At 39.2% G+C, this 72089-nt stretch overlaps 1 protein-coding gene across 2 annotated transcripts; it reads left to right on the top strand.

The window, feature by feature from the left end:
- The first annotated feature begins 16036 nt into the window (after positions 1-16036).
- On the top strand, positions 16037-51058 carry ZPLD1 (zona pellucida like domain containing 1). Of its 2 annotated transcripts, none has more exons than XM_065061486.1 (11): positions 16037-16199; positions 26151-26264; positions 31485-31705; positions 35889-36070; positions 36751-36823; positions 39691-39788; positions 40407-40487; positions 42263-42434; positions 43826-43934; positions 47205-47234; positions 49176-51058. In XM_065061486.1, the coding sequence occupies exons 2-11, from the start codon at positions 26159-26161 to the stop codon at positions 49349-49351; spliced, it is 1248 nt and encodes a 415-aa protein (XP_064917558.1). In that variant the 5' UTR covers positions 16037-16199; positions 26151-26158; the 3' UTR covers positions 49352-51058. The 2 variants fall into 2 exon arrangements, with proteins under 2 accessions (XP_064917558.1, XP_064917563.1); XM_065061491.1 differs by lacking the exon at positions 16037-16199 and adding an exon at positions 16627-16756.
- Positions 51059-72089: the final 21031 nt, after the last annotated feature.

The following is a 72089-nucleotide window of genomic DNA, read 5'->3' as shown; positions in this document are numbered from 1 at the left end:
TCCAGTGGACCCTATATCAGTGCATTCTTGACTAATCAGGTCTTGAAACTTGCCTAATTGCTTATCTAGCCCAGGGGTGTCAAACTCATTTTCACCAGAGGCCACATCAGCCTTGCAGTTGCCTTCAAAGGGTCAAATGTCATTTCAGGACTGTATAAATGCAGGAGTGGTTATATTTATGTGGCCGCTGGTGAAAATGAGTTTAACACCCCTGATCCAAGGTCTCAGCTCTCCAAGGGAAATAAAGTTAGTATTTATGACAGCTTGTGACAGAAAACAGCTCGCTGATATCTTTCTTGCAGAGCAAAATGAAGCAATGCCATGATGGCCTAAGATTTTTAAAAATATAATAACCATGGTTTTCTGCTGAGTGGGTCTGATATATGGCATGCATCTGCCATTGCTTTTGACAGACACACAACACACATGAGACAAGTCTTGCAAGACTGGCTAAACACAAAAAGCTGAGATTTCAATTACTGACTGCTGCTTTGTAAATCCGAGATGTGCTGGTGGTATGCTAAATCTTGCTACAATCTTAGTGCTATATGATGAATTTGGGTACCAGCCGGGCCAATCAGAAAGGTAACTGAAACAGTTCTACATGTGGAAACCCATGAAGCATATGAAATGCTTTCATTTGCAACAGGAGGGAGAGAAGGTTGCAGTGCAAGAGCTTGGCTGTAGAGTTAGTAGAACCAGTGGCTTGGGTCATCATGTTGCAGGACTGTTTCAAAGTTGCAGGAAGAAGGCTGGAATGGTTTGGGATTGCTCAGCTGTATGAAAGTGTGGATAAAACATGATCTTGCAAAATGTTCCAGCTGGTGAAAAGCCTTTTAGTTCTCTTTTCTTCTTTTTCTGTGGCAACTATAAAATCAGGGAGGAATTGTAGGAATTTTATTCACATTACCCATGTTAACATGACACTTCAGGCTTCAATGAAGTCTCCTGTATGAATCTCCTGAATGGAGAAGAGAAGGAATGGTTACATGAAGTGTGTTGCAGAAAAAACAGGAAAATAAAGTAGTGGAAGTCAACTGGTATAAGTTTTGTGTACTAGGGAAGCATACAAACCATGCAACTTCTGAAAACAACTTGATTCCTAGCTCAATGTTTGTTAGAGTTTGTTGACCCTTTCCTTTTTTTGTGTTGTCTTGTGAAAGAAAGAAGGTGCTTGTTCTGATGGGAGCACAAATTAAAATGTCAGAAGTATCTAGTGCTGCTGCCTCACATTAGAGCAGGTTAGCCTTGGCTGCACCTGAAGTGAGACTTTGCTTCTCTGCCCTGAATTCTGCAGGGTCTTACCCTCCCCCACATATTCACTCAGTGCAGAAGTTTATGCTTCTGACTGAGAGCTGGTACAAATTTGACACTAAAAAGCAGAGGGCTGGAGAAGTGCAGTGTTCAGAAGAAAGGGGTGTGAGCAGATGACTTAAAATTGAATTTTTGGGGCATACGGAGCAAAGCTGGCCCTGGTTTGCTTAGGAGAGCAGGGGAACTTGTGGTAGTTGGTGCATGAAAAACAAAGGAGGGGGCTCTGCCTTGGTTTACATATTTAGATCAAATTGGTCATAGGCAAGAACAGCACTGAAAGTGCAGTTGAGTGGCTACAGTAGAGGGTGTTTAGCAAAAAAAAGGGTAAATAATGTACATCATGTATAACACAATGGATTTAGAAGGATTCTGAATTTCTGTAGCTGAGAAAGGTGACCACATGGGTTTTACTTTCTCACCTAAGTTAAAAATAGGTATTTGTTGGCAGGACGTGTATGCTGAATTCCATTTATCAGCTAGAGTTTTTTGAGATGCTTTCAAGGTGTTTGGAAAGTCTGATCTTCCAAATGAGAGTCTTAGGGTGCAAAACCTAAGAACATAATGAGATTCAACAAAGGCAAGTAAAGAATCCTGCACCTGGGTAGGAATAACCCCAGGCACCAGTACAGGTTAGGGGTCGACCTGCTGGAAAGCAGCACTGCAGAGAAGGACCTGGGAGTCCTGGCTGACAACAGGTTGACTGTGAGCCAGCAATATGCCCTTGTGGCCAAGAAGGCCAATGGTATCCTGGGGTGCGTTAGGAAGAGTGTGACCAGCAGGTCAAGGGAGGTTTTCCTCCCCCTCTGCTCTGCCTTGGTGAGGCTGCATCTGGAGTATTGGGTCCAGTTCTGACCCCCCCCAGTTTAAGAAGGACAAGGAATTACTGGAGGGAGTCCAGTGGTGGGCTATGAAGATTGATTAGGGGTCTGGAGCATCTTTCGTATGAGAACAGACTGAGAGAGCTGGGTCTGTTCAGTCTGGAGAAGAGAAGGCTGAGAAGTGATCTTATCAATGCTTATAAATATCTCAAGGGTTGGTGTGAAAAGTCTTTTCAGGGGTGCACACTAACAGAAAAAGGGACAACAGGCACAGACTGAAGCATGGGAGGTTCCATCTAAACATGAGGAGAAATTACTTTGGGGGTGCCAGGGCACTGGAACAGGCTGCCCACAAAGGCTGTGGAGTCTCCTTCTCTGGAGACATTCAAAACCCACCTGGACACATTCCTGTGTGATCTGCTCTGGTAAACCTGCTTCAGCAGGTAGGTTGGAGTAGATAATTTCCAGAGGTCCCTTCCAACCCCAACCATTCTGTGAAAACACATGAACTATGGAAAGTGAGAAGTGTGAATTTTGAGGAAAGTAATCATGATTTTGAGAAAAGTCATACTGATATTGTTTAACTGCCTATACCCCATTTCCTTTCTGCTACCCACTTTGTTAGTGTACTGGATTATGTTGTCAGCTTCTCAGTACTGGTGCTGCTTGTAGATACCACTTCTTTTATCCCTCTTATGCCTGTTCACAAACACCAGTACTTCTGTCCTAATCTATGCAAGACTGGCATATAGGCATATACAACTTGCTGTGTTATTCCTACTTAGTGCTTAAAGGCATTAGGCTGGACCTGAGCTGAGAGAATTTTTCTCCCAGACAAATAACTAGGGGTATAGGTGATGAAATACTGTGTAAATATAAGGTACTATAATCTAGTAGAATCACTGAGTCTGCTTCATCAACTATTTACTAGAAGATCATGAATACGCACATGCATAGAAATAGACTGAAGTCTCACCTGAGTCTCTGCCTAAATTTTCCCTGGTGTGAATGTTTAGGTGCAAAATGTAAGTGACCTGAAGTGCTATGCTGTTTGGTATGCCTTTTTCTTTAGGGCATGCAAAAATTGTGTGGCCTAATTATTACTCCTATAGGTGTATTTTAACTCTAATAGTTCTTAATAAATTTACCATGTTAGCTTAAGTCAATAAATGAACTCATGTTAAACTCTTGAAAGCTAAGTCTGTCTGCATCATTAATTGCATGGTGTTTCATATTCTTCGAACAAACATCTTTACTGTAAAAGAATCTGCCTGTAAGGTCAGCTGTCTTTGCAAAGTTATGGTTTATAAATCATATCTAGGTATTTATGCTGGTAGTCAGTTTTGTCCTTCTCTTGTGTGTAATTCATATTTTTTTTTTCCTGAATAACACCATTATGGAACCTTGTCTAAGTCCAATATGAGCGGCTGAGGTATTTAATAGCTGAGAGTCCTTGACTGGTAATAATTATTGTAGTTTTTTGAAATGCAGTGATGAGACGCTTTAATTTATGGTGTGTATAGAAACAATGTGAGTATAGGTAGAAAAGAGTGAATACTTGGAGTAACTACATTTATATATATGCCCAGGTGTATTGATCAGAATTAATGTGATCATCTCCAGGCAGCATATAAGTACTGCAGATCCCTTCTGCAAAACCTCTAGGCTTTTCTTAGCTGTGCAAGCAGATGAAACTGTTCTTATGCTCAGTGATTAGTTCCAGAGATGGGGGCTGCATCATGTTCTGTAGGCTTGCTGAGTGCATTCATGCTCTGCTGGTATTCCTCCAGGTTGCTAAAAGCATGGTTTCACCAGGCACTGCCAGGCTGGGGCTACAGTCTTGCCTTTTTCTTTATTGACTTGCTGCTGCCTTTTGCGCCGATTTCTGTCTGTGCTCTTTGCCAATGTCCTTCACGGCTTTAGCTGTTGTAGCTCCTTCCTCTTTCAGTACTTAAAATGTTGTCTTCCCTCTGTAACCAGTGATGTGTCCTGGTTAAATCTTCAAAAAGTATCTTTGTCCTTGTGCTGGTTTCACTGAAATTGAATTAATTTTCTTCATGCAGTTAGAAAATCTTCTGTTTTGTAGCTAGCACAGTTATTATTTTGATTGAGTTTGAGAATAATAAGATAGCAGCCTCAGGTAGAATTAATGTTTTTCTTCATGTAACTTTCCAGTGTTTTTGAGTTGGAATGAAGAGAATGAAAGAACTTACTATTATCTTAGCTGTTGTCTGGGAGACCAAGGTTTTTCTGGGCTCCCCATCTGCAGGTGTGAGGCAGCAGGGAAGTGGGGCATAGATGGGACAGACCTTGCCTGACATCTAGGCTGTTCAATGGGAATATTCCATACCATTAGCATCATGGTTCATATTTAATGGGAGTTGGGTTTTCCGGCTCGGGAGACCCATTCTGGTTCTTGTCCTTTCTAGTTGAGCTCTGTTTGGGAGTTCCCTTAGTTTGGTCTTTTGCTATTGGCCTCTTGGGCTTTCTGCCTTTTCACCTTTCTGCTCTCTCCTGGGAATCAGGTGGTCAAGACAGTCTGTTCCTGAGACTGGCTGCTCTGCATGGATAGAGTTAGTGAGTAATTGCATTGAGTATCAATTATTTTATGTTTTATATATGTAATTATTACTATTGTTATTATTATTATTATAATTATTTTGTTATTTTATTAAACTGTTTATATCTCAATTCATGAGTTTCTCCCTTCTCTCTCAATTCTCTCCCCTACTTGGTGGGGTGGGAATGGGAAATAAGTGAGCAGCTATCAGTGGTTTTGAGTGCTAGATTGGCTTAAACTGTGACAATCCATTTGCTTCCTCTCGTGCCAGGAAATAAATCCTAGCAGACGTCCCTAAATCCACTTCTCTGTTCCTCTCCCTGTTAACTCTCCTTTGCCTGAAGGCCTGCACGAAATTTGTCTGGACTGCTCATGGTCTAAGACATTTCTCGTCCACTTCCAGAAGAGATGCATCAGGATGACAGGGAAGAGTGTGGGAAGGCTGAGAGAACGGGGCTGGGAAGAGATGAAACGGGCTTATTTCTCCTGCTGCCCCAAGAGGAACCACAGCCAAAGACCACAAAAACTCAGGGTGCTTAGTAGGGTCTCATTGTTTTACTGGCTGTTCTGTCTGTATCCCCCTGTTCTCATGTACTGCAAATATAATTACCAAGTCTTCAGGACAGATGCTATCATCTTGGTGTTTATGCAGTCTCTGGCAAAAATGTAGCATTATTACAATAGAAACTGTACAATAATCAATGGATTTTATATAGAGAGCTTTAGCTAGATAAAGCTCTTCAACTAGAGCTTTAGCTGAAATAAAATAGAAATACAAAACTGAAAGAGAATTTGAGAGATTGGCATTTATTTAAGAAAAAATGAATTTAAGTTGTTTGGTTTTTTTTGTTTTGTTTTGTTTTATTTTTCAGAACTTGTGCATAACATTGCATATTCTTTCCATACATTATTTTTATCTGCACTTACAGTGTTTAGTATTAAACTAGACAGTAAACTCTCCAAAGCACAATTGTTTTCCCAAATGTATTTATATTGCAAGTAACATGCCTTCATCTAGAGAGAGGAGCTTTTTGCATATAATAATAAAAAGCAATAGTAGTTACTCTCGGAGGTAAAGCTGAAAATTATTTGGACTATGTGGAAAAAGTGTTTTATTGCATGAAGTGTAAAAAGTTTATGATTTTCCTTCCTGTGCGCCACCTTAAACTATGAGTATAGTCGTAATCTGTGGACATACTGCTTTAAAGCAGACACAAGATCCCATCCTGGTGCATTTGTTCAGAGATTACTATAGTCACTAGTGATTAGAGTTGTGCTTTCTTTTAACAAGAGTTTCCATCTACTTTATTTGGATTACCTTTTTTTTACTATTGGTAGTATTGCTGCCATGAGCTTACACCTATTTTGACATCAAAATAGGGATTCTTTATTTCTTATGTGACTGTCTCCAAGGTTGTACACAGTTCCTGTTGAGGAAAGAATAACATATTTTTATGTATAAACGGATTTATTACGCAAGGCTAAGTTTTATTTTAAAGGTCTTTTATGTATGTGTCTGACACTTTTCTGAAACGTATGGTCTGCCGTTTCTGTAGACTGCAACCTGATACGAGCTTTCTAGCTATCCCCAGTATTTTTTTTAAGTTCATGGTTAGGTTTGCAGTTCTACTTTGTTACAAGGATGCTCTTGAAGCTGTCATTTGTATTTTATTAAGGAATAACATTGCTAAGGGTTCTTGCCAATTCTCTGTTTTGTGACCATTGTTATTCATACGTTCTTTCCTTTGTTCTAATTTTAAATCCATCTGTATTACAGTTTAGGTGGAGTGTTCAATGCATTCCTTTTTTATGTTACTTAAATTTTTTTTATATTTCTCAGTGTCTTGATTTCAGAGCGATCTGATAGACCCAGCTGACTGAGAAACAGATTCCTCCATTTCACAGGAGGGAAAAAAATATTCTAATTTTAGGAAAGTGATTTATTTTTTCACCAGCATCCTGATTTGAAATGGAAATGAAATCCAAAGTTTTCTGTAGAACCGAGATTCTGAAAAATCTTTCGGATTCATCAAGCTGAAAGGAAAAAAAAAAAAATCAAACCCGGATGCCCTTTTAATGATTTATTTAACATTTTATTTGAGGTATTCTCAATGACCAATGTAATAATGTTTTGGTCACTTTTAATCTGACTTTGTTTCACTGTGCAAATGTATGGAGAGAAAATAAATAGGTACCTTGAGACATGATAAAATACAGGAGACTCTTCAGCCACAGTGTGAGAACATGTAGGGAAAGAAATAAAACTTCTGTTGAACATGGCTTTACCAACACTTTTTTGATTTAAATTTAATTTTTGAATAAGTCTTAAAATGTCTTGAAAAATACAACAAAAATGGCAATATGTCATTCAGCCAAAAAGGTTTTAAAACAATGTCAATATTCTTTTCACGCGATGAAATAGCCTGTCATTTAGGGTATTTCAGCCTATCAAGTCTATTTAAAAGAATGTGTGTAACCTCACTACTTCTGACATGTTACTTTAGTATATAGCTTTCTTTGTGCACTTTATGACAACATATCAAGTTTGATTTGGATACATTTTGTAAGGAATATAATACTACTCTTCACTGCAGTGTCCAGGCATCTCACAAGTCCAAGAATTTACCTAAAAAACTTTGTTTTGGGGAATATTGTTATCCTTGTGCTCCTGGTAATGAACGTTGAGAGTCTGTGCCTAGCCCTGCATCGTGTCAGCCACCTCTGCTCTGCACTCAAAAGCGTAACAGCACTTGTGCAAGTCATGTAGCCACACCAGAGCTGTGTTTTGTCTGTGTTAACATGCCATATATCTACCCAGTTCTTAGGTAGGGTTTTCAAAATGCTTGAGGTCCCCTGCTGCTGCAGCCTGGCTCCCCACAGGTAGGGCTGCATGTCTGAAGTGTGCCTAAGTTAAATAATGTCTCATCTTGCAGAATAAGCCTTCAAACTATGCTTGGTGGTGTAGCGTGCCTGGTGCGGGTGCTGGCGTCAAGCATAACGGGGACAGCTGTCTCTCACAACAATATTTCTTTATTTAAAAAAAAATATATCTCCTTTTTATACCACAGATTGACTCTCTCAGCTGTAACCCCGTAATGTGTCCTCAATACAGCTATTTTTTTTTTTTTCGTGCTGCTGTACATTAACGTGGGGTGTGAATTGCTGTGATCTGTTACTGCTACATTTAGTACTTCATTCTTTTAAATCAAATGACTTCTGAGTGGTTATCTTGATGAAAGCACTGGAATTAATAAATAATGCAGTAGACTTAATAGTGAGGAAAGAAATAGAGCAAGTGGAGCTGTAATTCTTGAGAAGACACCGTTTTATCACTCTTTGATTTTATGGATTATTTAAAGGGAAGATGGGTGTTTTTGAGCTGGAGGAAGGAATTTTAGTCTGCTCTCCCATGTACTGAATAAATGCCCTGATAGTTGCTGATTGTGGAGGGTAATGAGGACAGTGACTGTGGGGTTGGTAAAGCCACAGAGGGGGCAGCATGACCCATTTTGTGATCAACCGTTATGATTAGACCTTTGCTGTCTCTGTGAAGTTGCTCAAGAGAGAAAGAAAAATATTTATTCAACAGAAGATGCACACACTTTCCTTCTCAGCTTTGGTAATGACTGTGAATTATCTGTCTTGAGTGGATCCAAATTCATGACCTTTTTTCCTAGTGCAGCCACTAAACTGGTAGCTCCTCCTTGCATAGGTGGAGCCTGTTCTGGATGATGCCTCTGTTTGCTGGGGGCCTGGGGAAGAAAGGTGTTCTTGTGTTGGATGCTCATAAATGGTCTGTAGACCAGTGAAAATCGATGCATCCTTGGCAAATTATGATTTGGGAGCTCATTATCTCTTTATGAAACTCATTTTCCAGCCTACTGATTAAGCTTATAAAAGCACAGTTTTAATACTCCTCTTGCTCTGTTTTCAGTTCCCTGTCTGACAGTAAAGAAAACTCCAACCAACTCTCTGGACAATTTATACTCTTCTTTCATCTTGATGGCATATTGATCCTTCTGCAAAATAATGAATATGCATCTTAAATCCAGTTCAGAGAGGTCATGTAGTGAGCTTCTTTTTTTTCTTCCTAGGGGCAGTTTGCTGGTTTTATATTCTGATAGCAGGTACAACCTAGGAGTAACAGGTTAAAGTTCCTCTGTGGAAAAATCTTTCTGATCTCTGTCACTCATTTTCTCTCCTTGATTAGTGTTTCTTGACACCTAATGGTCTTATTGTTTTGAAGCTTTTTTAGTTTCATATTAAATTATAGAAAATTGTCCTAGTAATCAAAACAGCAGTTGTATTTACCTAGGAAAAAACTAATGGAAAGTGGTCTTAGAAGTCTGTTTGTGGCCTGAATTAATATGCAAAACTCTGTGTTTATTGCACAAGCTTTGCACTCGCTTCCTTTTTTTTTTTTTTTTGCAATAAAAGTAGCTTAAAAACTCCTCATCTCCCAAAAGAAGCCTTTAGCGCAATGTAAATCAAGCTCTAAAACCGAAAAATCCTCCTACAGCAAAGGAGGTGGGGGAGCCCTGTTGGCTTGGGGAACTTCAGTGGTGTACTAAAGTACATTAAGCGCGCATCTTACCTTATGTGGAGGTCGCTTTCATCCCTGGAGAAGCTGCGGGGTGTGAGCGCACAGGCGGTCTGCAGCAGCACTTGCTCAGGCAGCCCCTTTGCTTCCGTTCCCTTTGGGCTTTTGCTGGATGTGAGCAGCAGCTGGGACAATCTGCATGTGATTTTTCACCATTGTGAGCAGGGCCTGAGTCTCTGAAAAGGAGATAAAGGCTTCAGGATTTATCCCTGGAATAATGGCAAATTCAGATATATTTCTTTGCAATGCAAGCTAAACTACCTGTATTTTTCAAACAAATAATTATTGCCTCACCCTACTCTCTTGAGGCTAACAGGCTCCCAATCATATGAATGAGGTAATCTTTCAGCAACTTAACACTAAACTTGAGAACAGATGAAATAAGGAAACCACTTAGAGGAAAATAAACTCTCTGTGACGGACCTTTCTCAGAAATACAAGATTTGTTGTTCAGCACCAGCAAGTGTGTAGGGAACCAGCTGAATGGGAGAATCTGTCCACTCCTCTAAGTACTTAATGGGACACTTATTTCCTTTTGCCAAAGAAAGGCTGGTGACATCTGCATTTAGTTGAAGAAGCTAATGGCAGACAGAGACAAGGAAAGGCTCTGCTGTAAAGCAAAAGAATGAGATTAATTTTGCTTTCAGGTTGAAACATCCTCTCTCATCTGAAAATCTGCAGGCCTCAGTAGAAGAAAAATGCTTGAAGTACTGAAAGTTTTTAATATAATCTAGTTGTTAAAGGGAAAGAATGGGGACTGTAGGTTTGATGAGGAAGTGCAAATGGGTTGAAAAAGGAATGTATCTCATTAAAGACAGGAGTGTGTAATGACTATGACTGAAGATGGTAAGTGGGTAACAAGATGATTTTTACTTTTTTTTTTTTTAGATTTGGAAGAAAAGAAAAATTCTCTGTGTAATCCAAGAGGAAGTTAAATCCAAGATTTATTTTCACGGCAAGTTGTCAGGTCTGTTATGGTCAACACCAAAACTCTGTGATACTAGATGTAGATTGTGCAGGTAGAGGCTTAAACATCCAAAAACAAAAAGCAGAGAAATTATGAAACAGAGCAATTTTAAAGCAAGAAATGCACTGTTTTTAATGCTGTTCTAAAGCACTGTTGTTGCCACCGAGCAGGCATGTTTCCATAAAGCCAGAGAAGCTGAAGGAGTCTTGTCTGTGTTTTTTAATCCAATGCACAATGTAGGAAATGACTATTTTGCAAATATAATAGGCTCAGGCAGGATGTCTCAGCAAAGCCATTTTTTTAATAATGATATTGCAACAGTGGGTGTTCTACCGTGAGACAAGCACGCATAATAGGGCAAAAAGCCCCTGCTTATATTCCCCCAAAATCCCGGCCATGATTTTCCTTCCCTATTCCCCATTGGTTGGGTACTTCAGGGTTTACAGATTACCTGGCGCCTGCCTCAGTTTACATATTTTATTTCTCTAATTCTAAGAATACCCTTTCCCTTATCAATCTATTTAAAATATGGATTCCTGGTACTTTGGCTACTCTTCCCCCTAAATTAACTTGTAAATACAGGTATTAGTATGCATGCAGGTATCAGTATATATTCTGGGAAGAGACTGGGTTTTACATTAAGAATTCATAGTCCGATGTCTCTTGGTCCTTCCCCCTTGCTGGAGTCAGGCTCCAGGTCCTCAGTTTTGTAAAAACAACAGTTCTTCATTAAATGTTCCTTACAACAATTTGTTACCACAGCCATTTCTCATTCAAGTTTACCTTTGCTAATACTGAAACACATTGGTCCTTTGATGTATGTTGTTGTGTGCTAGTATGACTAACGGAGTTTTATAGATCATAGTTCTATGGTCTGTAGCCAGATTAAACTGATGCCAGGGTTATTTACAACATGTTCAGGTCACGTTTTTGCCTTTGGTAAAACTCCACATAAACTGGATTCAGGCTGTGTGTGATGTTTCAGTGCAAGCATAATTTCATGATAATTTTTCTAACTTGTGCTCCCTGTTCTGCTAACAGTTTGCATTAGAGAGATTTAAATTATAATTGCTTTGGCAAGATAGAAAGTGAACTAGTTGGTATTGGGGTTGAGTACTGTTCAGTTATTTAAAACTGGTGCATACTCTCTCTAGATGCCAATAATGTAAATAACCATGACAATTTTTAAGTCATGTGTTTGTGTGAGTATATTTGATTATAACTAGGGAGGAATTTCTCATGCAGTATTGATTTTTTTTTTTTTTTTCCTTGTGGCTACAACACACATTGACTAGGTATAGTAAGAATGATATGAATTGTAAATCTGCATTACTCGTTTTGAATTGTGATCTTTCAGAAAAGAAACCTAGGTGGTCGTGTGAATTACTTATACCAAGGAGCTTAATGTGGGCCTAATTTGGAAAAAAGGCTAGAAAAGCAAAAGATGTTTTTTTTTTTGTTTATTTTTTGTTTGTTTGTTTGGTTGTTTGTTTAGGTTTGTTGTTGTTGTTGGTTTTTATTGTGGAGAAATCCAGGTATGAGAAACACAAAGCAACTGGAGAAGGGGTGGGGAGTGTTTGGAGACTTCCAGAATTTTGTTGTGAGAAGAACTGAAAGTACTAGTGTAGGCCTGGTTGGAAAAGAGGCAGGAAGGAGGTGACACAATAGTTGTATATGGGTGATGATAGCGTCTAGAGAGGAAATCCATGAGATCCCTGGCAAATATAAGGCTATATATACCAGTATAGGTCCCAAATATAAGCTGACTTCTGTAAGATTATTTTGTGTGAAAGGTTTGCTTGTTTGTGTTTTGTCACTTGAGACTTTTTGCTTTTAGAATGCTTTTAGGCATTCTTGTTTTCCCTGAATTTTTTTGAAACACTTGGTGTTGAGGTGTATTCTAGATGAGACTTATGGCTACATAAGCTACTTATCTAATAATGAATAAGACTTCCTCTGTTCCTAAACAATAAAAATGCACTTTGGTTGAATTGTTCCCATAGAAGACCATTTAGGCCACAAAATTAATTTCACAGACCCTCCAGCAATCACTATGCATCTTCAGAACCCATTTCCAAAAAGGCAGAGTCCCTGTTATAAGAGCAAAGTGTTTCACTTTTGAATTGAGAATAGGAATTTCATACAACTTATAAAACTGAAGAATATTTTGTTTTGAAATAATCTTATTTCTCCTCTGTGCTTAAAAAAGTGAGAAATCTATTACAGCTGAGCTTTGTGGAATTTCACATTAATGGTGAAGTTCAGATATTGGCTTAAATTTGGTAAAAGCAAGTCTAGGATATCTCCAGAGCTCTATACAAGAGGAAAATAGTGACAAAAACTTAAGGATTTTTTTTTTCTGGTTAATAATACATGATCATATTGTGGGTTGTGTGTGTTCTTGTTTTTGTGTTTTGGTGTTGCTTTTTTTTTTTAAGACAAATGCAAACCTGTCAAACTGAAGTGATACCATGGGCAAATCAGCAATAGAATTTGCCTTGTGTATGGACTAACTAATAATCTTTGGATTTTCCTTTTATTTGGAATTTGTTCTCTAGAGTTCTATTGAGTTTTCCAGTCCTCTTGCAGATACTCTGTCTGCTTGCAGGTGTTTAAATATCAGCAGCAAATGTGGGTGAGTGGGGGCTTTCCAAACCCTGGAGGAGAGAGGAGGAGAAATGGTTTTGCTTATGCATTGTGTCTTTCTGGAGGATAAAAGAAATCTCCTTAGATGCTAATTGCTAAAACTTGTAAACAGACTGTGTCCAAAACTCCTGTAAAATTGGTGTTTAGAAGAATCAGCTTGTTTGGAATGGAGACAGATTTTGAATCTGGAAATGAGCAAGGTGTCTTTTAGTCAAAATGAGCTACATTTGGAACGATCTTTAGGTAATATGTTCATAGCGCTATGGTCTTATATTTGTTCTGGCCAGAATAACTGTTTGAAATTACACTGAAAGCTTGCAAAACTACTAAGTATTATACATAGTGAAATTTATTTATTTATGAGCAAACTGTGTAAGTTTAGAGAACCAGATAGTTGGGGGGATATTCCTTCAAGGTTTAATGGTGAAATACTCAGGTTTGTCTTATTTTTCCATGTTAATGAATTCAGGGTTTTCTTTTTATTCTGAATGTAAATAGTAGATAAATAACACATTATGTAGCAGTGGAATTACCAATTTTTTTATTATAGACAACTTGAAAAAAAACCCTTGGTTTTTATAGTGCATGTGGCATAACCTCCAGGTCACTTATATGTACAGAGTGGTAGGAGTGAAGTGCCCGTTACTAAGTACAGAGACACGTTGATTGATTTCTTTCTATAAATAAGAGCAGTTAACTACTGATAAGACATGCTGAGGCTGCTTTACCCTTTGCCTATGGAGTTTTAATAGATTGAGGAGGCACAGCCACCCCTCCTCTGCACATAGCAGCTGAGATGGTTTCTTGGCTGAGTCTCGGGTTATAAGGACCTGGCCTACAGCCTGGTGCCTTGTCCCTTTTATTTATTGAAAAGCATAGTCTGCCGTAAGAGGAAGGTGGGATGACAGCTGGGATACTGTATATGTGTTGTATATATATTGTGTGCATATCCGTACAGAGGGAAGAAACCCAAATGTTGCAGAAGCTGTACTTGCTGTCACAGTGTCTTAAGATGATTTGATGCTTTTAATAATCTCACCTGAGGACTAAAAGGCAAGGGATGACTTTCGATATTTTATGTGTCTTAAGAAAAAAAATAAAATAAATCAAGATTCCCATTTTGGAAACCTACTCAAGGGTAGACTGTGCTTTAAACACTCCTGTTTGTGAAACCGATATTATACTCAGATAGATAGTTCATTGTGGATTTGTGTGATGAGGTGTCAAACCTGTCTAAACACTTAAGATGAAGTAAAAGACTGGAAAGTGTCATTGCTGCATATCTCTTGGTTTATCTTTTTATTAGCTGAAGTCCAGACTGTATTACATTTCTATTATAATGTTGTGTGTGTGCTGGAGCTACCTCCATTCAGGACTGTGAGAAAGCTGAAATGAGCCCTCAGTACAGAAAAGACATGGATTTGTTGGAGAGGTTCCAGAGGAGGCCACAAAAAAGCTCTGCTGTGAGGACAGGCTGAGAGAGTTGGTGTTGTTCAGCCTGTAGAAGGCTCCAGGGAAAACTTATTGGAACCTTTCAGTACTTAAAAATGGCCTATGAGAAGGGTGGGGACAGACTTTTTAGCAGGGCCTGTTGTCATAGGACAAGGCATAATGGTTTTACACTAAAAGATGGGAGATGCAGACTAGTTATAAGGGAGAAATTTTTTATGATGAGGGTGGTGAAACTGGAACAATTGCCCAGAGAGGTGGTAGATGTCCCATCCCTGGAGACATTCCAGGCCAGGCTGGATGGGGCTCTGACCAACCTGATCTAGTTGAAGATGTCCCTGCTCATTGCAGGGGGGTTGGACTAGAACTTTGAAGGTCCCTTCCAACCCAAACTACTCTATGGTTCTGTGATCTTCCTCTACTCTACTGGAGCTGTGCACAGTGTCACTGGGTGACAAGGCTGCTGATCTCCCACATGTGGAGGTGACTTGCAGGGGGTAGTTCAGGAAAGGGCAGGTGAACATCCCACTTTTTAAAGTAATAATAATAATGGAGAAACTGAGAGCAGGCAGGGGACAAGCAGACTTATGAGCCCTCTGAAGTTCCTCTAGGAGCTCCTTCTCCAAGGTCTGTGCCTCTGCAAGGTGCTTCAGTGATGAAAGGGAAATCTGCTTTCTTCTGTCGGTGCTCTGACATGATAGAACCATGAAGAGGAGAAGGGGTCAATGCATCATATTGCCACTGGTTCTGCCATGACTGCTCTTTGGGGCCTGCCTGGGTTACCATGAACGTGCACAGTGTGCTCTGGGGCACTTTGATGTTTAAGAGGAGCTGGCTGAAGTGAAGGCATGGTAGAGGCAAGCCTTTTCTAAAAACTGTCCTAAGCCCCAACAAATCCAGGAACCTCAAAGCTTTCTCTGTGGTGCCAAAACCTATAAACTCCTGTTTTTCCCTGGCCAAAGGTGTAACAAAAGCTTCCAGGCATAAATGGTTGCAATAGAAACTGAAGGGAGGGGATAAAAGGAGGCAAGAAGGAAGAAAAAAACTATTGCAACAAAAGGGAGTTAAACACCTTCCCCCCACCCCCCTCCAAATCCCAGAGATTGGGGAGTAGATATTATGAGACAGCTTTGGTTTCTAGCAGCTTGATCTTTGCCTTTGTATACACTTGGCTTTGTGTGCATTGATGTCCTGTTGGTAATTATCATTCTGTTGACACCTGTATTCATGATGACACCCCTATATCACATTTTCATCGCAGCGCGAAATGTTGCTCTCTTTGCTTTTGTTTTGTTTAGTACTATGAATTTAGCTCAGAATTGAAAAAAATAGACACTTCTCACAACACACAATGAGACATTGATAACCTTGCAGCTTCGTTACTGATCCTATCTCAGTGCTTCCATCTCTCTCCTTCCTCCCACCCTCTTTTTAAGCAGACAAGGTTTTCCCTCAACAAGCTGATGACAGAATAATTTCTAGAGGTTGATTGTTTGCCCCACATGGTCCTTTGGAGATCTTCATACAAGTGGTGAGAAGCAGATCAAAAGGCTGCAAGAAAAAAAGAGGCAGAGGATTGAAAAAAACCACCATAAAGATCTCGCTCAGGTTTCAGGTTGATGATGAACAGACTTGTAAAGTATTCTGAGACCTGTCACATTTTCCCATCTAAATCCAAACCTATTTTTAAAAGAATTTTCATAATGAGTGTCTCTTTTACCCCATCCACAAGCTCACGGTATTTTCTGAAAAAGTTCTGCAGGGCAGAGGAGATGAACACTTGATCACATGCAGGAGCACAGGATAGATGGAGTACAGCTGACTCAACACCTACAGGGGATTTGGGTAAGTGCCCACCATGTCAGCCAACTAGAACTTACTAAAGTAGTGGTAAATGTCAGATAATTCGTTACTTTTTAATGAAAATTCTCATTTTTATCACCTGTCAGGCAAATTTAACCTCACTGGAAAATCTCAGTGGTAGTTTGTTGGGGAAGAAGTATGCAGGGAATGGCTAATGAAAACAGGAAGGCAGATCAGCATCCAACTGTAAAAAGAGGTGATTTTTTTTTTTTTCACAACTTAGCTTTTACCTAAAGGTACCCAGGCCAGACTCATGCTATTAATGTGAGGGGAGGAAGGTTACAAACCTGTTGCAGTGCTGAGACTATCAATCCATGTCAAACCCACTCATGTTGCTTTCAGGAGGGAAACAATCCATTGCTTGAAGGAGACAATATTTTCCAACTTGCGGTGTCAGTCAACCTGTTCCCACAATCGTTGCATTGATGGAGGAAAATTTTGATAAGCGAGACTTCTTATCTGACTCCACTGCCATCGAATGACATGGGTTCGCTGATTGGAAATTACATTGTCTCTGGTCACAAAGGTGACTGGACATGGTAATTGCACCACCTTTGTGTTTTTTTTTTTTTAAGTAAAAATAATAACAATATATTCTTGAATGAAGATAGTGGGGATTTGAAATCAAGTCTTTGGTTAAACTGATGAACTGATACAGTCCAAATTGATATAGTTACTGTAATTGCTTTGTGTACTGTGAGAGGAAACTTTATCATGGTCTAAGTGCAGAAGATAGGAGTGTTGGCCCTACTTGCATGCTCTTGATCAAAGAATATTTTTATGAATGCATCATATTTTGTTTTCTTTCAGCTAGGTCTTGAGCAGTACCCCTCAGGCTTGTTTTAGAGATTGGCTTGAAAATTACTTCAAACCTTGTTTTAAATCCAAAATGGCTATAAGAGGGACTTGAGACATAGTGAAAGGAATATCCGTAAATAATATTTTTTATTTCACAATAGAAATAATTATTATTTTTTAAATAGAAATATGGGAACAGTATAAGTGATCTCTTATTTCACAGCATTATGAAATCTGTGGTATTACACCCTTTTTTAGATGAAGATACTAGCAGCATTATTTACTACGAATTTGTTTAACTTCTAAGGAATAGATAAGGCTGTACTGTACTGCAGCAGTATTCTACAACTTTATTGCTTAATTTCTGTTCCTAAAAGTGAGGAAATAGAAATAATCATGATGGCATACACTGTTGCTGCTTTTTGTCAGGGAAGTCTTGTTTTACTGGTAGTTTTTCAAGCTGCAAACAGATGGCTGCAGTATAATCTACTTGCTAGTGACATCAAGCATTATTTACTGAAGGTATATATTTATATTGCTCTCTTCAAAAGTGTAAAAAGAGTAATTAAGTAGAATGATACCGATTTAGATCTTTATCTGCCCATGTGACTGCAGGGCCCTGGGGGAAGGCAATAGGATTGAGAGTTTCTAATCACTACATCAGTGTGTTTGAATCCAGACCATGATTAGAGTCAACTGAAGGCCATTAATGTGCGACCGCTCTTCAGGGGCCTATATCAAATGATTTGATAGTGTCTGTAAATTTTCTAGTTGATGGAACCCCTGTAATGATCAGTAGTCTGAGAAGGAAATCTGGAGACTGAATGTGCGTGTATCGAGAATGCATTTTAGCCTAGGAACAACCTCTTTGTTCCAGGACTTAGGGACACTCTTTGTACATTCCCTGTACAAGGGACTCGACATCGTTGCTGCTTTTGTTTTTCAGTTCAAGATGAACCTGGACTTGCTTTAGTCTCTCAGAGGTTTTCAAATTGCAATGTCTCCTCTGAAAGTGAAATAGGAACACGATGCGAAACACATACAAGAGAGCAAAACTGGCCATTTTTTTCTCAGTATTTGATTAATTAGGCAATGTTTTAAAAATGCCGTAGTAGTGTTCATTACAGATGCTTCTACGTGTAATAGCCAGTCTGTAGTTGAGTCAAATTATATGGGTTTTAATGATTAAAAGGGGGTCTTATTTGTCCAGAACCTCCAAATTTGACTAAAATCTTTCCAGATCACTGCAATAGGATCCAAATCTTATACTGAATTTCCTTTATTATTCTTTTCTTTTCTTTTCTTTTCTTTCTTTTCTTTTCTTTTCTTTTCTTTTCTTTTCTTTTCTTTTCTTTTCTTTTCTTTTCTTTTCTTTTCTTTTCTTTTCTTTTCTTTTCTTTTCTTTTCTTTTCTTTTCTTTTCTTTTCTTTTCTTTTCTTTTCTTTTCTTTTCTTTTCTTTTCTTTTCTTTTCTTTTCTTTTCTTTTCTTTTCTTTTTTCCTCAGGTCTATTGCTGATATAAAAGTTTTTCTAATGTAGCAGACAATAAGAAGAGTATGAAACTGAGAGGACAATTTGTCCAAAATTCTTTAATTCAGATCCAAAGCTTTCACCATAAATCACTTCCTTCAGACCTGTTTTCCTCTCAAATCTGTTCTTACTGATAACATTCTGTGCTTTGTATCTGCGTGAATGTCCTATGGGAAACAGTGGTTAATTCATGCATTTTGGAAGAACAGAATAGAAACATGTCTTTCCTGTGAGGCTCAGGAGATGTGATTTGTGTGCATTTTTATATCTGGAACTTTAACTTGTGTTTTCACGTTTTATTGAGATATCTGTGAACCATGGAGTTGGAAACATAATTTCAAACACAAACTTAAAGTTTTTAAAATATATATCTATTAGATACATATTTAAGTACTTTCATTGCATGATATGATGGACATGATTTGGAAAACACTAGCATTTCTGGAAGAGTTTTAGCAGTATTTTCTGAGAAATGCAGGAAGAAAGATCTAAATATCCTATAGAAGTCAACTTTGTAAAACAGCAAAGCAAGTATTCTCATAATATTTGAAGTAGAAGCCAACCGTTCCATCACTAAGCATAACTACAGTAAAAATAATAGAAAGAGGTGGGGGGAAGATAGCGCATTTGAAGAATATCAGTATTTCACTAGTGGATGGAGGAAAAGTTGGAATAACTCTGATATTTAGCACAGAATAGCAGGTAAACAGGTTGCTCTGCGACTTCAACAGTCTTAAGTGAACGCGTTTAAATAGATCTAGTAAGTCAAGATCTCTGGCTTGTTCAGTTTTTTATGCTTTAATAGCTATTTGCTTAATAGTCTGTCTCATTGGAAGAAGGTATTATGATACTTTGTATAAAGCTATTTGAAATATTTCATATAGTCATGTTCTTAATTGGATCACTGCTTTGCTTTTTACCTTGTAAGTATGCAGTTAACTTAGTTTCTTTCCAGAGCAGATTAAAAAAATCCCAGAGCATCCAACCAACATTGTTGTAACAATGAAGCAAGCACATGAAGTACAATGTTTAAAGTATTATTATGAATGTTTTGAAGTGCTAAAATGTAGGGTTTGTTTGTTTGTTTGTTTGTTTGTTTGTTTGTTTTTGTGTTTTTTTTTTTTCCCCCCCCCAGCTTATTGGCACTATGGTATACCAATTACATTTCCTGAGTCTTGAGGCAGGCAGAAAAACAGGCTCAGCTGGAGCTTTGCCTATCCAAGGCTTGGAGATGAAGCTCCAGCTGGACCTATGTTAGTGGATATATCTTTAAGAACACCTTTTGCTGATTTTATAGGTTGAAGAATACTACATGACTCTAAGGCTTCTATTATTTACCCAGCATACACATTTAATTCTCACTACCAGTAATAAGATTCACAAGAAAAGTACTGAGCTGTGTCTTTGGGAACTAGATCTAGGTTTTCAGCCTCTTGATGTTCAGCAGGATTTAGAACGGTTATTTAGTTTCCATTCATAATCAAGCTATGCATTGCTTCCATATAAATATTTTATATATTTAAATATTTTATGCCATAAATATTATGGCAATTTCAGTTGCCCATGTAGAGTGTTTGTCAAAATTTGAAGTCTTTCAGATTACAGCCTAGTGATTTTTGTGTGGCTTCCTTTTATGGAAAATTGTCTCTTTCTCAGTACCTTTGGCTTTTTTATCCCATGAAAGGGATTGTGGTAAAAAGACTGGAAATAAACCATATTTTTTTTAACTTTAGAATAAAAGCAAAAGCTTTGTATTATTATTATTATTATTATTATTATTATTATTATTATTATTATTATTATCAGAAAATTTGTTCCCCGGTCTCATTTTCCTTGGACGCTGTAGGCACCTCCTTGATTCGAAAAACATCTTGACATTTGAGATTTTGGCTGTGAGTTACTCTTCATCAAGTAAAGCTCCTATTTGGTTCTAGTGGAAATTTGATGCAAGAAAGGCTCCAAGCTTTGACCCAACATTTAATTACACAGTTGATGCAGTATGGAGCTAATCTCTAGGACTCTTGGTTTTAGATCTCAGGAATTGAGTGGAAATATATGACTAGCAAATAGACATGGGTCATTCTGAGACCAAATAATTGATGCTAAGGGCAACTCTATGCCTAACTATATATATATGTGTTTAATGTGTGATCTTTCTTGCATAGTCCACAAATGCTCTTTGAGTTTTGAATAGCTACAAGATAGATTAATTCACCTATTTAAACCAAAACTGTTTTCTAATTTTTGTAGGAGGAAAAAAAAAAATCAGCTGTTCTTGTACATTCTAGGGTGCACTGATTTCTGTTCTTAGTTTTATTATTTCCTCATATGTGTTAAATTATTACATTTGTTGTATTTCTGTGATGTGTGCCCTCAAATACTGTAATTTTGAGAACATTCAGTCTGTTCACAGGTTTAAGTCTGTCATCAGCTTTAGTCCTCTGTTTAGGAAACTATTGACCTTTAAGGTATATATAAATGTGCCTCTGTGTATATGTTTGTCATGTGTATATGGGTGCGTGCATGTCTGCATATATATATTTTTTCAGCTCTGCAGGTTCTGCTTGTTGTCAGAAATGGGACAGCACTATGGAGTCTGAAATAAGGGAAATCTGTAAGAAAATTTGTGTTTCAAAGTCTCAGCAACAAAGATCCACAAGCAGAGGGAAATTTTATACTTGAAATGTGTCTTAAAGTTCTTCACATCTCATGTGCCCTTTATTTCTGTGACAATCCCTTTGAAAAAAGGGAATTAACACCATTTGTAGGCTTGTCTTCAAACAGATACTGTAAAGATCCAAGTCCTATTTAATCTGCATCAGAAGAGCGAAGGAGATAAAGAAGTGGAAGGCAATTGTGTAAATGTGATCTGGATAATTTGTTACAACAGGATGTACAAGCTAAAAGAGAAAGTTCCACTGAAGAACTTGAGGTAGAGAGGTATTCTATTTTTATCCACTGGGTTACTTTTAACTAACAGCAAATTAATCTAGCACTTGTCTCGAAGCAAAGCAGTTCTGGAAGACCTGACAGCCATACAGTTAACACACGTCACAACTATTCACAACTTGAATGCAGATGCTGAAGCAAGCATGGCAGTAAGACAAATGTAAACCAAAAAGGCAAGGAACTATCTTTATCATGAGATGACTGAGAAGTATGCATTGAACTATATAATGACAATTTTTAAATATTTTTAAAAGTAAAAGTAGTAATTTTTCTATTCCATTACTTGTAGACACCTAATGTACAACACTAAAGAACATTTAGGCAGTTACTAGATATGTATGAAAACACTTATAAATGTTCCACCAGCTTTATTATATGCTTATCACATCTATAATTTTCTTCAGATAAGTTTTTATTATTACTATTAACAATTTTTTTGAGACTTATCCAGTCAAAAGACATAAAGATCACCATATTATTTTGCAGTACTGCCACACCATGTGAAAGAAAAATAGTGAACAAGCGGTAGATTATAGGATGTTCTCATAAAATACAACATGAATATGTGACATAAGTAATATGCTCAGAAGTCAGAAATAGCTCACATATGAGTTTCAATAAAAATGTAGGGCTGAATCGGTGAATACTGTTCACAATGGAAATTTAAGATCTTTTTAGAGAGCATGGGTGAAGAAGAGAAATTAATCTTGGGTGTTAAGAGAGGAAAGAAGAGGGAATCTAGATAGGTCAAAGGATTGCTTCTCCATGAAACTATATTCCTAAGTTGACTCAGAAAGGCTTTTGTTTAAATCATAAACATATTTTCTTTGAAATTTTATGTGGGTTTTCTGACATGATGGAGTTTATGAAAGCAGGGAAAACCGCTTTGTAAAATGGTGACAATTAAATTGAAGACTGCATGTTTCAACTCTTCCCTCAGTGTACTCTTCAATGTTATGCAACACAGAACAGTAAGACCTGCAGTTGTGACTCAGTGCCAAATATAAAGACAGCTCTTGTTCAGCTGAGATTCATACCCTGACTGTTTCAGGATTCTGGAAGTTTAATTTTATTACATTGAAACCTGGATATGTTGGGCTGTTTTTCCTTTGAACTGACTGTTTTAGAAATCTATGTGAACCATGGTCTCTGAAATGATTTAATTAACCAAGTTTGGTAGGTCTTTAAATCCTTGACTGTCTCTTTATCTATACCTGGCCTCTTTTGTTCTAGTCATGCTTGAGGTAGTTGTCATGTGAATTTATTTTTGTGTTAATGGAACTCCTACATGAGGGTTTTCTACCTCCACCTCCAGGTCAAGGGAAAGAATGTTTCCTTTGCTAAATAGAAAGTGCCAGACCCTGTTTGGAAGAGATCCTTAGGTGGATGGGTAGCGGCAGAAACCCTTAGAAGTAAAATTATTTAGGTGACCGTTACAGGATTTTTTGAGGTGATCTGGACTGGTCAGTAACATAAACATTAAAAGATCATTGAAGTTGCTTAACAGAAAAAGCTGGAGTTGAGGTCTAACAAACACAGACAAGAACTCTGGGTGCATCAGTGAAACCTGGTACTGGTTTGTCAGTTAAGAGTTTTGTAGATAGAAAGGATCACATTTCCCTTGCAGTGTTTGTTGGCATCTTCGGAATCATGAAAGTCTTCTTAACAGCCAAAAATGTATGCTACTAGACCAAAGAAGCAGGTGGTGTTTTTTTGTTTGTTTGGGTTTTGTTTTGTTCATTTGTTCATTTTGTTTGTTTGTTTGTTTTGATTTTTTTTTAAACCACCAAGAGCTCTATTCCTTGATAAAGGCTTAAAGAATTGCATACTAAGTAGAAGAAAAAAGGTGAACATATTCCACGTGAATTTGGTGACTCCTGGATTATAAATCACCCTATTCCTGACACTTGCATATCACATTCCTTTTTTTGTATGTGGAATTATCATTTCATATTCATGTACAGGCAATAAGATGATGATGTTTCTGCTGCTATTTTGATAAAACTTTTATGGTTTCTTCTTTAATTGGATGAAATGCTCAGCAGTATCAGTATTGTACAAATATTTTGGTTATGATGCCTTATTACATTTGGGGGACTGAAGTTTTATAAATTTCTGTTGAGAAATAAATTGCTAGAGGCCTTTTAGAACAGGCTGGAAAAGCAGGGATGGCTGCCTCGATTCTTACTGGGGTGGGCAGATAAGTGAGGTTGGCCTTTCATGGTGCTTTCTAGCTGTGCAGTTCTCTCTAGAAATGAAAAATAATGCACGTTCCTAACTCATTTAACTGAAATCAGCAGTAGTCAGCTCAGTTGGTGATGTGGATCTGCATGTTGATCCATATGCAGATGAGACAATAGCCAGAAAACAAGTAGGACGTTATCGGTTGTGTTAAAATCTGACTTGTTCTGAATACAGCGAGAGAACTAATGCTATAAATACTTAATGTCTTAATTCAGCTTTGCTCCTTAGCAATCACCTCTCCTTCCTCTGAAACACAGCAGCAGAACTTAAGTTTAATAATTAAAATTTTAGAATTTATTTAAGTTCTGCTTTTCATCTAAAATAATAGCTACAGCTTTGTCAGTGTAATCTTTCATTAAATTATTTTCAAACAGTTTTGGTGTTCGTTTTTGTTTTTGTTGTTTTGTTAGATTTTTTCTTTTTTTTTTTTTTTTTGGTAGCAAAAAAATATTGTGGGAGTTAGAAAGTTGAAGTAAGATTTAGATCTTGGTAAATTGCCCTTGATTCATAACATTGTAAGGGACATCAGAAACCAACTCATATACAACAGAACAGTCATAGCCACTTTATTGATGGAACTGTGGTACAAGCAGAGGTAAGGCTTCAGTACACTGGAGAAATGCCAATTTTCCAAAGGAAAAAATATATCTTTCAAAATAAAGTATGAATTTTCATAGTAAACAACACACTGCCTTATTTCTGCATCTGAAAGTAATGGAGAGGTTGAGGAGATCATGAAAATAGAGAGGTTTCATAGCAACCCAGTTTGCAATTTTATTTTCTCTCCAATTTTTTTCGCAATTCTTGATCAGCATTAGCTACAAGTGCTGTCAACCTCCACATGAATCTAATGGAAAGGGAGTAGAGGGTCAGAGAGTGCTTTCATTTAGAGTTATGTATTTACCTGAAACTAAAAGGAGGTTGCATTGTTGCTCTAGGTCACACTTTGAGGAGGTTGTGAAGAACTTGCGAGCAAAACTTCTTTTGGATATGATAGCAAGAGTTATTATACCTGACTGACAAAACATGCATGCTTAGCAGGAAGCTGGTGTTTCAGTTCTCCGTTTTTATTCTGTTTACTTCAGAATTACACGGGAATGAATGGCTGTACATTTGGACAGCCTTTTGACCTTATTTAGTAGAGTTTGGCTCAGTGCTTTGTTGTATAACGGTTTGTTTGCTGACAAGGAGTACTTGGCAGTGTCTCCTGTGGGTCTGTCTTTCAATGCAGGGCTTTACATCCCAGGTTTGTGTGCTCTGTGAGCCTGGCTTGAAAACTAGTGGAATTAATTTGCGCACACTTTAGCTCAAAGCACTGTGTAGCCATGAAAGATCCAGTTAAGAGTGAGGGTTTGTCTCAAAAGTCTTCTCCGTGTGCTGGTGCCAGCTCTTCTCAGCGATGCATGACAACCACTTGCTATGCCAAATATGGTGTCATTTAGGTGTGCTCTGTCTATGGAGTTTACAGATGTTCCTTGATGTCCATTTTGAGAAAGGTGATGGTCAGCATCTCTGTTTCCACAGTCTTAGAGAAAGCAAACCTCCTAAATCTTAAGAATTGCTTGGTTTCCATCTAGACAAATGGACAGTATTTCAGTGTTTGAGGTCCGCATCAGCAGATATGTTTTATAGGATTGTGAAATCTTATTAAAAAAATAGTGACACTTGGATTCATGGACAACAATCTCAATATTTTTGGGATATTTTTGAAAAAAACATGGATCAGATATTTTTTTGGATGTGCTAAATACCACAGGTATTACACCTTGGATTTTTCGTCCCCAGAGGAATAATTACTCAAGATGCTAGAAATTCACGTGTTCTGATCTCCTGGTCTGGTTGCCACGTATAATTCAAGTAGATGGAAGTGTCTGTGCTAAGTTTGTATGTGAGCTCAATGCAATTGCATGTATGCTTCAAAGAACAAATTTTTGGCAAATAGATATCAACAGATTTTTGCTCTAGGACCTTGAGTCTGAGAGTTGCTCAGCAAGCCATTTATCTGTATGGTTTTCAAGGACTTGGCTTAAGTAAAAGCTGTTCTTCTAGTATGTCTTCCTCAAAGAATTTTTACACAGAAATGTCAAAAAGTTCCTGGAGTTTAAATATTTAAACAATCCTAATCTATCACTATATTTTTAGGGATTTTTTTCCTTTTTTTTCATATCTTGCTTGAGTACCTTTCTTTTGTCACAAGTTTTGATTAAAAGCTGCAGAAGTTAATAGAAATTACACTCAGAAGTAGAGAAATGGGTCCTGCTGCCTGTGGCCTCTTTCACATAAGCTTGTGAGCTTTATCCCCCTCCCAATTCCTTTGCTGGAGACCATCACCTCCTGAGTGGTTAAATGTCTGCAGTAAGCATCTTTAATGCAATGAACAGATGTGTGTAATAACCACCTAATGTTTTGCTAGGTTTTGCAATGGAACAGGTATGGTTACTGCTCCTGCTGACGATTAAAGTGCTTTCAGTGACTGCTCAGTTCAATGGATACAACTGTGATGCTAACCTCCATAGCAGGTTTCCTGGTAAGTGTTTAATAGACATCTTTTTCTAATGGCTTCTTTATTGTCTTGGTTCAAAGCAGTGCTTATTTTTAAATACAGAGCTTTAAATCTGTCTGAAGCCTGTGGGCAGGACTCCACATTGGGTTTTAACTATCTTGGTGACAATGAAACTCCTCTAATATTGTGCTTTACTTTCTTTTTAATTGAACAACGGGTCAAATTCAGCCTAGTAGGAATGAATACAACTTCCCTCCTTCCACTGGGGTTTGACCTGCTTTTGCCAGAGCTCTATCCTGCCCAAGAAGGTCACCAGAGGTTGTGTTGTTGGAAGTGTTCTCTATAGATTTAAGAGTCTGAAACTTCTAACTAGATTTTCTTCCATGTTTTATCTGGATAAGAGAATATAATTATGTCCTTTTAGTTACATAAATATCTGTCTATCTTTGGGCAAAATGAAGTCAATGGCAAAATTAAGTGTCTTATTTCAACATTAAGTGCTTAGTTAGGAACTGGTGAAGCCGTGTGATGTACCTATGTATGACATATACTCATGCCTCTGGGAAAGTGGGAATTAAGTCGTTTTGGGGACATCAGATATCTGGAGCTGTTAACACAATGAGAAATAGAAATGGAATTTCAGTCTTAATGACATGTGTATCAGGGTTTACTCAGCTAAAGAACGTTTTTAGTCTCTGTTACATTGCATATACTTCTTGCCTCAGTTATTTCTTGGGCAGAATAATAATAATTCAAAAAGCTGTGAATACTAGCTCATTCACATCTTGTGTTTCTGAGGTAGCAATCAAATTGAACCACATAGTGATGAACTCTAGTATTACACTGTGATACCTTCCAGTCTTGTTGATTTCTGAATAATAATAGTTTTGATTTTTTTCAGGAAGAATCTGCTCTTTCATTAACTTAAGTCAGCAGAAAGTCTACAGTCTGTTTATTGTTTTCTGTGTTACTTTAAAGTGCTTTGTTGACATAAAGACTAACACTGGGATTCATTCTTGTTCACTTAATAGGTGTGAATATTAGAAGTAGATAAATAAGACATGCAAAGAAGAATATGTTGTCTTCATCCCTGACAAAATCACTGTTTATCTGAGTATTTAACAAAGTACTTCTCTATTTCTCTTCTTAAGTAAAAACTTTACAGGCTTGCCTCAAATGTGTGGGTGAATTGTGCCCATTTGCCTCAGATCTACCTTCCTCATGTTAGTGTTTTTCTGTTTCAGGCTTCTTGAGAGGATTGCAAGAGCTAGAGGGAAGTTTAGATTCCTCTTTCTGTCCTTTTAAAGTATTTATCTGGTCATTTTTTGCGCCAGCCTTGTGCCAAGGTTTTATATATGCAATGTGATACTCATTAATTGAATCGAGCTCTTATTGTGGGTATTTAGGGGCCACTTGCAGTTCTGCCTCTTGAAAAAGGGTCATATCAGATTCCATGTTTGCCCAGTCTCAGGGATTTGGGAGAAAATCTGCTCAGCTTACAAGTAAACAGAATTTTTTTTTTTTAAGTAAATGCTAATCACCCTGCACTTCCTGTAAGAGCTGAAAGTTGAGTCCTGCTCTTTCTTGTTTGTGATCTCAGGCAGCAAAGATTCAAAGGTTGGAATTTAATCAACAGCCTTAGTGCTGATTCTGAGAACTAGGAAAGAAAAATAATTCTACTTGTTAGCTGTGCATTTGAGATAGAGGTAAAACTCAGAAAACCCTTTTGTCCCAAAATTTGACAGGTGTTATTTTCGGTACACAGAAAAGGACTGCTATGAAATGGGCTGGGGCTAATGGAGCTGAGTGAGGCTGCTGGAGCTCTGCTTTCAGGGTTCAAGAACCCCAGAAGATGGCTGAGAGAGCCTCTGTGGGGTAACAGGGTTGCTGTTGCTACGCTTCTCCAGGCTGCTCAGCCCAGGCTGTGGTTTTGAGGATGCTGGCCCAGCTGCCTCCAGAATTCAAATGTAAGGGGAGTGGTGAGAGAGAGGTCAAAAAGGAGAACATTTCAAAACAAACATCCATCGGGCTTAGATACTGCTCACAAGGCCTGATTGTGGATAGGACTTTCTTCCTGTTCCTGATTTGTTCCACATGAGAAGTCTTCATTGTTGTCAGCTGAAAGCCCAAACGTGGGGTGAGAATGGACTTTCTTGCTGAGGTCTGTGGTGTGCAGATATGAGAGAAACCATTGGGATTTGAAGTTGCCTGCTCTTTTTCTTTCAATGCTGTGGAGAACAGAAGTTGTTTTCAGCAAAGATGAGAAATTAAGCCTTCCTAAAGGAACCTTGGAGCTCATCCATTTTTCATTTGTTTGTGTTTTTATCATTCATTGCTTAGGTGACTCTTGCATAGTGACAGTGCTGCAAGAATAGGATGATAAATAATCAGGCAGGACTTTTGTTTCTGCAGTTCTTGGGTTTGTTTTAGTGTGTAAGTATGCAGTAGTCAGCAGGAATGAAGAAAAAAACCACCCTATATGGTAGATAGAAAATTCTATAATGTTTTATACCAAAAGCAAGATGTGTTCTAGACAGTATGTAATAAGGTCAGGTCCTGCTGTCCCTCAGAGAGTTGCCTGGAGAAAAAAGCTTTAGTTCTGCATTGCAAGAAAGAAAGCTTCTGGAAGGCTTTTGGGGGATGGAGCCATCTCCAGGTGGGAAAAGCACAATTTTGGTTCAGGGAGCTCTTGCTGTAAGTACATACTGAAAACTTAGTAGAAGACAAGAAAATACTGCAGCTTTTTCACATACACTATGCACTTTAATTCAGCTTCAAAGCAGTGATTTGATCAAAGAGGAGGCTCATACAGAGAAGCTGCTTTTGAATGATAAATGTCTTTGCATACCTCTTCTGGTGGAATTATTTTTGTCAACTGTGTTCTGTGGCAAACTCGTGCCCTCTACAGGTTTTTTGCTGCCTGCTCTGGGGCAAATCTTGGCAATGTGTGGAAGGCTACCAGAGCAGAAATGAGCAGTGGAGCTGTCAGCATTTGGCTTGTGGTGCCATGGGTCTGTCCTTTATTCAAGATGGTCCCTGTTACTGTACTATCTATGTACCTCTTGAGCTTTACTTTGTTTTGCATGTGACGCTCCTATGAGTCCTGTTGACTAGAGATAGTTTGTGTGATTTGAGTCAGAAAAAGGCCAAGTGCTTTGCCTCTATGGAAACCCTGTGGCAAAGAAGTAATCATATTTAAGGCCCCATCAGCTGGGTGACCTAACCTTCAAACCATCAGTCCTCTCTTACTCAGTAAACCAGGAATGCAGGAATGCAAACATTTTTTTGTTTAAACTTATACATATATAGGAATGATATTTTAACCTCTCTAAATTCACAAGAAATTAGCTAGAGCTAGATATTTAGCATCTAAAGGAGCATTAGGTCTGTTTGCACCTGGTTTCAGATGAATATCTGAACAAATAATGTTTTAATTCCAGAATGGACTAATTTGGCAACAGTACTTTCTTGTAAAGTAGTGGGCAGAAAAGATTCAGTCTGGAAAGGTCATTTATCCTCCTGTATAGCACAAAGGTTTTTTTTGTACTGTATGGTCTCATTTACCTTTGTGTCAAATGAGAATTTTGCAAGTAGTAATGGTACCTTAACAGATAGAGTAATATCTTGCTTTTTAAAAGGCTCGAAGGGAGTTATAAAATTAATGGAACTGCTTTATGTTACATCCTGAAATTTGTTGCAATCTGACTGTTTGTGCATTGGTCCAAATAAGTGTAGAGACACAGTTTGCCGTTTGCCTTTTTGTACCTTTCCCTCTACCTCAGTACATCAATTAAATGGATCATAACAGTTCTCAAGTAGTGAATACAAAGGCATGCTTTTTCTTGATTTTTGCATGTTATGTTAGTGGAATTATGTATATGTATGAACCAGGAGAATTTCATGCCAAATCACTTCAGTTCCTGTTTTGCCTCCAATACCTTTCTGCCCAAATTTACACCCTGTACATAACATTTATCACCACATTAGCTCAGGACAGAGTTTTGTCTGTTATTTCCTGTGCTTGATTGTTTTGGCTTTAAATCCACCATTAAAGCTGTCTATATTAAACTACTTGTGCTCCTGTACCATGGGGAAAGAGCTAGTTCATTATAATGGAGATTTTATTTCCTCTCTGTTGTGACAATGCAGTGGAACAATTCGTTTCAGCAGGTTTAATGGTATAGTATTGACTGAAGTCCTTCTGCAGTTTTTAGTAGCACTTAATCTTTAAATAGATGTAATAAATGAGTTATTATATAAAGGAGTAATGTCTGTGTTTACCACAATGCAGTATGTCTTTTTGTAAATCACTAGGGGAAAAAAAGCAGTCCCCCAATTGTCTGCAGGCACACAAGACCTTATAGAAAAGCTATGTTACAGCTCTAAAGCAAAACAAACTGTTGCTTGTGCCTACATCCTTACTTGATGCTTTTCTGTTCAAGTACATAAAAATCTTCAGAACTTTTGAATAAAAGGTCAAATTAATCCAAAAAGAGTTTTTTTTTTTTTGCTGTTGTTCAAAAATTGATCACTTGTAACAATTGCTGTTTTCTAGGTCTTTTATATTGTCATAATGTAAAGAATGAAAGATTGCAAGATGCTTTGCAGTATCGATCATTGTCTTTCAAGAGCCAACTGATTTTTCATTACAGCTAAAGTTGATAGTTCTTGAAAAAAAACCCAGCTTTAAAGATAACATAATAAATTGCACTGGTATGCTGTTGATTGTACTTCAAAGTCTGCACAACCTGAGACTGCAGTCTCATACAAAGTAGACTCCAGACAGGCTCAGACAAACACACTTGACTTCCATGCCAGAGTGGGCTGAAAGGCAGAGCTTGGCCTCCTGAATTTTTCAAAATTACTGGAAATTTCTATTTCAGAAAGGGGCTATTTAATCAGACTCCAAATGTTTAACCACTTGTTTTTTTTTCCACACCCTCGCAGTGCTTCAGTTTATGATGTGCTACTGAATGATTTGCTGGGGAATTTTGGAATAATGGTTTTGTGGGAGACTATGTTATGATATTAGCTCTTGTCTTGTCTTTAGTGAAGCTGTAGAGTCAAATCTGTTCTTCAGAATAATGCAATTCTGACCTTTACATTCCAATATTTTGCTGAGACTGGGTTCTAAAAATTTATTTAATCATAAGTTACAATACTAGAGTAACTGCTACAATAATTATATGGAGATTAGTTAAAATACATCTTCTTACAGTGTCTTTCCCTGTATTTTTCTTGCAGCTGAACGAGATATCAATGTTTTCTGTGGAGTACAGACAATTACTATGAAGATAAATTTTTGCACAGTTCTTTTCTCTGGTTATTCTGAGACAGATCTGGCACTGAATGGGAAACATGGGGATGCCCACTGCAGGGGTTTCATCAATAACAACACCTTTCCAGCAGTGGTCATTTTCATCATCAATCTGAGTACTTTGGAATCCTGTGGAAACACTTTAGTGGTAAGACATGGTCAAAGTGAAATTGTAGCATGGCTGTTTATGCATAGCATCAAGTGAATGACCTTGACAGTGTTATTTCTTTTACAGATAATGTTTACATTGTCTTGCCCAGCTAAAAATATATTCCATTCATCAAAGAAAACCAGAGAAAGTTGGTAATTTATAACCTTGATTACTAACGAGAAAATGTGGTGGGCCACACATTTGTTCTCTGATTAGAAAGTGTATTTTTGATTTTACTCTATTTTCAGTGGAAAAAGTAGATTTTTTCCAAGACATTTTTAAAACTCTTGCTGAATACGCCTTCAATTTTGCTGAAACTTTTAAAATACCCACTTGGAAAATGAAAGTAAAATATTTTAATAGTGGGCTAGACAGATGAGACTTATAGTCTGGGTACCTACTTCTGTGGTCTGATATGAGAGAGGCTTGCTGACTGATTGACTGATCTTGTGTGTTCTGTGATAAGGCTGAACGTCTTTGGGGGAGACAGTCTGGGCAGAGGGCCCAACCCACACCAGACACCTCTGCTAGCAGCGCCTTGAAGTCTCGCAGTCAAAGCTCAATATGTAACTGCCTGGCAACAAACTGAAGTTTTCAAGCAAGTTTTGAAAGTTTGACATACAAAAAAAGGGCTATCTAACCTATGTGCTCAATTCATGCTAAAATGTCAATATGTGGGACCGAAGTTCAGATTTGCATTTTCAGCTCTGATTTCTTAGTGTGCAGCCACTCTCTGCTGTGGTGTTTTGCCTGGTTACATGACTTCAGTGTCTACATTTTATGTTGTTGTTCCACATATGGATAACGCACATCTTTGTAGAGCTGATGACTAAATTTGATCCTCAGCTGCAGGTGAGATTTTGGAGGTAGAATCTGATCCAGAAGCTGACTTTGAAATCTGTTTTGTACCAGTACAATTTCATTTTCTTCAGTGAAAGTATCTCACTCTGAATGGAGCGAGAGGGGCAGGTCAGGACTCAAACTTCCTAAACTAAGGGAGAAGAGAGTTGTACAGTTTGTGCGTATATCACACTGTACAAGCAGTGGTGACTTGTATCAATGGATCTATGGGTAACTTACAAAAACAATTATAAAAAAGTATTATTTTTAAGGTTTATATTATATCTGTAATTCATACATGCACTTGATGATACCTGCCAGTTTTTATAACAAACTCTGTTTTCTGTTGCTAATAACTTTGCAAAACTGGGCTGAAATGTTCAATGTGCTCTATGACCTATTTGTCTCAGGCTGAGTTTTGTTTTAAAAGTTCAGAAAAGCCAGTTCAGCAACTTCAAGATTCTCTTTTCCTGTTTTGCCTGAAAAGCTGTAGCACTTCCATGACACGCAGTAGAGGAAACTGCCAGGAAGCAACTTTTTCTTGTTCCTGTGGTGTTGTTCACACTGTAAATTCCCTGAACTTGCTATTTGATTATAATTTTAAGAGCAAATGCAAATAATTGGGGCTCCCTGTGAAGCTCCCCACAAGGTTGTCCAGGATACAAACATAAGGTAGCAGCTGCTAAAATTATAACCAAATATTCCTCCTATCCTCTCTCAGTTTATGCATGCTGTGCAACAAAGTGGATAAAGGAGCATGGAGCATTTCTTATCATGTTCCCCACACTTGAGTAGTACAATTCCATGCATGTCTTGGCTGTGTTTCACAGCAAAGACCTTCAAACCCATTTGCAATAAAAGTAAAGACGACAATTCTGGCAGAACTCAGGTAAAACCCAGGTCTGTCTGTGGTATGGCAGACACTACTTTTTATTTTTCGGGGTGGGATGGTAGTAGCCCTTAGTGCTCTAGTCTGTGTTTTTTAGGCAAGGAATAGATAGTATGAAATTTGACTTTCATAACTTTCCTGCCATTTAGCAAATGTCTAGGTATACTATTGGGAAAGTGCATGGCTGTATCTGTCTTGTAGCTGTTTTTTCTGTAGTCAAAAAAAATCAAAATACCTGCTGGGTATCCTGTGCTATTCAGTGCAAAATCTTACAACTTGTGCACCTCAGATGATTCTTCCATAGTGAAATGTTTTAAGAAATTGTGTATTCTAAAGCTAATGAAAGCATCTGTTTTGCTAATACTGTTATACAAAATAACTGCAATGGTGGAAGTCCAGTGACAAGTTAATTTGACTTATTGTGTATGTGCGTACTCAGAAAGTGATTTGTGGCACTTATCTGCTGTTTTCAAACTTATTCAGATCAGTAGCTACAGATGGAGTGAGGCTGGGCTGCTACCAGGGAATGTAACAAGGTGGATGGATGATGGCAGAGCTGTGGATGTGGTCTACCTCGACTTCAGCAAAGCGTTTGACACAGTCTCCCATAGCATCCTAGTGGCTAAGTTGAGGAGGTGTGGTCTGGACAATAGAGTAGTGAGGTGGATTGCAAACTGGCTTAAGGAGAGAGGCCAGAGAGTGGTAGTCAATGGTGCAGAGTTTAGTTGGAGGCCAGTATCTAGTGGAGTACCTCAGGGGTCAGTATTGGGGCCAGTATTATTCAATATATTCATTAACGATTTAGACGAGGGAATAGAGTGTACTATCAGCAAGTTTGCTGATGACACTAAGCTGGGAGGAGTGGCTGACACGCCAGAAGGCTGTGCTGCCATCCAGCGGGACCTGGACAGGCTGGAGAGTTGGACGGGGAATAACCTGATGAAATTTAACAAGGGAAGGTGTAGAGTCCTGCATCTGGGCAGGAACAACCCCAGGTTCCAGTATAGGTTGGGAAATTACATATTAGAGAGCAGTGTAGGGGAAAGGGACCTGGGGGTCCTGGTGGACAACAGGATGACCATGAGCCAGCACTGTGCCCTTGTGGCCAGGAAGGCCAGTGGCATCCTGGGGTGTATTAGAAGGGGGGTGGTTAGTAGATCAAGAGAGGTCCTCCTTCTCCTCTACTCCGTCCTGGTGAGACCACATCTGGAATATTGTGTACAGTTCTGAGCCCCTCAGTTCAAGAAGGACAGGGAACTGCTGGAGAGGGTCCAGCATAGGGCAACAAAGATGATTAAGGGAGTGGAGCATCTCCCTTATGAAGAAAGGCTGAGGGAGCTGGGTCTCTTTAGTTTGGAGAAGGGGAGACTAAGGGGTGACCTTATTAATGTTTATAAATACATAAAGGGTGAGTGCCACGAGGATGGAGCCAGGCTCTTCTCAGTGACAAACAATGACAGGACAAGGGGTGATGGGATCAAGCTGGAACACAAGAGGTTCCACTTAAATTTGAGAAAAAACTTCTTCTCAGTGAGGGTGACAGAACACTGAACAGGCTGTCCAGGGAGGCTGTGGAGTCTCCGTCGCTGGAGACATTCAAAACCCGCCTGGACATGTTCCTGTGCGACCTCACCTGGGCGTTCCTGCTCCAGCAGGGGGATTTGACTAGATGGTCTTTTGAGGTCCCTTCCAATCCCAAACATACTGTGATACTGTGAAGGGTGTCTTCCACTTTCCTGGAGAGCTGCATGTTACTGGTAGCTCTGCACACTCTATCAGCCTGGGCAGTGCAAGGTAGCATGTGTCCAGGGACTGAATTAAGGTTGCACTGGCATAAAGTTTGAATTGCTTTTCAGGTCTTGCATTTCTGACAGTGTTTCTTTGCACATAGTTTATAATCTAGATTTAGAGATGTGTAATGTAAAATGACACAACCACAGATTCCAAGTTCAGCGATTTGGCTGATAAAGTACATTGATTTTAATATGTCAAAAGCAAAGCTCAAGAGTGACAGAGTTGTTTCTGTGAATAAAACTGCTTATGTATTGACATTCATTATTTCATATGCAAGCTCATTTTAAGCTAATAATTTTTAAATGTAATAGAAAAGTTCCTTCAGTTTTTCCTGGTAAGTTACATGAATTAGCTGGGAATGCTCAGAAAGAAAAAGTATCTACAAAAAAAATACTTAGAGGTTTCATAATTTTTTTTTCAAATGTTGTTCAAGTTTGTGTTTTAAGAACAGGGATATCACTTGTGAACTGTATGTGTGTGAATATGGGGAGGTGAAAAATGGAACACATGGAACTTGTTACTAAATTAATTTCACTTTTGAAGCATTTCCTGAAGATATCTCTTGGTAAATTATGGGTTAAAGCATCGGTGTCCATAGGTATCTTTTGTTCCATAGTTAACTTTCTGATAATAGTTGTTTTCTGTCTCCCTCAATAGGTATCCTCAGCTCGTGGTATTAATGCTTACGGAAATACCTCAGTGGTGCAGATAGGTAATGTTTCAGGCTATATTGATACTCCAGACCCACCAACAATTATCAGCTACCTGCCTGGGCTTCTGTACAAATTTAGCTGTAGCTATCCACTGGAGTACTTGGTTAACAATACTCAGCTTGCTTCGTAAGTGTGCTTTTCGTTCCTACATGTTTCATTCCCATGTTTGTGTAAGCCCATATAAAAATGTCTATATGCAATGTATGCCTAAATATATGTGCCATAGCAGTGTTGTCAACATAGTGGTTTTTAGCTGCACAAGAGAAAAAGGAAGGCAAAAAAGCACTGAAAGAAGAGGTGATGCAAATTAAAAGAAAATTCTGTAGCATCATTTTATGAAATAACATAATTTTTGAAGAGCTGCCTTTATGAAGAGTGCCTTAGATACTGTAAAACTTCCCTTGAAATTCAAGTGTTCTGGGGACAAAATGGTAGCAGCAAAAAAATGGGAATTCTTTATGAAATAATTTTTAATCATGTAAATATAGTGTGCAAGAGAAAATATTTCCATGAGTAAACCTTGTATATCATGAAAAGTGGGTTCCTTTTTGTCACTTTGCCTCTCTGCTAATTATTTTTCTGATTCATGTTTTCAACAGTATCCATTACTTTCTGCATAGTTAAGGTTCTGTCAGTCTTTCCACTACAAATTCCTGTTTCTGAAGTTTATAACCCAAATGCATAAATTATCTCCTTGTGATATATCTCGTTGTGGTTTTTAATGAAAAAAACCCATTAAAGTATATAAACACAAAAATAAGATAATCTTTCTTCATGATGTTTTTTGGTTTCTGGTTCTGTTGTAGGTCATCAGCTGCTATTTCTGTGAGAGAGAACAATGGTACATTTATCAGCACTTTGCATTTGTTACTTTACAACGTGAGTATAAAACACAGTAGCATGACCTGGACTAAATTAATCTCTGCACTATGTAGGTACAAGCTGGATTAGCAGAGCAAAGTATAGAAACATCTTCACTACTTGCTATTCCCTTCCCACTCCTCCTGTGAATGGGGCACCTTTCACCTCTACCTTCCTTTGTCCTTTTTGTTTGTATGTACCTGTTGTCTTGTTTTTATGTGGCTGGTCTTTGAGGACACACAGTCTTTTTCTCCTGTATTTATACAGTTCCTCAGTTTACAGCTCTGGCTTTCAGGTTGTAGTGCTACATGACTCATCAGTTGTAGCAATAGTAATCATTCTCCAGAGGGCATGCTTGTGTTTGCATTAATGATGTTTATGTGTGTGTATGTGTATAGGTACATTGTACAGATACAGAGAGTACTCTGTAGAATTCTGTAAAAATATTCCAGACCTGTTACCTCAGCAATGAACGGTAACACTTTTGCCAAAGTATTTTTATGTTCAAGCATCATCAGAGTGTTTTGATCATCTGTAACTGTAATGAGGGATGTAGGATTTCTTCCAAATCCATAGCTCACTGCACTTGTTGCCTCATTGTGCGGACTTTCAAGATATTAAGGGTTAATAATTTTAACAGCTTTCAACTAACTCTTCTTCCATACCTCTTACATAACTTAACTTGAATATGCATTATTATAAAAGCTTTTACTATGTAAGTATGGATGGTGACAGTAAAATATGAAAAATGCACGGACCTCTGCTTAGCATTAATCCCTGAAATTATATTTTTGTGTTGATTAAAAATTTTATTCATACATTTTAAATACCTTATTTAAATATCAATTTTTCAATCTATCAAGCAACATTTTTGTAAATTATGAACCTGATTCTTTTATGTTATTATTCATGCCATCGTGATGCTGTGTTATAATTGATGCAACTGATTTAAAAGTCAATGCTTTATGCTTTGAACATAATGAGCTATAAATATTGTAACAGGACGTTTTCCAAAGGCATGCTTAAAAAAAGTGCTGTTTGTTTGACAGAGCAGAGCTCCAAATAACCTATGATCTGTTAAAATGAAGATTATTCTTCTCTCATTTTTAAATAAACCTGTAACCAAAAGGATGGGGTAGGGTGAGGGGTAGCCAGATTTCTCAGTCAGGACAAGCATTGACTACCACATGTTTGCTGCCTCTTGGGGAACAGTTCTGCACAGAGTCAGGTGGAAGTGCTATTGATGCTTGTGCTGAGCACTTGTTTTCCCTCAAACACCACATACTAAGATGAGCTTTCATCCTCCCTACCCCAGTGAGTTTACAAGTCAACCATGAGCAGTGATGTCCCTGTTGGAGAGTCCTGGTTTTGGTGGGGGTCTGGGGACCTTTTGGTATTGGCAAGGGGTTGTGTACAGATGTGGCTTTTGACTGCGAGCAGCCAAACTTTAAAGCTTTAGCTGTAGTGTTATTTCCCTGGAATTGCATCTTCATTTTCTCAGCTCACCCCCATCTTCCCTCACAAGGTGATGTCTACATTTACTTTGTGGTGTTAGTGTGTGTCATCATTAGGAAAGTCAAGAGGAGCCATTATGATAGAGTCAGAAAGACTTTAATAGCAAAACCTTTAATGGCCTTTCACAGAGCCTAAGTGGCTTTATGCTTCATGGTCTTGATGTAAATGTCTGTCTAAATGAATAGAAATTCCTCTTTAAGAAGAAAAGAACAATTTTGGAATGTAATAGTGAGGGACTCTTTTTTTAATCAGTTGCAAAATGTGACAGACCTACGTATTAGAGAAATGTATAATTAATTTTAAAGAAGGCAAACTTAACTGGTCCCACTTGAATGGGTCTTCAAGGACTTGCTCTGTGTATGTTGCAGAGCTGGTCTCTGTGAGCATGTGTATGTCCCAAGGCCTCCAATGCTGCAGAGATTGAATACTGGGCGTGCTGTGAATTTTGGAGTTATTCCATTTGAAAAAATGCTTGATGTATGAGCTTAGTCCTAGTTGCTGTCAGCTGCTGCTCTTGGTCTTGCCTGCCTCACTGAACCTGGTCAAAATTCTGTTTGACAAAAATTTTCTTATGTATTGAGTGTTTCAGCCACTCATAGAAGGCCTCAACATGCTCAGTCCCTGTGCTTTCTGGATTAGCAACATATTTGACATAGGTGGCGTTAGCAGTAAGTGCATTTTGATATGCTGAATTAACCTCTGTCACTCAGATTTGTTTCATGGCATTGCTGCTGAAGCAACATTAATGGTTCAACCTTTGAGCAAGACAACTAATAAATCAGCTATATCTATGTAGTAGTATATGGGGAGTTCCTGACTTTTATTTTCTATGCAGCTTTCTTGAAACAGCTTTTTTTAAATAATAGAATTTAAATGAAAATGTTTATTATTTGTAGTCTTCAAAAAGCTGACTTCCATAGAAACTACATTTCACATAATAGAATGTGTCTGTTCTCCCAGACTACATCTTAAGATACGTAAAACCTGATGGCATTGCTATCTCCAATAACTTGGATAACCTTAACAACTTTTCCTGGGAAAGTGTACACCGGGACAATCCAGTTAAGTTCCTCCTTTAGAAAACCAAAGTAACTGCTACATTTGCCTGTAGGTGCTGGGATTCATAGATTCCCCAGAATGGTTGCATAGGATAAGGCCAGCCAAGTGTTGTTGATTGTTATAGACAAATGTGTAGGCAAATGCTATGGCATTGCTTTTTGCTTCTTATGGAGGACAAAATAAATGATTGTCCTATATAGAAAGGTCAGAAAAATTAGATGGGAGTTCAGTCTGTGGATGCAGATGGGTTGTTAGAGTAGGATTTCTGATACATTGAGGCATTTATTTTTAATTTTTTTTTTTTTTTTCAGGATTCAACCTACAGCCAGCAGCTCCTTATTCCGAGTACAGGTTTACCTTTGAAAACCAAAATATATGCAGCTGTAAGAGCAACTAACCTTGACGGCAGGTACCATAAAGGATGTTATTTCTTGTCTTGGATTGCAATTTTTTCTGATATAGATGCAACTGTCTTTCCTCACAGCCTTTTGTATGTTAAGATAATGGTTGATGTTTGACAATCACTGTCCTCAGCTGGAGGGTATCAGGTCCTTAATGGTGAATACATATTTTGCTGCTGTTCTCATTATGAAAGTTTTTCTGAATTATACCTTAAATGTTCTATTGTTGCTATTTAAGAAATGACCCCTGTAAGATCAAGTGAGAAACTCCAGGGCTTCTAAGAGTGGGATGGTTTTGATTTCTACTCCTATGTAGCTATGACTTCTGAGAGGAGGTATAGAACGTGTGTTGGCCTGCATGAAACCAAACAATTTGATTTCTACTATTCTGCTGCTATGCTGTGCTGTTTAGTTTTGTAAGTTGTGGGAAGAAACAGGTGATATGTTGGGAATGAAAGATGATTTGTGTGTGACCAGTTAAATAGGGTAACTTGGCTTCAATGTAACAGCCTGCATTATCAGTTTGTATGCTTGCCTTTACTGTCTTTTATTCTATCTCACTCACTCTTCACCTCTACTCTTAACATAATCAGTTCCCCTCATCTATCACTTTGTTCCATGTGCAGGTGGAATGTTTTGATGGACTACTGTTACACCACACCATCTGGTAATCCTAGTGATGATCTGCGATATGATCTTTTTTTCAGGTAGGTCCTGTGCAAACTGCCTGGAAAGTCTAAGTGCTATTAGCAGGGAGGAACGAGGGCTGGGCTTACAGATAAAGTGTCAGGATTTATCTTGATTGTGAACATAAACATAGAAGCAAGAGAAAAGTTGTAAGAGTTATGAGAGTAGAGAAGCATATATCTGAATGGCTCTTCTAGAGATACCATTAACACCCAAATTGAATGGCTAAACTGGCCCTTATTTTACCAAAGGTACTTTTATGGTGAATGACACTGATATAAAACATCTTAGACTCCAGGAAAGCAGTTAAGCAAATGATTAAAGATAAATAGATGCTCCTCCTTCTACTCTCAGTGATATAATTTGTTTGAATGGAAACTTTGAATAACACCTTGGCGATATCTCAGATTAAATTGAATGGGGCTGCATCTAGCTGGCGGACAGTCACTAGTGGTGTTCCCCAGGGCTCAGTGTTGGGTCCAGTCCTGTTTAACATCTTTATATGAGGGGATTGAGACCATCATCAGCAAATTTGCTGATGACACCAAGTTGGGAGGGAGTGTCGACCTGCTGGAAGACAGGAGGTCTCTGTAGAGGGATCTGGATAGACTGGAAAAATGGGCTGATTCCAATGGGATGAAGTTCAATAAGGCCAAGTGCCGGGTGCTGCACTTTGGTCACAACAACCCCCTGCAGCGCTACAGGCTGGGCGCAGAGCGGCTGGAGAGCAGTCAGACAGAAAGGGACCTGGGGGTGCTAATTGACAGGAAGCTCAACATGAGCCAACAGTGTGCCCAGGTGGCCAAGAAGGCCAACGGTATCCTGTCCTGTATCAAAAATAGCGTGGTCAGCAGGACAAGGGAAGTGATCCTTCTCCTGTACTCTGCATTGGTGAGGCCACAGCTGGAGTATTGTGTTCAGTTCTGGGCCCCTCAGTTCAGGAAAGACATTGAAGTGCTGGAGCGGGTCCAGAGAAGAGCAACAAGACTGGTGAAGGGACTTGAACGTAAGACCTATGGGGAGAGGCTGAGGGAGCTGGGGTTGTTTAGTCTAGAGAAGAGGAGGCTTAGAGGTGACCTCATCACTCTCTATAACTACCTGAAGGGAAGTTATAGCCAGGTGGGGATTGGTCTCTTCTCCCAGGCAGTTAGCAATAGGACAAGGGGGCATGGGCTTAAACTGTGCCAGGGGAAATTTAGGCTGGATATTAGAAAGAAATTCTTTACAGAGAGAGTGGTCAGGCATTGGAATGTCCTGCCCAGGGAGGTGGTGGACTAGCCGTCCCTGGAGGTTTTTAAACCGAGATTGGACATGGCACTTAGTGCCATGATCTAGTAAATGGACTAGAGTTGGACCAAGGGTTGGACTCGATGATGTCTGAGGTCTTTTCCAACCCAGTCGATTCTGTGATTCTGTGAAATCTTATCAGTGACGGTTGCTGGAGAGATAGTGTCTTCATTTGGAGTTACCTTTCTATACTGGTTAGCATACTTGATTACTTTTTGCTCCAGGTCTCAAGTTTCTTTAGGCACTGAAATTACATGGTAGCTTGGTTATAGCTGTAATGTTGCAAAACAAAACATAATATTTCCGTAGGAATGCATTTCAGCACAGGACTGTGCAGCCTAACAGGCAGATTGTGGCTGCCCATGGTGGACATCATGGCAACATGTTCTTTTCCAAGGAGCTGAAGCACTGAGCTTGCTACTTAAGTTGTTTTATTCTCATCTAAGAGCTTCCAAATGCTAATCATACAGCTGCTCATCCTAGATTTAATCTTCTCTACAAAAACTAGCTGTGACAAGGACCCACAGACAACTATAATTGAAAATGGCAAGAGCCAAATGGGCCGGTTTTCCTTTGAGGTGTTTCGCTTTGTGAAGCACAAGAACCAGAAGATGTCTACGGTCTTCCTTCACTGCGTGACAAAGCTGTGCAGAGCAGATGACTGTCCCTTTCTTGTGCCGGTAAGTTTCCACGGATGAAAGTTGCTCTTAATTATCTGGATATAAAATAGGCACACTGGGGTTATTCTGCATATAAATGCTATGGAAGTTTGGATGGCACAGAACAAGTATGACTTGTAGACTCTGAACTAATAATGTTTTTTGTGTCTGAAGGAATGTAAAACAGTTGGTGAAGAACAGGGCAGTGAATATTGTCATCTGGAGATTAATATTACTAGACCTGCAAAATACAGGTTGTTGAACACATGAGAAATGACCTCTTCGTCCTTTGGTTCTTAATTCATTTTTTAAAGTAGCAACTCTGAGACAGCATCAGACCTGAAATTCTTAGTATAGCATCTAAGAAAAAAGATATCCACAATTACAGTGGATGAATAGAAATATCTTAGAGTTTACGGAAAACTTAAACTATAGTAAATGCCACTATGCTTACAAGAAAAATTTGGAAGAGTTTCTGACAGTGAAAAGAAAACCAACTTACTACATCCCCTGTAGTTTATTGTTGTCTCCCTTATAGTTTGGACACCACTATTTTGTTGAAGTTAATGAAGTTGTATCAATTCAAAAATTATTGAATTTTAGGAGTGTCAGGAGCAACAAATATATTTTGGGAATTGCAACATTTAAACAAACATATAAACACAGAATGTTCTGGGTTGACATCTTCAGAATGCAGTATCATTTCTTATTACTATTTAGAGATTTAAAATGCTATCAGTTCAGTATGCTTCTGACATTTTTTACATTATTATGTACTTCTATGTTATGCTTTTAAATAATTCATTGTTGCTATTGAATTGATGTTCTGAGGTTTTTGAAGTTCTTTCACAAGAAGTTGAAATTAAAGAAATGCTCTTGGTTGAAGCATACTTGAGTACCCAAGATTAAAGTAGATGATAAGTTAGAGATGTTAAAGGTGGATTCCAGATGACACAGTGCTGGGGATTGTTTTAATGCGGGTCATTGCTGTTTAGAACTCCATAGAAAATGTGTGAACTTTAACTTGAGAAGCTTGCTAGCATAGGAATGGTAGCACCCTGTCTGTGCCTAGTCAAGCAAAACGCATTTGTTGGGGAAAACTGTCTCTAAACAAAGCTTTGGGAAATTAACTACTGAAAATTTAATATACAATGAGAGGGATCTTGTACACAACAGCAATGTAGTTCTGTAAACAATGTGAGGCAAAATGCATTGGGAAGCAAGGCATTTATAAGATACGCTTCTAGGGAATATTGCAGCTGTTTTTATTGCAAAGTAATTTAATGCGTACTAAGAAATAAAATAAAGGTCATAGTATTGCTTATAAAAGAGTTTACATTAAAGCAGGAAGCACAGAAGAGCAATAATTCCATTCCACTCTGAAACTGACTTTGTTTTGATTAACTGCTCAGATTTGCAGTAACAGAGAAAGAAGAGATGCTGGTGGGAGGACAACTTGGAGCCCTCAGAGCACCTCTGGCAATGCTGTAATCTCTGCTGGCCCCATCATTACAAGGAGTGGTAGGAATAAGCAAACGTTTTATATGGAGGGCAGGAATTTCAGAAACCTGGGGAAATGTTTTGCAGTTTAATACAAATTTGCAGTGATTCAGGGAAAAGCTGTATTCTCCATGAGTTTTTTTCCCTACTGTCAGAGTTCTTGGTGGAAATTTTGAGCTAATGTTTCTGTTAGTCTCTCACATGCTTCCTCCCTACCCCAGTAAAATCACTGTGAGATACTGTTATGCATATAAGGCCATTATAAAAGCCCAAACTTGGTGGGTTAAATTTTGCCAGATTTCATTGAAGATAATGGAATTTAAGGCACTGTGTTCAGTGTTGCAATTTAATTTGGACAGCTAATGAATATTCATTGTTACTTTTGAGTCACCATTTCTTCTAGCTTCACCTGTGGGGTTTTATATAAGTGTTGCATAAAATTAATACATACTATACTTAGACTTCAGCTATAAGAAAGAAATAGGACAAACACATTGTAAATTCAAAGTAGAGTGGGCCAAAATCTACTCCTTTGTATCCAGACTGAAATTCCAAGATTTCCATTTTTTTATTGCCAAACTTTAAGAAGAAAAAAAAAAGGCAGCTCTAAGTGAAACCTGTAGTCTCTGAAAAGAAATTGTGTGGCTGCTGTTGACAAAATAATAAACATAAAATATTTTAATAATGTTTAAGAATTTATATTTACAAATATTTATAAGTAGTTGCAGTTAAGCAACTGATTTCAGCAGTCTTATATTTAGGTAGCTGAGAGCAGGACCAGATCTTATCTATGAAAAATAATTGAAACTCGTGAGAACAAAATCCGTCCTTACAAGCAAAGTGGTTGTGCCCACATATACAAACAGAACTGATCCACCAGAATGGGGAACCACCTAGCAAGAGACAATTATTGGAACCCTCTGTTATAAACAACATTTCTGCAATGAAAATGAGTATTTTTTTTTCTGCATTTTACATAGTCCCAATTGAGTTGCTGCTATCTGATTAGTCGAGAAAAAGTGAAAAGAGCTAAGTTCAAAGTTGCATATGTGAGTAGTTATGGGAAATGAATGACAGATTTGCTCAGAGAAACATGTATGCTAGAGAAATGCTGCCTCAGGCAAGGAGTGGAAACTAGACAAAGCTTGTTAGATGAGCAACGCCTATTAGGTAATATAACTTATGATTCAAATGCTACAAATGCTATTTTTACAATTATAAAAAAAAGTAAGATACTCATCAATTACCTTTATATACTGCGTAAATTCAAGCAAACAAAGATTTCTACACAAGTGTTTAATGACCCCAAAGAAAGGATAAATGACTTTGTAATTTCTTGACAACTGTTGAAGTTTTTTTTAAAAATGAAAACATGAAAAAGGCTGGAAAAAGGAAATAATAATTTAAGTGTCTTCTCCTTGAGGAATATGGATAAAGCTTTTTAGATTAGAGATATTTCTGCATCTCCACAGTACGCTTTTAGAGTGTCCCACTCCTGTCAGATGGATGGTTTAATGGGAGTACTCTGCAAAAATGGGATTCAGTTCTGAACTCCGCCATTAATTTTCTGAGTGGCATTGGGTGAGTCCCTTAATCTGACCTGGACTACACTCTTCCTTCTGGAGCAGAAAGAGGGAGTTAGTATTTCCTCCTACTGTCCCTCCCCATTGTGAAAATAAGCGCATTAAAAATGTGATGCTCAGAAATTCTGTAGTCAAGGAAAGAACAATGGGAAAGTAATGAGAGAACTGGAACAGAACTACCCTGTTTGCCTGAAAATAAGACCTACCCCAAAAATAAGGCCTAGCATGATTTTTCAGGATTTCTGAGGATGCTCAAAATATAAGCCCTACTCCAAAAATAAGCCCTAGCTACAGTTGATTTAAAAAAAAAAAAAATCATCAGTTTAAACAGTGTCCAGGCAGCTATGCATGTAAACAAACAAACAAACAAAGGCATATTTTGGAGCAAAAATTAATATAACAACCCTGTCTTATTTTTGGGGCAACAAGCTATATGGATGTGGATGAGAAGTGCAGGGGTGCAGTGCTGGCTCACCGTGGTGTGATGCTGCACAGAGGCACTTAAAATATTTTCAAAGTCCAGCCTTAGTACAGATACATTTGTACAGAGACCATCAGACCGGCTGTACCCGACTCATCGTAGTATTTCTGGCCAAGATTAGGGCTGCAGTGGCATGAATGTGCAGCTCCTCACTTCTCTCATTTAGGCTAGTGCTGCACCTGTCCCCGTCCTGGTCCTGTGCCCATTGCTATCTGCAGAGGGACCTCAGGTCAGCCAGGTCTCCCCATTAGTCTCACGACCCATTGTTCTGGTAACAGTGGTGTTTGTGCACTTACCTTGGTAGGACCTGAATAGAGCTACCAGAGATGAGTGAGTGGTCCTTCTGCATATTTCTGAACTCTTCATTGCTAACATTTTGTTCTTTGCAGAGAAACTTTATTCTTGTTTGTCAATCTAAAATAAGTCATTATGGGAGACATACACAGAAGAAAATGTTTTAGTGTCTGTTTATAGAAACCAAACTGGTACCTACTTGTGGAGGTGAAATTGTGTAGATTTGACGGATGCCTCACTTAAACTTAGAAGACAGCTGCTCAAAACAAATGTATACGTGAGCTGTACTCACAAGTTGCACAAAAAAAGTAAAAACAGCGACAACAAATGTTATTCTGAGATGGACAGTGGTAATAAAAACTGAAGAAAACATACAAATATTTCCCTGATTATAATGATACTGTGTAACTGCCAAGAGAAAAGTAAGCATGGGGAAAGGGTGTTTTTTGTAATCGTTTATGGTTGCTGGTGTATTTTTCCTTGAAAAACTCAGGTTAACTTTTTTCATATACAGATCTTCTTGTAATATGATTAATGAGGGCACTTGCATATAATATCATGCTTATGGTTGTATTTTTATTGAGGGACAGAATAGAACTGGCCACCTTTTCAGTTAAGAAGTTCCAGCATTAAGGCGTGTGTGGTTTTGTTTGTTTGTTTGTTTGTATTTGTTGTTTGTTTGGTTTTTGTTTTGTTGCTTTTGTGCCACAGAATACTAAGTAACTTCATATTGGTTGCTCACATTAAAAATGAAGCAATGTCACATAATTAATGCTGCTGTCTTTATTCTACCAGAGATATTAAAAGCTACTAATCAATGCTGCAAGTATAGCTGATATGCTTTGGAAATAAAGTTAGGCCTCTTGGCTTTTGTGTTGCAAGGTGGGAAGGAGGTAGGTAAAATATAATGCATCCCACTTTTGTTTTATACAGATGAAACTCCAACCAACAATTCACAGCTTGGTAAGTTAATCAGAATTCCAAGAAACATAAAAGAAGGTTTGAGTGAAAAAGAACTGAGGAGATGAGCCATTTTGATTGAGCTCCATGCACTGAGCCGAAATGTTTTTTTCTTTTTGGCTTGTTTTTGTCATTTAAATGAGTCAATACTGACATGCTAGAAAGAAAGCAATTGGTGAATTTGGAATGCTCAGTTTAATTTGTGTACCCAGCCCCACCAACATAGCAACTTCTCACTCCTATGATGTAATTGAAATGAAAATCTGTTGCTATGATATATGAGGGAGAGGGAACATTGCAACTGCCAGATGCAAAATCAAACTTAAGCAGTAAACTCTGCCCATGCAGAGTAAAGCAGCAAAATGGTTATTATGGTGCAGTCCAGCTCTGTTCACAGCTCAGAGTCAGAAGAGCTCTGCTTCAGCTCCTGTTCTCCTGGCATTTAATGACACAAAGAACCTATAAGGAATCTTGGATAGAACTTCTGGTCTGCTAAGGCAATGAAGGAAATAGGCTCCATGGGAGATCAGGTCTCTTAAGTTTTAGGGTGTTTCTCCTTTGGGCAGCTGGAGGACTTGTTTCAGCCTGTCTGTTCCTGTTCTCTGTTGGTAACAAGGAGTAGCTAATGACTAAGGATGGTGAAGACAACCAGGAAGTCCATTGGGCCATTCTACCTCTTGCTCGTAACAGGATCAAGGGGCACAAGCAACCTATCCTGTCCTCTGAACTCTAATACTATTTTTTTTCCTCCTTTTCTTAACTTAAACCACATGAAAAGCAGCTACCTTTCTTTTCTAGTATGAAAACAAAGTTCTCCCTGAAAGGAATTGCTCTCTGGTATGTTCCTACTCATGCGTATCATCAAAATAATAATAATCATAAAAAAAAACCCAAATTCTCCACTTGCTGTACACAGCTTGCTGTGTTAATGGCTACTACCTTTCCTTCCCATGCAATGGAAGCAGCAGTCCTCTCTTTCCATCCCAGAGCAACAGCCTTTCCTGTGCCTGTTGCTGCCCCAGTGGGGAGTGTAGAGGTGAAATGAGCTGGGACTACTGCTTCTCTGCTATTGGAGAGAAGACATGTAAGGTCAGAAGACAGCACAGCGCTGAGAAGGGGATGGCAACTTGATTAATAGAGCTGACTTTTTTCAGCTTTGGTGAGGAGGGAGGGATTGATGGAATTGAAGGCAGGTGGCTGCTTCTGGGAAGAGCAGTCTTGTTGCCCATGTAGAAGCTGTGTTGTCATTTCACCTCACTCTCTACCACTGGTAATGGCAAACAGAACTCTTAGAAAAACACACATCAGTGCTTTGGGTAGTGCATTCCATTCAAATGTTTTTTTTCCTCCTTCTGGAAAAGATGGTACAGGCTGGATGTGTATGTTCAAGTGTCCAGGAATTGATCCAAGAACAGCCTGTAAAGCTACACTAAATAGTAAATATGTTGCCTCTTCTCTCTGAGAATTAATAAACATGTTAAGCCTTCTGTGAAAACATACAGACAAACTTAAAGTACCTCAAATATCTTGTGCCAGATATGCCTGCTAAGGATTTATATAACCTTCAAGTTGAGATGTGGATAACGATAAAGGGGAAGAAATACTTTCATTAAATTGATTAGGCCACAAATCCTTATACATCTGCTTTGATAGTTCTTGGACAGGTCAAGTTTGGTCACTAGCATATGAGAGATTATGGCCCGCAAGTATCCCTACTATCTTTATCCCCCAGCACGATGGATACTGAAAGAACTAATAACTATTTTCAAAGTACTCTTAGATAAGCTTTATCCACGTAGACTGGTGCTCATTCTGAAGTACAGTTTTAGTCCCTTCATTGTAATTGTTCTGTAGAGAGGGTGTTGTAGTGGAAAGACAGAAGTGTTTGGCACTGTTGAGAGGTGGTAACCACGTCTTAACTGTACACTTTCGTTTCCCTTGCAGCTCATCCAAACGGACCTCCTTTCCAGTTGAACTCGGTCACCAGTGCACTGATTTCAGGTGTTGTCGTCCTAGGAATAACAAGCATTTCATTTTTCGTATGTTCCCTAACTCTTCTGCACAGAAAGTGGCCCAACGGTTCAGTCTTGAGTGGCATCCGAAACCCAGTTTTCAATTGAAAATGATTATTTACTTGCATTTTTTCTTTGGAGTTTCGTTTCTTGTCCATGAAGTATGATTCCATTAAAAACTAATATTAAGGCAACACTCCAGCTGTATCCAGCTTCTATTCCAGCTATATGCTATATTTGTAGATTTGCTAAATGTTGTTGTGTAGGTAAGAAGCAGTGATATTGGTAACAATCCTAGAAAATTATGAGAATCTCAATTGTGTTTGTGATCAGACTGTATGACATTATGCCCACGGGTGTGCTGACAATAGAGCTTGTGTCTCCAGCTTTCCATCAAGGTCTCAAAGCTGAAGATGCTGAAGGTGAGAACCTTTCCAAGTATGCCATCCTTATACAAAACCTGACACATTCAGAAACATTCATAACTTTGTAAACACCTAAGATAAGAAACACTTCTATTTTATTATGGTATTTTTCACAAATTTGAAAAACAATTGTGTCTCAGGAAGAACTTGTTTTCATCTATCTTGGCTAAAAATAACCCCAGAGAGACTTAGAATAAGTGACTTCTGCTTGTTATTAATTTGGAAATATTTTATTGGATATATCTTTCCATTGAATTGTGGCATATCATGTGAAAGACATAATCTGGTTGGTTATCTTTGAATCAAATAGTTTAGAGCAAGCTGCAATTGGTCCCAGGAAACAATGCTACAGTTCTTGAGATGGGAAAAACTTTTTCCAGCAAAATCATGGAGTGAGAATCAGTGAGAGCTTTACATTTAACTAATGTTCAGCAGAAGGTTAATTCTGCACAGAATTGCCACATCTGTAGCCTTCAGTCAAATTCTAACCCCAGGAACTACTCCAAGGGGAAAAAGTATTGCTTTCCCCCTGGCTCCTTGAACAGGCAAGCTAATAAAAGTGATGCCCAAACTTCCTCAAACAAAATTGGTTTTGGAGCACAATTTGGCAATTGAGAAAAACATTCATATCCAACTTTGTAAGGGCCAGTTTTGCCCAATGAGTTTTGCAGTTCTCAGATAAGGCTTTAGTTTCCTACATGAAGAGTTGTAGAGCAACGCTTATTTCTTTGGCAAATTTTCTGCATGGATTAGATTTCTTCACTGCATGAGTGAGGGACAGAGGGCAACTAGAAGGATAACAGGCTATGAGCAGTACTGTACTGTTGATTGTAGTTAATATGATAAACATCAGACTTATCTGAAGTGACTGTGAGTGAGCAGGTGCCCTCAAACACAAGCACAGGGCAGTGGCATAGCTCTGTAGAATAAACAAAATTGCTGGGTACTAGAGAGGCCACCATAGACACAACATATATTAGACTGAACTGGCTAGACAGTTGGGATTTTGGTCACACATACAGCAATTAAATTTCATTTTCATGTACTGTACATATTGGCCCAGAAACACCTCACTGATTTTTATTACCATCCTCTGTTAACCATGTCTGTGTTTTCATTGATGTGACACAACTGGCTACTCATAAGGGCTTTGGCTCTCAAGACTAAAGACAAATACAGACTTATTCTCAGTTTTCTCTGATCCTGCAAATACTGGATAAAAGCCTGTTGTTCACAAAGTCCACTGTGCTGTAGTGTGGTATCCCTGACAACAAATACTGTGCCTGTTTTCCTCCAGTCTTAATACCTCAGAAACATTTTTGCACTTCAGGGGTTAGGTCTGATGACATGTAAAACATGATTGTTTAATAAAATTATTTGAAACCTTTTAGAATGGATGCTTTGTCTAAACTGTTTTTCTCCCTCATCAAATTGTTTCAGTTTTTGATGCGCTTTCAGTAACCTCCTCCTACAAAGGTGAAAAACAGGCAGGACTTTTAAAGTTAGTTTGGTGAGAGCTTTCAATATATAGGATAAATTAATGTAAATATAGCTTTATTGGCTTTTAAAAGACGGTAATAAACTCTGGGGATTTATATCCCAATCTGGGGATAAATAAATTCAGATAATCTGTTTTAATTTACTTATGAAGACAACCACAGAAATTCCATTAATGTAATAACTACTTCATAACCAACAGCTTTAGCTGGAAGTTTCCAGTGATGGAGATAGCCATTACCATCCTTAGTAAGTCGTTCCACCAGTTAATTGCTCTCTTTAGTACTTTTAAAAAGACTATTTCTTCTGTGAATGTGCTCATCTTAACTTGCCAGCCCTTAGAAACTGTTGTGCCTCTGCTACACTGAGGGAGACCCTCTTTATAACACAAATCTCACACAATTTAGTTAAAGCTACAGGGAAAAAAAAAAGTGAGGTGCTGCAAAAAAAAAAAAAAAAAAAGAAAAACGAAAGCTACTGATATAATATCATACTTGTCATATTTCTATTTCTATGTATTTCTGGAAAGACAGTTTGTTGCTTTTATATGTAGAAGTAATTTGCAGTAGTTAACAAAGACTTTTTGCCCAAACCTTTTGAGGCTTGGGAAGCCTATTACAGAAATGGAGTTGTTACTCAGTAATGTAATATGCAAAATGTTTTTCTTACCTTAGTTAAAATTTCTGCAGTGGTTTGTTTTTTTGAAAAAACAGATAAGATGATGCTCTTTGTGTAACTTTTCCTCATATGCAAATTATTTGGTACCTAAGGGTGATCCCACGCTAGTTAAGTTAGTGAACAGTTCTTATGGTCATCTGTAGGAGTCATTATGAGCTTGCTATGGATTGAATGGATTTTTCTCCGTTATTCATTAAATGGGATAAACAACTGTTCCCACTTCGTAAAGCAACATGGAGAATATGAGGTGGAAAACGATGTCTAAAACCAAGCTTCTTCATTTGCAGATCTGACATGGGAATGCTTTACAAATGGCTTTTAGGGGAGGTGAAAACTTGAGTCAGGCTGCCCAAATATTTCTAGCAGGGAGAGGACTGATTGTATTTATAAAAGCATCCCCATCCCAGTTTGTTTAAAAGAAGTATGCAGGTATTTAGGAACACATGGAGGCCATAACTTTTGACCTCACAAATGTCAAGAAACTGGTTAGGTAGAAGCTGGGTGAATGTGCATGAAGGTTACACTCTGATTTTTGGAGGGCAGGATGTTAGGTGAGAGGGAAAGAGGAACGGAATGAAAACATAAATTATGTACAGTGGGCAGGGACTTCTGGCACTTGAGACAGCAAGTTTTAAGAGGAGCAATGAATTAAGACACTTCGCACTTTGAGTGAAGGAAATCTAGCCAGATACATAATGGAGGTCTCACAGGTGTTAAATGAAACTGAATTACTAAAAGAATACTGGCTCTGCTAATAAAATAACTTCTATTAGGAATGCATATTACATCTGTTTAAATGCTCTTTTTGCACAGGAGTCAGGTTCTGTAGGTAAGTACAGTGTACTGAGATGTTCTCAGGTCTGTGATCCAGATTGGGGGGCAGACAGAAAAGAAACCGAGTGAGACTTTAAGCTTAGGTCTAAGTCCAGTAGAATGAATAAATCCATAAAGAAGTGAAAAGACTTCCTGGGTTCCTGTGTTTGGAAGAAATAAATGGCATAGCCAACTGGAGCTGTGCACACCAGTGCTTGGGATAAATTCATCTGGTATTTGTGAAGCACACCTTGGCCAGGGAACCTAGAAGTAAATCACATTTTCCACTTCATTTAGAAGGCAATATTTCTTACTTTTTATATCACTTAACCTCCACAAATATGCCAGAAGAAGCAGCCTTGCCCTGTTATTAAGCCACTCATCTCTTCATCTGGCAGACACAGGCAGGAGTATCATGATAAACTAGGAAATGCTCCAAGTGTGGCAAATCAGTCCTTCCTCAGGTTATTCTTAAGTTTTACTTTACTGCTACTTGGACCTTTCCTGTGCATTTTGGGAAGAAAGAGGTAGGACGGAGGTGGAAGGGACAGCAGAGAGTAGCTCTGCAGAGTCATTAGGGGCTGGACTGTCCCTTTGATGCACTGGCAGTTTCAGGGTTGTATGATGGCTCTTTGCCATGATGTCACTTTCGAAAAGATTTTTATAACTTTTCTGTTATTCACTAGTTGATTAACTCTTTCCTAATCTTTAAAATAATATGTTTGTACAATTAGGAAGCATGTCCTCGAGATAATGAAATTGAAACTGTAAGGCAGAAAAGTTGTTCATTTAAGTTACTTATCTTGTGAAAAAGGTAAACTAATTACATAAAATAGAAAAGGGAAAAAAAAAAAAAGATTGCTTTAGCATGTTTTCAACCTGTTTCCCTGGACTGGAGAATGAATCAGGAAAGACCCTGTGTTCCTGCCAGCAGAACACTAAATTTCCCATCACGATGGAGAAGCTGAATGATGTCTGTTACAAGTGCTGTTCGGAGCTGATGAGGCAATATCTGCTCTTGTAACTGTTTTTCTCTCAGCACTTTAATCCCTTGTGTCATTCAAGCTAAGGTCTGCCTCTATTCAGTCAATTTTATTATTCGAAGCAAGTGGAAACATCTCTCTGCTCAGCAACTGTTCTGAGGGACAGGCATAGTTTTAGTTGGGTTTTTTTGAAAACTATTTTCTAGAACACAGATTGATTTTTTTTTTTTAACCTTATGAAAGGGAATTAGTGAACTGGACTTTTTTTTTTTTTTTTAACCAATGAAAGGGAATTGATGAACTAGATTGATCAGTGTGATCACAGGTTACTTTTATGCAGCAGATATTCCTGATTTATTCTTTTTCTTCCCAAATTGTTGTGAGTAAAAATAGTGATTCTGTTAATTCAAATGTTAATTGCAAATGAATATGAGAGGAGTAGTTCAGTGTGGGATCTAAACCGGATGACTAATTTGGTGCATACAATCATGCACATCCACCAGATATCTATTCTGTGTGGGCTTGCATTGATTCTGGAGCCCATGACTTGTCAGGAGGTAAGTACTTGCCGTGCACTCACAGCTAGAGTCTCACTTGTAGAGTCAGATATTGCTTCTGGATTTCAGGGGCTGTACAGCAAGTCAATGCCATGTGACTGTGTCACAGCTTCAGGGCTTCCCTCTCTGCCCTCCCACACACAGGCTAGTGGGTTGCACACCCTCATCGCAGCACTGTGACCAACACAGCCAGAGCCATCGAGCAGGTGACTGTGGAGGGGTTTTGATAGATAAAGATTTGTTGCTGAATTAGTCAGGCTCAAAGGAATCTCAAGGCCTCTTCGAGAAGCTGAGATCAGAATCTGCTGTGAGAAAGGGGGGCATTCCACAATCACCAGGGTCCTGGCGTGGCGTGAATCTTCGGATGTATCATCAGTGAGACTCCAGCGCGTGAACAGCCCACGATACTCATTTAGCGAATCCATGCTTGGAGCGTGGACGCGTGATTAGAATATAGTTACGTATATAAGGAGACTTGTTTCTGTAATAAATGGCTTTAGCATGATTCACATTGAATCGACTTGTTTTGCTGAGTCCTTATTTCGCTCCAACAGGTGCCCAGGACACCTGTTCATTGTCAGCTTCGTTGTAGTTTCCTGGTGCCTCCTGGGCTGTGGGTCCTACTCTGGTAGCATTCTGCACATGCTTTGTAACTTGGCAAAACAAGAGCATAGCCTTGGAAGTGCTTTTGCTGTTTGCTTGTGTTGCTGCGCGTTGATATTGCTGAGTAGCTTGTTCTGCTACACAGGAACTCCATACAGATTTTCTCCCATGGGAATGCTGATACATTACATGAATAGAAATGCGTGAGTTAGTGGGAAATCACTGAGTAAGTCCCTCTCTGGATAATTGTGTTTGCTTCCACAAACGAAGGCAGAGCAGCGAGAGTGGGAGGTAGCAGCGCTATGGCCTCTGATGGGAGAGAGGCAGCCCATGCAGAATGGGTGGTGGAGATGTCAGGTTACAAGGAAGAGATACAGCTTTACTCCCTGTCTAGAGTCACTTGGGCTTCAAAGGCTAGTGCATGTGCTATGTGGAAGGAGTTTATAATGTTTTATGATATCTATGGGGCAACAACGTCTGTTCTCGGCCTCACACACTCCGAGGCAGTTAGTGCATAAGATGTAGGCTCTGTAGTATAAAATAGGAAGGACTCTGTCATCCTAGGGAAATCTGTTTTGATACTGAGCCTGCAACAAGATCACAAGTAGACAGACCTAAAACTTAAATACTTGCACACTTACTTCTTGTACAAATCACTTCTGCAGCAGGAATGGGCTCTGCTGCAATGACACTTCAACATTCCCAGCACAGTCAGCTGAGAAAATCTTTTATCAGTGCTTGCAGAGGACTGCACTGGTACGCTGCTCAGATAAGAATCTCTCTCTGGGAGCCTCTATTAAATTAATTGCACTTAATAAAGGTTTTTCTGGTCTGTCAGGCCAAATCTGTGGGCGTGACTTGTGCCTTGGCTCTTAAATTACTTAATGTTAAACTCAGACATACTTTGAGTATGGTCCTGTTTAAGAGACTATTCTCGTTTTAATCCTTTAGAGTAGGAATTGCCCTGAGCTCATGACCATTCTTTGTCTTAGCATTTTTCAGATCTGCATGTTTTTTAAGCGTATCAGGTTCTCTCTAGACTGAGCAAGCTCCATTTCCTCAGACTTGCCCCTCAGATCAAGTGCTCCAGCCCCTAACAATCTTGGTGGCCCTCCACCAGACTTATTCCAGTTTATTGATGTCTTCTTTCTGTTGGAGGAACCAAAAAATGACACAGTATGTAGATGCAGTGCAAAAAGTAGTGAGTAGGGTGGGTTAATTGCCTGCTTGGGTTCCTCTGAATACCAGCCCTGCTCTTGAGTGTATAAGCTAATCCCACTAATGTGCTGTCATGTGCATGCTTGACAGAAGTGCACTCTCACCTTCTCAGTTGATAAAGGCGTTAAACAGGGCAGGTTCCAAGCGGACTCTGGCAGTACTCCATTTGTTGCTGGTATCCAGGTAGACAGTGACCTGTTAGGTGCTACTCTTTGAACTCAATCATCCAACACAATTTTTACCACACAGCTGTTCACCCATCCAGAGCATAATTTTCTAATTGGGGTAGAAGAATGCTGTGGAGATCATGTGGAAACCTTGCTGAAATTGAGGTGGATGATGCATGCTGTGCACTCAATCATGGGCTCAGGAATTTCATCAGGTTGGTTAAGCATCATTTTACCCTTGGTAAGTCCTTGCTTGCTTATCCCAATCTCCACCACCTCCTCTGTGTGCCTAGAAATGTGTTCCAAGAGTACTTGCTGCATGCTTGCTCCAAATGCTGAAGAGCACTTGGGATTCAACCCAGGAGGCTGAGTGTTGCCACCTGCAAGCAGCTATGAAGCTTGTGGTTTCAGTCTGTTTCCCATTCAGCAGTCATCAGACTGGTCTGCAATCGCTACCGCACCTCCATTTGTTGAACTGAAAGAGACAGTGCCCTCCCTCCTGGGGTGGGGGTGGTTAAGCCAAACATCTCCTAGGTGGCTGTTGTCTTCTCAAATTCTTGTTGCCTGGGATAGGGCACATGGGATCTTTAGTTACAGTAATGAAAGTATGCAGTGACTAACAGTCTAGAAAATGAGTTCTCGTTTTGTTAAATGTCAAACTTACTGTTCCTCTGGGTAAGTCTTAAGCAAATAAATCTTGATGCTCAATATATTGAGCATGCTCTCCTGCTGTCATTGTACTAGAAAGAAGAAATACTATCATTAAGAGGAAGCAAAAATTATCAAGCAACATCAAACCCTTATGCTACTATTTTTGCATTTACCTCATAATTAAAAATAAACTGAAATATATGTGCTTCAGTAGTTTTTTTTGTCTATTCTCTTTCGGATTGAAGTTGTGCAAAGCATCACTGATATGCTCTGATTTACATGGATGTGAATCTGGCATGAGGGCCCTCAGCAGTTAATAAAATAAAGATACTTGTATTCTCAGAGGGCATCCCTCTTGTGTACTTCTTCAGCTGTTTGTTTGTATGATTTGTACAGGTTTGCTCTGACGCTGCAGAGGCTATTTGCTATTCGCATTGTTTTATGAGTTTTGTGGTGGAAGAAATCTGGAGAGGGACTTATGTCCTGCTTCTTGTTTCTGTTTCTGTGATTGACTGGGTTAATTCGGCTTATAGGTGTGTTGGGGCTGCCAACAATCTCTTTTAAGGTGTGTATGGGGATCACTTGTCTTTGCTTGCCTGCAGACAAAGAAGCTGAGATTTGCTGCTGTTTGTGCTGTCTGGAAACAGCTTCCCCCTGTGAGAAATACCTCTGTAATGATTACCAGACAGTGAATATACAACAGAATAGATAATGGTATCCATATCTGTTGATCCAATGATCCAAAAACAGTCCAGCCCCTCACAGAACTGACTCACAAATGGTTCCCATTTGAATTGCTGAAAGAAACATTGAAATGGGTATATTTTATAGATGTGTAAATTTCGCAGCATAGGCTGTGTGCTTCCTTTTCCTCACTCATTTCATTCTATTAAAGGTTTCCTTTCTTTTGAACTTTTAGTTTCCTACCTCAGAAGCTCTCCGAACCTCCCTGCTCTAATATTCACCTTCCACTACCTTCATCAGCATTGCTAGAGCAGAGTCCTTCACCCTTCAACTTCTGCTGTAACTCATTGGTGTCTAGTATAGTTGTAGTGGTTCTGTTTCTCTGCTATTTTTAAAGCTGCTAGGGACAGTAGAAAAGGTATCTATGGAGGAAAATAATAAGCAGCAATCTGAATTTTTTTTTCTCTGTTGTGCTCTTATGTACTTGCTAAGGTGTTGTAATGGAAGACATTATTAGTAAAGTAGTCTTTGGGTAGGTTTTTTTGTTTTTGTTTTTGTTTTTTCTCTGTATCCTTCCAGCTTGGCTGAAACATCTCTCTTCCTAGGCTTTAAAGCATACTTTGTCTCCAGTGACTTGGCTGGTCAGGGTTTCTTACAGGGAAATGTTAATGTGCAGTACAAGGGTACAGAGAATACATGGACTCTGAGGGTTGTAAGGAGAGTTAAGAAATAATTTGTTTGTTCCTATTTTACTTTAAAATCTGTCATTTGGAGATTCTTGTGAGGTAAAGCACACCTCTCAGTGTCATGCGTCCACTCATTTTGAGGTGGTAGAGAGTGGGAGAAGCTGTTCAGATGTGGTGGTGGTGTTCAGTTTTTGTTAACATCTAAACAGCAAGCTTGGGAAGATGAGTTCTCATCTGGGACTTGTGCATTTCCTTAACAAAGGGATCAGCTCTCTGGTTGCTTGCTGAATCCCACTCACTTGAGATAAATCTGTGCAATCCCCAAATGAAGGATTATTTGCTGATATGGCATCATTTGCCTTGAATAAGTGCAAGGAAAGCTGAGGTACAAAGTTGGAGTTTGCAAACTACACTGTGGTAGTCACCCACCTTCACCTGCTTCCAGGGCTGGGTAAGACACCTGACATGGGATAGCTACCAAAATACAGCTAAAATGTTAATCCATGCCCAGCTTAGTGCGTGACTTCCTCCTGAAGCACTGGGAGGATGATCACTTGCTTTCTGGAGTGCAGAGTGCATGTGTCCTGCTTTGCTGGAACACCACCAGTATATCCTGTAGAGCATCTTCCTCTTGACATATCCCAAAGGGACCAAATGTCTAACATTATGAGCTGAGTAATAACAGAAAGGCAAGAAGGTGTCAAAACTAAGATCAACAAGCAAAGATGAAAGAGGTTTTTGCTGGTGAAAGCTGAAAATGTTTCAAGCCCAGATAATTCTGAATTTCAGACTAGAGTTGTCTTAAGGATGTATTGCAGCACATTCCCTGTAGGGACACATCATCTAAGGTGGATTATAGCCCCAGATAACAACACTCTGAAGTTTGTTTATTTTTCTGACTAGGAAGTAAGGCCTAACACCAGCTAACTAGCGAATATAATGATTGATACACAGTGAAAATCAGATTTTAAGTCACGCTATTTTGTTTCTGAACCAGCATGTTTCTGAATCAATACAAGCCAGCATGAGGGACTTCCATAGCACTGCTGTTAGTTTGCAATAATGTTAGTAAATTTACAGAGGTGATACATATTGGGAATCATTCAGGTTGGTATACATAGTGTCGTGGAGTCACTGATGTCAGTGTAAGCTCAGAAATTGCTCATATGAGCACTACTGATAGTACTGGATGTATGAGGGAGTTGCTCAGAGTAGCGTTAGGAAAAATACTTCTTTTGCAGTTGTCATAACCCATTTCTAGCAGTACAGAGAAGACACGTAGTAATATTAAAGATCAACATAAAAAACAAAAATGGATGGCATATCAGAAGTTTATGCATCTGTATATAAAGAGATGGCCTAAAATGTTCGACCTTATCTCTCACCTTCTATTAAAAGATATGAGACTGCTGTCCTGCAGTTGCCGATTACAGCTCAATACCCCTTTCCTGTTGGGACTAGCTCATCCCACGAATGGTGGAAGGAATCAGAGCCCTGCAGCTCATATTATCCATTTTGGTATTTTATATCATGTCTGTCAATCATTAGAGTATTGAACAAGGCCATTTCATATCACCCAGATGAGTTCTGAGAAAATGATTTTGTGCTGCAGAGTAACATAATGTTTGGCTTTTATAATACTGTACATTGTTCTGCTATACAATGAGATTATTCTTCTTATAATATAGTGCCATTATTAGATTTTGCCATGGACAAAGGCCAAGCAACTGCCCTTTGTTGTCTGTGTAATAAACGCCTCAGTGGTGGCAAGAAGAAATATGTTGCTTTTTCAGGAGTACTGACCGAGCAGTTAAAAAGACAGTGAGTGCAAGTAGATGTGTTTCTATACATATTAAATACTTTTATTTTCTGTGGAAAAGAGGCAAACTGAGGAAGCAGTTTGCAGTTTGAAGTGAACAGTACTCTTTTGAATAAAATTCCTTATTTGTCTGTACCTAGAAAGTCTTCATGCTCAGGCTCGTCCTTCCAAAGTGAGCCCTGGAGTAAACTGCTTTCAAGGTGGGTATCCCCTCTGGTTTGGAGGAAAGGCAGAAGAGCCACTGCTAGAGTTGGAGCCATTGAGAGCTGTAAAATACCAACAAGTAACAAGAAAAGAAAAATACCATTTTCACCTCAGTGACCTCCTAGTCTGGGATTCTCAGGGTTTGGTTCCCCTCTGTTTGCAGACAGGTATGGGTAGTAAATAGATCATACATCGCAGTGAATGCTTGCATGTTTCTGAAGGTGTTACAAAGCAGTGAGACCAGAACAGTTTTCTGCACTGAGGGGATGCATTTAAAGACTGTAATTTCAGACTTCATAATATCCCTATTAGCCAGGACAAGCATGGCTTCCTTGACAGATCTCACTCAATGAATATAGATTTATGGTTCATTAGATAATTCATTTTGATTTTTGACCATCTGCTATCCATCATCTACCAGGTACGTGCTTTGTATCTTTATTAATAATGAGTCATGACTTGTTGACATGCTTGTGTGCAAGATGGGCTGTGGTCTGGTTGGGCTCATTTTGTGCCCTTAGTGGCAGACCGGGGAGTTGCTGCTCTTGCTGCGCTTGTTCCGCAGGGCCGCTGCTGGGTCCAGGCGCTGCCTCACTGCATCTTTCTCACAGAGTGCAGCCTGGCCGTGGTTTTTCAGGTCAGGTATCCTGCCTGAAGGCAAGTGGGAGGTAGCATCCCTGTTAGGTTAGTGTTGTTTCAGAGTTGTTGCTGTGCAATAGGTTAAAAACAAAACTGCTGGAATTGGAGTAGCTCCAGTAGCTTTTTGACTGTTCCATTCCAGATTGAATTTCTGTAACTATCTCGTCTCCACTGTTTTTTTCTGCTTTGTGTTCCTGTGGCTCACAACGTGTGAAGTTATCAAAAGAAGTGAAGAAAGTTCATTAATGCTCAGAAGGCACCTCTGTATCCATTAGAAAGTTCAGTTAACTGTTTACAAGGGAGATTTAAGCAGTTTTGCTTTGTGATAGCCTGGTTTTTCAAATTTATTACTGAGGACCCAACCTTCCTTAACTTTAGAGGAAGATGGGGAAGATGATATCTCAAAACTGTAAGACCAGTAATCCCCTTGTACTCAGACTAAAGGGGTGGTCACTGATGGTGACCTTCTGTTCTGGAAGCATAGACCCGTTGTGAACATTTTAGACATGTTGGAATATTCAGCCTGATCTCTAGCTTCCACTCCATGAAGATGAGTGTCTCCTGTATGTTGCATGGCAGATGTCTTGCTTGCACTAGTGTATATAAGTCAGTGCTGAAGTGCCTGAACTGTTCAATAGCTCTTAATTAATGTGATTTTGATTCAGTGGCTGATGGGCAGCATGAGCAGATATGGGGAGTACTGAGCTTCAACTCAGTGAAAGATACTGATGCCATATATATGTTCATCCCTGCAAGGTCCTGTAGATATGTAGTATAGGAAGGGTTACATATACCAATATCAAAGGACACAGAAAGCATTCATTATTTACCTTGGAACAGAGAATGGGAGATAATTCAGTGACAAGCACTGATGACATGAAAAAGCACGAAGAACATTCCTGCATTCTTCCTGTCCTCCCCTCTCTTATTTATTAATTTCATGGCCAATTAGAATGCCTTTGACCTCCTTAACCTGCAAGGCTGTACTGTGTTACGGAGGACCTTCAGGAGCAAGGAGATACTTAAAGAAAAATGGTGATGAATTTTTGGCTGATATGGCAAAGAAGCTCACTAGAGTCATCATTGGACTACAGAGAGCAAGTAATTGCTAAACCCTGAGCTCCTTGGAATATAAGCAGAGAGCCTCAGGGACTTTGGGTAATAACCTCTGGTTTGGATTGGTTTCTTATATCAGTCTGCCTCACTTAGAAGGGCAGTGGATGAAATGCATGTAGACTTATCGCATTTCACATTTTTATCATATTCTTTGTGTCTTCTGTGAGAACGGCAGGGTGGAAACAGTGTGGTGCAGACATCTGTTGGACGTCCTCTGCAAATCAGGGGGCAGCCTTTCTCTGTCCACATAAGAGGAGACAAGCATATTGTTTTATTTGTAAGATGGTGGGAGATGAAGGGTTGGAGAATAAAAAGCCTCAGCGTGATAGCATGAACTTAATCCATGCTTAGGAATAAAAGTGAGGGTATTGTACAAGGAAAAAGAAAAACATCTTAGGCATAGCTGACTCAAACCAACAAACCTTCCTAAACATTAAATGATGTATGAGAAACATAGAAGTGTTATTTGAAGAAAGTTATCTCCCTAGTTACACTCCTTCCACTTCTTATAACAGTTATCTATCAGCAGATACTGCAAAGTCAGTGCTGCTTTCATGAGGAGCCATTGATGTTTTAGGACATTACTTATATTTTTTTTTCTTTTTTTTTTTTTTTTTTCTTTTATTTTCTTTTGCTGAAGAGTTGCCTTTTATTACCCAAGACCTAGCAGTGATTGATTCTTGGAAGGAGTGACTTTTGAATTGGTGGAGCTGCAGTGTCCTACTTCTCCTAATAGCTTGATAAAAAGTTCCACAATGGGTTATGCTTACAAACAGCTGTATCTTTCAAAAACATTTGCTTCGTGGGAATTTTAATCTCAGCTCTGCTCCTTTGTAGCTAACTAAATGTGCGAAAACATAAAGATTTCCCAAAGAGTGAGCTTGCAAAACTGCATTTGAAACAAGTTAAATGGTGCAGAAAGTGGGTCTTGACTGATATGTCAAAAGGTGAGAAATGCTGTAATGTCACAGCGAGCTGGCTCTCATTAGGAACAGGCTTTAGAGGCGGTGGTTTGCATTTGCATCTGGGGTTTGACATGCTGTTTTTGCTCAGATTGCTTATTTATCTCCATCTTGTGCCTCTGTTTTGGCAAAGTTCCTCAGCTGCTGGCACAGCTCCTCCTGCCCTGCATTCCCTGCATCTCTGTGCATTTACCTCCATCCTCATGCTCTTCTCCCCATTCCCTTATTTTCTTCCTTTTCCTTCTCTCTCCATCATTATGCCTCCCCTGCTTCTTCAAACCTGGAGTAAAGACATTTACTCCTATATACCTCCTATATGCCTTTACTGATACCTTTAAATTGTCTTAATTTTGAGATGAAAACTGTGTTCTAGCGTTCGCTCAGATTAAACACACACCATAGAGAAATAATGTATTAATTAGTTCATGGGGAAATTAGAAAAGGGAAAGCTAGGTGTATAAAATCTAGACTTTCCCGAGTTTATTTATTTATTTATTTACTTATTTATGAGTCAAATAATGCTCCACAGGTCTTCCTAGGGTTAACTTTTTAGTAGTTTAATATTGAGGCTGTTTATGTCAATAACCTACTGCTATGTAACAAATTCAAAAAAGCTTCAAGACAATGATCTTTCGGCTGCTTTTCAAATCAATAGGAATAAATGAGGCATTTCAACAGTTATTTTTCCACTGAAATAAAACTACATTTCACTCAGGAATAATTTCATGGAAATAGGCTGCTACAATTAGAAGTAACTTAGATTAGTGATGATCCATTTCACAAAAACTTTCCCCAAAACAGAAGAGACAAAATTCCCTCTCCCCAGTAAAAATACTCCCACAAAAAAGATCTTTTGGTTTGTGCTTGTTCCTTTGAATAGAGAAAAAAAAATCAATTTTCTGTTAAAGCTTTTCTGTTTAGGAAAAAATCCACCCTCAACGGAATCAAGTTAGCTAATGGAAAAGCTATTTTTCTGCCAAGAGGCTGCATCATTAAGCAGGGAATTAGACAAATGAGATCCTAATGCGTTTTAATAAAAACAATATATTTCTTCCCTCACTCCGAAACCCTGTGGTCTTGCATATTTTTTGTACTTTGGCTACAGGCTATGTGGAACTCAGTTATAATTGCTCACCTCATAATTCCTTCTGACACTTATACCTAGAGCAGACTGTGTTACAAGAATGTAGATGTATTCCGAGCGCATGAAATATTTTGTAGTTGTTCTAGAACTGTGTTCAGGAGAAATGAAGATAATTTTTAATAGTTCTTCAACCACTGAAAATATGAACCTGTTATACATTTTACGCATATTATGCACTTCTTGCTATTCCGCATTGTTCCATTAAAATTGTACGTTTTGAAAAGTAATGGCAGTATGTAGAAATAGCATTTCTCTACATACCAGTTCTGTTCCTGGAGCATACCAAGCCATATTTATTTCATTTTGTGAGCAAAACTGAGTGTTATGACTTTTATTTATTTTACTTGTGCCTAACATTGCACAAAAAAACACTGAATGATGAACCAGATTCTTGTCTCACCTCCACACTGTTCATTTAAGCAATTGTACTGAATTCAATGTCCAGGATCCCTTGCAGGACAGTTTGCTTGCCTTTGACCCCTGAACTGGGTTGGATGTCTACCAGCAGGAGGCTGTCAAAGGCAAGGGGAACTGGTGAAATGGGAACTCTCTGATCTTGTGAATAAGTGGTATTTACTTTGTGAATCATGTTCAGATGTGAATGCCTCCTACAAAATGTTTACAAAAGTAATTTTTCAGTTTTCCCATCTTGCGCTCTTTCTAGCTGTTCAAATCTGTACACACCATCCTTTTCCACCTTTTTGAAGTTTCCTCCCATTTGTCTTCTTTTGCTTAAGTAAATTAATTGTTTGATATCTCTGCTGTGTTTTTGGCTTCCCTGTTTAATGTAGTGGTTTGCTTTTTTTAAATTTTATTTTGGTTGGTTGTTTTTATTTTTTTTTTTTCATTCCTACTATGCACACCTTATGTAAACTCCTTTGGATTTCCTTCCTTCTATAACTTTACGAGTGGCTCAGCAGGATGCAATTAGAAAGCTTGCAAGTAGAAAACAAGTCCACACACTTAATGGTAATGTAATGTGGGTATTAAACACTGTACAAGAAATGCTAGTGATTTTCTAAATTCCTATGCAGGGAGTTGGTTTTGCAGTAGAAGGAAGGATTTAAAACACTGTTGCTGAGTGTGAAGTGAGCAAAAATATTGCAGGGGGAGCTTTTCCACTGCTCTTTCCCTCTTATTATTCATGTTTTTTACTTTCAGAGAGCTTTACACAAGGTATGTCAAACACATTGTGGCTCCTTGTCCTGTATCTTTCCCTACCACGTTGGCTGCAGGCAGTCCTCCAGCCAAAACTGCAGCTGGGAACTCCTGGCTGCCCATACGTTTCTCTGAGCTATGGTAGGGTATGGATGTGGTCTTCTGCTCCTTTCCTCAGCAGGCTCGCACTTTTCTGGTAGTTGATCTGAGGAAAAGCACCAAGATGATGCCTTCCAAAATGCCTGCTCATCTCCAGCCAAGAGGGCTCTGCTAAAGAAGCCTTGGCTGTGTGTGGTAGAACATACTTTTCATAGCAAAGGTAGTCAGAGTTTGGGCCACAAAGGCAAACAAAGTGTGCCAGTGGAGAGCATATTGAGCATTTTGATTAGTCTTTTTGGCAGGCTTGGTCACATATAGTCAGGTGGTAAATGTGGTGCTGGTCTTTCAAATGTTTATCTGAGCTTCCTGTCTTTACATTTAGATGAACATGTTACTCTATATGGTAATGACAGCAGGTAATATATTAAATTTGAGCAGGACTGGAAGCAAAAAGGAAAACTCCAATGATTTGCCTGTAGTTCTACTGGTAGTATTCATGGATTTGAGTTCATGAGGTACTGGTATGCAAGGGCATGTATGGAGTCCACTGAAGAGAAATGATTCCCTTTATTCTTTGGGAGACAGAGCCCAAAGATCAAATGTGGGCTCAAACCACTGCTTGTCAGTGTAATCGAAACACCGAGCATAACCTTCAGCTGTGCCTGGGGTGCCTCTGCGAGTGCAGGCAAAATGCAAAGGTGAATTTTAAACCTTTTCCTCCAACTTCGCCCTGCTCATGGGGGCACTGAAGGTCAAAACCAACCTCAGGCTTAAGGTTGCATTGCCACAGGGCTGCTTACCCTTTTCTTACTCATCCAGACTACAAGAGCAGCAGATTTGATTACAACACTGCTAAAATAGGTGAGGCTTTGTGAGCCATGTGTACCAATGCCTCAGTCACTGGGTGTTGATGGGCAGATGGACTCCTCTGACATGATTTGTAGTTTCTGTGTTTTTTTAGAATCTTTGTTATCTTATTCCCCAAGGCTGCCAAGTTGTACAAAACACAACAACATACTTTGCATAGGGAGTTGTAGACCTTGTGTCTTTTTTTACACTGAGTCATAACTGAAGCTCTTGGCTTGCATTGTCTGTCATGCTTCATCTGTCACAAACAGGAACAAAAAAATGTTTCATAGTCTTGATTCAAACCAAATATAAGCATGGAAATTGCTTGCTAATTACCATCTATGTCAAGTAATTTTCTCCTGTATAGCAGTTACATTTGTTTATTATACATGTTTATTGCAGTCTTCTGGCCCGTGCTCATGATCAATACCCATAAAGGAAGAGGATGTAGGAAATGCAGGGTCTGATTAGCAAACCCCAGTCAGAAGTGCTATAGGTTAGCTAAGCCTGAGAAATGTAACATTGACAGTATTCTCAGTTTTGTTACCCTGTGCTAAGTTCTCAGATACAAAGCTGTCTTGAGTATCTGAAAGCCCTTAATCTGCGAAACAGTCAAAGTATATAAAATTGGTATAGTTTTGAGGATAGTGTTGTGATTCCCATTTCACTTGCTGTCTTCTGATGCAGCTCTGAACATGAAGCTCCCAGTTCACTCCTGGTCTTTAAGTACGGACAGTTTTGTCAGCTCTGTGTTGCTATACATTCATTGATTCTTGTTACCGTAAAAAAAAAAAAAAGTCTCATTTTCTTGGAGTTGTGTGATTAGGTGAGATTCTTAGGCTTTGTTTAGAAAGTTCCTGATATTTTTTAGTGGTGGAGAGGATTTTGAAAATGTGATCACTAAGGGCTCAAAGGCTGAAAGAAAGAATGTCAGAGGTATTATTTTCAAATTTTATGCTTTCTGATATCCGAAGTGGCTTTTCATGGCTTAAAGAAGGCATTATAGCCTTAAAGTGCCTGACTCAGTTGCCATTATGAAGAAAAGGCAATTATTTTGCTGCACTAGCAAAAAAGAGAGGTTGGCACTGTGGTACCTGACTTTGCATTTCTGGTGCAAAATGGGTGTCTGCTGCTGTTGTGGAACCACATGATCCTACACCAGTGTGGAAGACTTTTTCTCCCCACTCTGCAAGTTGCCTTGCACAAACTGTACTGGCTTTGGGAAACAGTGTCTTCACAGAGGTGAACCCTAGGACTGAGACAAGGTGCCTTCTGTTCTACTTAAGATCTCATGCTGTAATAGATATGACGAGATACATTCATTTAATTGTTAACTTGGTGAATCTTGATTATACTTTTCCTCATCTCAGTAACTCAATGATTTCCTTCCCTAGTGCCACTCAAACATTGACCATGAAAGTGTCCCAGACCAAGTGAAATTCTGACCTTCAGTCACCGAATTGACAAGCAGCTAGCAGAAGTGATTCAGGGCCCTGCCTGACTCCTTGGGAGAAGGTTAGATTTGGAGAAGACACCAGATGGTGGCTTTGTTGTTTGTTTAACCATGTGTGTAATGGGGTCGACAGTGCTTCCCCATCGTTCAGTGCTTAGTTCACACTCTTTTCCATGAGACAAGTCTTCTGTTGTCAGACTCTGGTTTGTTTAAGAAGTTTTCCTGTGCAAAGCAGTTCACAGCCTGAATTGTTTTAATCTACAACATTCTGAAAAGCTTCACGGAAGTCTCCTGAAACTTAAGAGCCTGAGCCCTTACTGAAGGTAAGTCCCTACAGCTATTGAAAGCTGGCTTGACCCTTGAGGTCATACAAAGAGGGACAGTCCAGAAGCCATTTAAGCACAGGGGTAGAGCAGAGAAGCTCTGCTTAAGGGCTTCTCACTCAGACACAATTCCACAATGAAGCATCCAAATGGTTTCCAGGGCACAGAGCTGTACCATGGCCTTGGAGCCTAGGCAACACCACCCCTGAGCACTGTGCAACTGCTGAGTTAGGTGTGCTCTCCAGTTCCTTTGAAATCCCAACTTTTGTCTTTATAAATCCCTTGGCGATCCTTGTAAGAAAACGCCTGTGTCAGAGCAAATTATTATTACTGCTGACATGATAATAAAAGGTGAAATCAGATGTTGCTTAGAAAATTGAATTCCTGCTATAAAATAGCACTGTCAGGGCTGCACATTACACAGTACCTGCATTTGCTCATTTAAAGTAGTATGTCATCTTCAGCTCTACAGCTGGCTTTCGGCTCCTTTTTTTTCTGCCTAATAATTGGCAAACGACGGGATGTGATTACATGGCCATTTACAGTACTTATTAGCATTTCATTTATAACATTATCATATAAAACTGACTTAATTGCCCTCTGGGTGTAAACATTTAAATTTAGTAAATGGCAGCTCCATTCACTTCTCTGCCACTGAGGAATATAGTATATTGCTTCTCAGAAAAGAAAACACAAATTTGTCATGGATGGCTACATCCACTGTATGTGAAGAAGAAAGAGCTTAAAAGATGCTATGGCTCCTTGGGAGTATTGACAAGGATAACAACATAATTTGCATTCAGATATTTGCATATATGATACAGTAATTTGGCATGGCTCCTTTGGCTTTAATGTCATAGGAGGGAAGGACTGTAATTTTTGTATTTAGTATCCTAAAAATCATGATGTCTAATGCTGAAAAAATTCTTTGTAAGAGCATCCATAGCCTTGTCACTGTAGAATTGTTCCCAACAGAGTATTTTATTTAGTGGTGCTTTGCCAAATCTGCATTTAAATATACCAATTGATAGCTTGGCATTCATTTCTGTTGGAGAGTATTCTAGAAGTTAAGCAATGGTCTGTCTGGGGATTTTTTCTTCTTGGTGTTTAGTCCTAAACGTCATTCCTTCTGTTCTTATCTGGTCTGTCGCCTATCTGTTTATTCAGGCAAGCTGAACATATTTTTAGCCATACTATGCACATTTAAGTCTGCTTGCAAGGGATGTCTGAACTCCTTCAGGGAGCTGTTGCTTTCTATGTCATGGTGGTTTTTAAATTCCCACTGCTCATCTTTTCCATAACACTGTGCCCCTGCCCTCAAACATTATTGGTCATTTTTTTCTGAACTCTCTTTGGATAACAGCTTGCTCAAACCACCAAGCAATGTGCCAGATGCTGCTGTGCTGGGGCTGTGGGTTTGATCCAGAAGGCACTGCAGCCAGAAGAAAGCCTCCATTGATTTTGGATTGGAACCACAATGAAGAATCAGGGAATAAGAAAATAGTTCGTAACTTAAAACACCAAAATGTGAGCCTGTACTACAGTGCAAAGACAGAGTAGTTGAAGGCTAAGGGTCTTTCATAGACATAACCAAGAAGCAGCAGCAATGAAGTAATAATAATAATAAAAATAAAATTAAATTAAAAAAAAAGACCAGTTATTTTTAGACCCCAAGGAGGCTGAAGGAGTTTTGCCAGGGTGGGAAGAGCTCAGCTTGTCAGTCATGGGTTGGAAACAGTGCAGCAGGCGATGCTCCATGTGGGCTCCCAGGTGAGAGGAGAGCTGGGGAGGGCTGTGGGGCGGAGAGGGGAGTAGGGGGGCTCCCTAGAGAGCTGGGAGGATTTGGTCATAGCCTGTGGCCCAGTGTGATAACAGTTTGCTTTCTTGGAGTTTGATGGGAGCAAGGGAAAAAGAGATCTGCAGGTCTGGCAGGATCTCAGTGGCTTTGGGAGGGTTGTGACTGTGACTGGGCATCAATGTGACTTTTCTTTGCTCCTGAAGCCAGCATCCAGTCCTTCCTGGGGAGGAAAATGCTGTGTCTGGAAAGGTGGATGGTCAGAAGGAGCAGCACACCTGGAAAACAAGGCATTTAGCTCCTGTAGTGTTGGAGATTAGAGCCACCCATGGGACTCTTTCAGCAAAAAGCTGTACAGATAAGAGATGGGGAGGGACTGCCTGCAGCAGAGGAGCCATGTCTGTCCTGCCTGCTCCCTGCTGGCACACTGCTGTCCCAAGCAGCCACATGCCATGCCAGTGTGTCGGACTGCAGACTCCAGCAACCAGTGGAGGAGGTGGTGGATTCTTCCCTGGGGACGAAGGTTCCTCTTCTGGTCTCACTTCTCCATCCGGACACCCCTGTGCTGTCACCATGTGGTCATATGCCATTTCTTCTCCCTTTTCTGTCTCGCTTTCTTCCAACACCTTCCCATTCATGCACAATCACACTGGCTTCCTACAACTCCAGAAAACCAGCCATTGACCTCTCTTGCCCCAAACCACTGCCCCATCTCCTTTTGCCCTTTCAAGTCACTGTCCCAGCGCTCAAGCACTCACTTCCTATGCTATAGCCAGGATGGGAAAGGTGAAGAACGAGATGACTTAAACCTGCACAGGAGGTTTTTGGGGATCACTGCAGTCCTGTAAGCCAGGGAGGAAGTGTCAGAAGCTGCTCAGTCCTCTGCTTCCCCACAGTCCTCATGGGCTGGACTGAAGGAGCAGGAGTGTCCTGCTCTGTAGCCCTACACATAACTTACCTTTCAGCTCAGAGTCTGACTCTTCCTCATCCCACCACCTGGCGCTGGACCCCAGGAATGAAGCTGAAAATGTTTCTTGGAGCCCACAGTGCACAGGAAGAGTCTCTGCTTGTGGAGATACTGCCCAGATGCCTGGTCATCCTACCTGAGAAGTTGTCTACATTACCCTAAACAAAGACTGGCCTCTCTGTCTGAGGTGAGACAACACACAAATGGTATCAGCATTGTTTTTCTCCTCTCCCACAGTGTTTTCAGGCTGATCCAGTCTTCCTGCAGAAACCAGATAAGTTTTTAGTCTTTTATCAAAGACCAGCAATATATATTTCCATGGTAGACTGACCTAGCTGGCTGATATCCTTTGCATCAACAAGATGGTTAATTTAGATTTCCCCATTCTTTCAGCTTTTGTCCAAAATAGCTTGATTCATCTCAGTGTCTCTCTTACTGACCTTGCAGGTTAACTTTTACAAATGATGATGAGGAGAGAGCATTTTTAGGACTAAACAAAAAATTTCTTTATACCTGAATAGGTGCAGCCATGTTCTGAAATACATGAAGGAATGTAGAAAAATTCTTTGAGATAAGGAAGGAAAACTTAAGGAAACAAAAAAGATGAAAAGGAAGAAAAAGAGTAACAAGAAAGAAAAAAAAGGACCCCCTCCCTTCAACAAATGATAAATGGCAATTGTAATGGTCACGTTTTCATACCTCATTCCTAAGGATGCACTGCCATCTGCCAGCCTTTAAGCAAAATGCATCAGAAGAAAAAGTGGATTTAATTCCTAATTGTACTGTTCTTCAGCTGCCTGAATCGCCACATGCCCTGTACAGCAATTTTAAAAATAAATTTTAAGTCAAGAATTTACATATGTATTTATACCCTTGCATTTGCACATTATGCAAAGAAGGGGAATACATTGGCAGGGTGAAGAACCCTGACCCCAGCTGGAGATGGCAGTGGCTGGGAGGCTGGGCTGGGCTGCAGTGGGGTGCTTGGATCAGGGGCTCCCCAGAACCACTCCTCACCCTGCAGATAGGACCCTGCAGTTGGCTGAGGGTTAGAAAAAATGCAGGGAGAAACGCACAAGTGAAGGAGGTGATGAGAGGAGTTGCTTTATGCTACTGGAACAGATTAAAACTGCAGCGTATTAAAGGATTTTAAATGGGAGCAGGAGAAGGGGGTTGCCGAAACCTGAAGGTGACAAATAACTGAAGGAAAAGAAATATTGATTTAGGGTGGGTGCCCAGGAGTAACAAGATGAAACTTCAAAGGGAAACATGAGTGTTGTGTATTAGGAAATACTTATACTGAGATGTATCAAACTGTGAGTAATATCCCAGGGGAAACTCCCTCACCCCAGGCAA

Source organism: Columba livia, chromosome 1 (assembly GCF_036013475.1).
Source record: "Columba livia isolate bColLiv1 breed racing homer chromosome 1, bColLiv1.pat.W.v2, whole genome shotgun sequence".
Lineage (NCBI taxonomy): Eukaryota > Metazoa > Chordata > Aves > Columbiformes > Columbidae > Columba > Columba livia.
This window is presented reverse-complemented; position numbering and strand designations above follow the sequence as displayed.

Coding starts and splice junctions, on each gene's coding strand:
- ZPLD1 (XM_065061486.1), top strand. CDS start 26,159: ATGGAACAGGTATGGTTACTGCTCCTGCTGACGATTAAAGTGCTTTCA. Junction 40,488..42,262: donor CGATATGATCTTTTTTTCAG/GTAGGTCCTGTG, acceptor TACAAAAACTAG/CTGTGACAAGGACCCACAGA. Junction 43,935..47,204: donor CCCCATCATTACAAGGAGTG/GTAGGAATAAGC, acceptor TGTTTTATACAG/ATGAAACTCCAACCAACAAT.